The sequence below is a fragment of the Cryptomeria japonica genome, chromosome 8, assembly GCF_030272615.1.
Source record: "Cryptomeria japonica chromosome 8, Sugi_1.0, whole genome shotgun sequence".
Taxonomy (NCBI): Eukaryota; Viridiplantae; Streptophyta; class Pinopsida; order Cupressales; family Cupressaceae; genus Cryptomeria; species Cryptomeria japonica.
In genome coordinates, this window is record NC_081412.1 from 380,138,176 (window position 1) to 380,210,264 (window position 72,089).

Consider the following 72,089-nt stretch of genomic DNA (forward strand, 5'->3'; position numbering starts at 1 on the left):
AGCCTTAAGAATGCCCATGATTATCAAATTAGTTTGTTCCATCATCAAAATTTTGGCAAAAGCATCAAATGTAGGCATTGTGTATCTTGAACCCATTGTCATCCTATGCGTTTGGAAACTAGAAACAAATGCTGCATATTCTTGTGGAAGCTTGCCCATAGAATGGAAGATCAATTGAGTATCCTTCTTATCAATGCCATAATCTTTTAGTTGTGCCCTGAACCCTTTTGCCTTAGTGACATAGTCTTGTATTGTTTCAAAGTTCTTGGGATCTAACATGGTGAGATCACTATCAATTTGATATCCCCTAATATCAACAACTTGACCATACAAGTCTTGAAACTTTTGCCAAGCATCCTTAATTAAGGTACATTTCTCATTATGAAAGATGAGATCCTTTGATACATACTTTCTTAAGGTATAAATTGCCATGATGTTCTTAGTGAGCCAATCCAAGTGACCATTGGGATCAGCCTTAGGATAAGCGGGAGCAACAATAGTTCCATCAATGTAATGAGTTAGTCCTTTTTCCATAAGTTTACTCCTTGCATCAATTTTTCAAGTAGCATAATTATGAGGAGTTAAGAGAGTAAAATTAGGAGAACCCATAGAAGCAAAAGGAAAGAACACAAGAACAAAAGCACAAGAGACACGCCCCCCCCCCCAAAAAAAAAATGATGATTTTGGCACTTTATATGTAGTGTGTGTACAATAGGCCACTTGAAAACAATGACAAAGTGGACTTCTAATTTTATTTTACCAATTCCCTAATAGGCTAAGAAATACAATGCAAAAGACTAGAAAGATATATCTATGCAATACAAGTGCCAAATTGGCCAAAAAGGACCATATATTGAAAGTACAATTTCCACTTAAAATATCTACAAACTGATAGAAGATTATTAAATTAGAAGAAAAATCATGCACTTTCAAAAAAAATGGCACCCAAAAGGAGTTCATATGAGCCCAAACAGAGTCTTTGAAGTTGCAAAATTGAGGATTACTTAGCTATAGTGATGAAGATTTGCATTTTTTGAAAAATATGTGCATCAAAATGGAAAACCACCTATACCACTATGAAGAGTGTGAAATTACACCCCAAATAAATAAAAAATGCACTGAAAAAGGAGGTACTGAGCCCAATATATCACCATTTGAAAATCGCCTATCAGACTGAAAATACAAATGGAGAAGGGGGAAAAATTCTCTTGGATATGCTGATGTCAGAAAAGAATATTATCTAATTTGAATATATAGCTGATGCTAATAAAATATTCCTTCTTTTTCTATAAAAATTTAAAAGGTTTTCAAAAAAATATTTAAAAGAATTAAGTGGGGGAAAGGCCCACGTGGGGCCTCCTCACTCCATACTCCATATCCCAATCATGTTGGTACATACTTAGCATCATAAAATAAGGAGATTTCAGCTAATGTAAGAAAAGTATGTATCCTTATAAGTTTTTTGTAGAAATGAAATGATTTGCAATATAATTCTATAAACTCACCAACGTGGGTAGACCAACCCAGCGAATGAAATAAGGTGTGAAGCTTAAAAAAACTTCAACCTTTCCACCTTGCAATGCACCAAATAATGAAGAAACAAGAGATAAAATCATAATGTGGTGGAGAAATGCACTAGTAGAATGCACCAATTGGAGGAATTGCCAACATGAAAAGCAGCCCAATAGGATAGTGCCAATGGAATGGTGCTAAAAGCGTTCATCGGTGATGAAATAGACAACCACAATGCTCACTGTCAGAGGTAGATCGCTGCCACTAGATCTGAATTATAAGTGGTCCAATGGAATTAATTATAACACTCCATAGGAACCAAAACATGGGCAAACAACGATCAACATAAAATGATGGTCAATCAAAATGAAGTCCGATCAAAATAAGTCGATCCAGATAACTATTGATCTCAGCAATCAAAAACACTTACGAAGGAGTCAACCCAATAACTAATGTTGCAAGAGATGAAACAAAAATTGGGTAGACAAATTTGATCTCTACACCAAGCTGACACCAGTGTATATAATGCAGACTTTATATTGACCACCGATGAATGAGAACATAGGTAGACAAGAATGCACCAACCCAATGTGATTGGATCACATTGAACCAATATATGCAAAGTACATGCTACTAAAAAGTCATATCCACCAAAATATTTTCCCAACAAAATAATATTTTGTCCAGATCTGAGAAAAAGTGTAGAAATAAAATAAAGACAGAAAATATATTCTCTAAGATGTTGTTGGGGAGGGGGCCTAATGGCCCTCCAACTAAAAACAAAATTGCTACAAAAGCAATTTTAACCAAATATAGGAAAAATTGAAGTCAAAATTCATGGAAATGGCCACCCGAATTCAATGGTGAGGTCAGATCTAGTCTAGGACACCTCCAAAAGATGTTGCTCCTTAGATCTGCCTCTTGACCTCCTTCAAAATCTCTACAAAGGCTATACAAAGGTGCTCCAATTGCTCTGATACCATGTGAGAATTTGCCAATATCTAAATGCAATGGAAAGAACAAATAAGAGAGAACAAAATGTGACAAGAATAAACTGTATTCCTATCATTGATGAAAAAGATGATCAATTGGATCATTAAGATTATTTATTTACAATGTAGATGAGCTTGCCTATAAAGGCAAGTCTAAGAGAAAAGAGAACACACATTGATGACATGTGGCTCAATGAGATGAAAGGGTAGGTAGGGGTAGGTAGGAGAAATAGTAAAATATTCCACATGAGGTGGGTCACCCACCGAAGGTGGAATTATCACTCCACAATAAGTAAATATGATAGAGTAGTAACAAGATCACACCATTAAAGGTGGAAATTCTCCTACATACACACTCCCAATGTAGCACATCTCCCTAAGTGTCTCATATGCAAACTACAATGTGGTGCATGTACCTAAGTAACCTTAAGTAAAGTGTAATTATATCCAAGATGAATAAATAATTACACCAACACAACTAATAGGGCAAGCAAAATTTTGGAAGGAATTATTAAGAATTTTTTGTGGGATAGATTAAATGAAACAAAAAAGATACCCCTCAAAAGCTGTTTATAAAGAGAACATGGAAGTAAAATTTATTTTGATCATATTGATAAAAAAATACCTTTGATCATATTTTATGAACTTAGAAAAAGTTTAAAATAAAATATTACAGGCTAACCTCACTCCTATTTTATAAAAGAATAAAATCATATTGTTTTAGTAACTGTTATTTGATTCAAAATAAAAATCTAAAAGCCCGAGTCTCTTCCAAAAAAAACCTAAGTTTGGACAGTTATATTTAAGTTGTTTCCAGTAGTAGTCATGAAAAATAAATCAAAATTTTAGAAAAGCAAGCAAAGAGTAATGTTTTTTACTTACCCATCATCTATATTCGTGGACCAACCTAAGCAAGAATAGATATGTTGAAGGGCATGCTTCCACCTATCAACCTCTTCACTTTGGTATTTCACTTAAGGGGCATAAAATTTAGGCATGGACAAATCTATTGAAGGGCATGCTTCAACCACTCCTTTTCTTCTCTTGGGTACCAATCCGAATGACCATAATGTTTGAGAAATATGTTCTTATAGTGGTGCAGTCACGGTGATGAGGATCCTCAATGAGGACAATCTAGACTGTGCAACAATTATGAAACAAAACTAAGAAACATAAGAGAGAGAAAGAATGCCAAACTAGGTGTGGATCATATTATTAAATCAATTACAACTATTGGTAATATGCAGGCTTACATGTAGGCGAAATACCTTATTATAGAATTACATCCATATGCATCAATCCAGGACCACTCATCAGATCTCAATGGCAATATAAAGAGAAAAATATCAACTATCACCATCCTAAGTTTAGATAAAACAATATATAGCATCCAAAAACATCAGGGTTGGCCAAGAAAGATCTCATTCCCCAAGGCAAAAAAATGAAACGTGCAAATAGGTCGGCCCCAAAATATTAAATGAAATCCTCTAGAAAAGAATCACCATGAAGTGCGGACCAATAGGAAGGTAAGAAAAGCATCGAAGATCATCAAACAAGGGATCAATTAGCTCCACACATCAAGGAATTGATCCGCAAGACTCGAGAATGCCAACTACTCGTTAAGCTCAAACAGGTCCAGAAAAAGAAAATTGCCAGCCAATCCAGTAGCGATAACTTGCCGGAAAGATCCAAATGAGACGCGGTTCAAGAACAAGGTATAAATGGAATGCAAGACAAATCTATCTCTATACAAGAAATGATCAATGCCAAGGAATTCGGCAAAATCTCAGAAACTGACCTACTAAAATGAACAAAGAACAAAACTGAAAAATGAAATATTTTAGGGTTGATGCAATATTGCCAAGAACCAAGGATGCTCCTGCATCAGACATCTAGGGTTAAAGAAAAGTGAGTCGCTCACTTTGATGGGGCTAAAGGAAAACCAATATGGTCCACCTCAACTTGATAAATCCAAGAAGAATATTCAACTGGTCGGTCTCTCCACTTCACAAGATATTCTCTGTACTACCTGCTACACGTGCTCTTAGTGACTCTGCTATCCAAAATTTATTCAATCTTATCTAGTTTCTTCTCAAGGAACTACTTCTCCAAATCTAGTTCATTGTCATCATAGGGTTCAATTCCATGATACTGATAAAGATTTGCAATGTTGAATATTGGTGATATATCCAAGGTCTTCGATAGCTCCATCTCATATGCATTACCTAAATCAAATTTCCTCAAGATATTTCAAGGTCCAAACTTCTTCATCTTCAACTTATTATAAGTTCCATCTAGAAATATCCCTTTTCTCAAATACACCATCACTTCATCTCCTACTTCAAATACCTTATGTCTCCTTTTCTCACCTACCTTCTCCTTATACTTTTGGTACATATCATCGAAATGTTGTTTCACTTGACTATGCAATGACTTCATATGATCAGCAAAAGCTTCTGCTTCAGCACTCTTTTTTTCTTCACGACTGATATCTCTCAATTCTGATACTCCTTTAGGATTCACTTCGGTAACGATCTCAAATGGTGTCTTTTCTGTACTCTGGTTCACTGAATTATTGTATGCAAATTTTGCTTGTGCAAGGATCAAATCCCAACTTTTGATTTTATCATCAGTCAAACATCTCAGCAAATTTCCCAAACTCCTATTCACTACCTCTATATGTCCATCTATATGTGGTTGAAATGTAGAACTGAACTTCAAATCCATCTTCATCTTCTTCCAAAGTCTCCTCCAAAAGTAACCAACAAACTTAGTATCTATGTTTGAAACAATACTCCTAGGTATCCCATGTAATTGCACAACTTCCTTGAAAAATAGGTTTGCTACATGTACGGTATCAGTTGTCTTCTTACAAGGTATGAAATGTGTCATGTTTGAAAATTTATCCACTACCACAAATATAGAATCATTTCCTCTCTAAGTTTTAGGTAACCCCAATATGAAATCCATGCTCAAGTCTTCCAAAGGTTTCTCTAGTACTGCCAAAGGTTTATACAATCCCACATTCTGACTACTCCCTTTTTTAACTTGACAAATTCTACAACTCTGAACAAATTTGCTTATATCCTTATGAATCTGAGGCCAAAAGTAATTTTCACTCACCAAAGGCGTTGTCTTATCAATACCAAAATGTCCTACGAATCCTCTATTATGCTTTTCTTTAATCAAAATTTCTCTCATAGAACTTCGGGGTATACACAAATCACTTCCTCTAAACAACATCTCATCCTGAAGGAAATAATCCAACCATCTTCTCTGGTCTGTCACAATAGGTTCTTTACAAGCTCTCCAAGGTTCTGCAAAATTTGGGTCTACCTCATGTAGGGTCTTTAATTCATCAAATCCCAATATTTTGATTCTCATCTCTGCCATCAAATTCCTTCTTCTACTCAAGGAATTAGAAACCTTATTTGACTTCCCACTTTAGTGTTTCAAAACAAAAGTGTAACTCTACATAAAATCAACCCATCTCTTATGTCTCTGATTCAACTTACTTTGACTGCTCAAATAATACAATGCTTGATGGTCCGTATACAACACAAACTCCTTAGGCAACAAGTAATGTCTCTACTTCTTCAAGACTTGAATTATGACACATAATTCATGATTTTACATTGAATATCTTCTCCTTGCATCATTCAATTTTTCATTGAAATAAGCAATAGGTCTTCCTTCTTGGGTTAATATTGCTCCAATCGCACTTCCACTTGCATCACAATCTACTTGAAATACCTTGCTTAAATATAGTAAGGCTAACACAGGTTCTTCTTTCACTTTCTACTTCAATAATTCAAAACTTTTATTTGCTCCAGAGGTCCACCTAAAATCCTTCTCATCTCCTCTCATTGTCTTAATCATAGGGTTGCAAATTGCACTGAAATTTCTAATGAATTTATGGTAGAAACTAGCCAATCCATGAAATGATCTTACCTCTCCAATACTTTCTGATGTAGGCCATTCAACAATTGCTCTCACTTTCTTAGGGTCCATCTTCAATCCATCTACAGATATCACAAAACCCAAATACACAAGTTCCTCCTCCATGAAACTACACTTCTTCATATTTATCAACAACTTCTCTTCTCTCAACCTCTGCAAAACTTGTCTCACATGCAACAAATGCTCCTTTTTTGTCTTACTGAAAATCAAGATGTCATCCAAATACACAATCACAAACTAACCCAAGAATTTATTCAATACCTCATGAAAGTACTCGGTGCATTAGTTAGTCCAAAAGACATTACCAACCACTCATATAGTCCTTCATTTTTCTTAAATGTTGTCTTCCATTCATCCCCTTTTGTGGTTCTAATTTGATGATATCCACTCTTCAAATCTATCTTTGTATAATATCTGGCTCCACTCAAATAGTCCATTATATCATCCATCCTAGGCAAAGGAAATCGGCACTTCACTGTAATCCAGTTTATGGCTTTAGAATTGGTACACATCCTCCATTCTCCATCCTTCTTAGGTTCCAACACAACAGGCATCACACAAGGGCTCAAATTTTCTCTAATCAAGCCTTTCCTTAGTACTCCTACACTTGTCTATTCAGCTCTTCATTTTTTGTCAGTGTCATCCGATGTGCTGCCTTGTTAGGTAAACTAGCTCCAGGAATCAAATCCATGCAATGACTGATGCTTCTCACAAGGGGTAATCCATCAACTACATTATTTGAAATGGTGTCTTTATACACTATCAGCAACTCCTTTATCTAATATGGTTGTCCTTCCTTTGATTTCAAATTAGACTCCTTAGAAATAATTGCATAACACAAATTCTCACTTCTCAAACCATTCATAAATTTCCTTCTATCAACCAAACAGGTTCTAACATTTGTGCAAATCTCACTCTTTATTGGTTCCTCCAAAGGCAACAAAGTTTTCTTTCTCCCATCATGCACAACTTGTCTATCATACTATCAAGCTCTTCCTAATAGAATATGGCATACATCCATAGGCATAATATCATATAGAACTTCATCATGATATGCTCCCATTTTTAATTTAACCAAACATTATTCACTTACCAATACCTTGTGATCATCCCAAATCCATTCTATCTAGTAGAGTTTAGGGTGCTTCAACCTCTGCACCTACAACTTATTCACCATCTCCTCTGAGGATAAATTATCTTAACTTCCACTATCTATTATGAATTTATAACAATTACCTTCCACCTTTCACCTTGTTCGAAACAAATTCTTCCTCAGCAACAGTTCCTGATTTATCTCATTCTGACATAGGGTTCTCCTTATCATCAAAGCTTCTCCATCTTTCGATCTGTTCAGGGATCCAAAAGGTTCTTCCTTAGCAAAAGCAATTCTTCCACCATTCACAGTCCTCTTATTTGAATTTTCTTGTCTACATTCAAAAGCTCAATGTCCTTTTATACCATATTTAAAACAAGTTCCAGTAAACTTCATCTTCTCATCTCTCTTGAAACCCTCATCCCGGTAACCACCTTGTCCACCATTTCAGTAGTAATTCCTATCATCTCTCTGGTATGAATTGTCATCACCTTTTTCTTTTGTCTAACCTTTGTTCTACTCTACAAAAGATCTTCCACCTCCAGTAAAGGTTTTTCCTCTCTGAATCTTCCACCTCTTCCTCTCTATTTTTTCTCATGTCTCTTATTCAACCTCTATTAAGCTTTTAGGGCATATTGATAAGCCTCTTCCACACTCTGAAACTTTACCAAACTGATCTCATGTTGTATAGACATCTACAACCCATTAACATACCTTGAAATCTATTCAACTTCATCCTCTGAATGTCTAGATCTGATGTTCAACTTGTATAACTCTTCGGTATACTCTTTCATGCTAGATTTTTTTTGTTTCAGATTCTGCAACTTCAAGAACAAACTAACTTGGTAATCTATTGGTAAAAACTTTGCCTTCAGCTTACTCACCATTCTATCCTAAGATTTGATTTTCTCTTTTCCTTTCCTCTGTCTATCAGTTTGCAAATGTTCCCACCATAATAGTGCATGTCCTTTCAACTTAGTGCAAGAAAATTTCACCTTCTTCTCTTCATCGGTACCCTCAAAATCAAAGTATTTCTCCATTTTAGTAATCGAGTCTATCAACTCATCCAAATCCAAATTTACCACTATACTATAGTGGGTTAAAATGTGGTTTAGTGTTCACACTAGTCAAAGCTCTTATCAACCTCTCATCATCTTGTGCCAATTCCAATTGACTTCCATTTTCCAGTTCAACATTTTGCTCTTCTTCATCATCACTCACATCTTCAATATGTCAACCTCTTCTCTAGGCGATTTCAACAGCTTCCAAGCGAGCCACAATTTATCTCAACATATCCATCACCATTGGATCTACATCTCTCTAATCTCCACCTCTCATATTTTCTTTTTTTGCCATCAAAGAAAGTCCTCTGTAGTTGTAGGCCCGATCTACAATCTACCACCCTATCAATAGGATTTAACCTTCGCTCTGATATCACTTGGTGTAGTCACAATGAGGAGGATCCTCAACGAGGACAATACAAACCATGCAGCAATTATGAAACAAAACTAAGCAACACATGAGAGAGAAAGAATGTCAAATTAGGAATGGATCATATTATTAAATCAATTACAACTGTTGGCAATATGCGGGCTTATATGTAGGTGAAATGCCTTATTACAAAATTACATCCATATGATCAATCCGAGACCATGTAGTGGATCTCAATGGAAATATAATGAGAAAACTATCAACTACCACCATCCTAAGATTAGATACAAAAATATATAGCATTTGGAAACACCTGGGTTAGCCAAGAAAGATCTCATTCCCCAAGGTGGAAAATGAAACGTACAAATAGGTTGGCCCCAAAATATGAAATGAAATCCTCTAGAAAAGAATCACCATGAAGCACAGACCAATAGGAAGGTCAAAAAATAATCAAATATCATCAAACAAGGGATCAGTTAGCTTTGCATGTCAAGGAATTTCTCTGCAAGACTCGGGAACACCAACTAGCTGTTAAGCTCAAACAAGTCCAAAAATAGAAAACTGCCAGCCAATCTGGTAGCGATAACCTGCCAAAAAGATATCCAAATGAGATGTGGTTCAAGAACAAGGTAGAAGAAATAGAATGCAAGCCAAATATAGCTCAGCACAAGAAATGATCAATGCTAAGGAATCTAGTAAAATCTCAAAATTTGAACTACTAAAATGAACAAAGAAAAAAAATGAAAAATAAAATATTTTTGGGTTGATGCAAGATTGCCAAGAACCAAGGATGCTCCTTCATCATATAGGGACTCAAATAATTTTCATCTAATATGACTTGGTTCCACATGATAAAACAAAGGAATCATAAAGCCAAGTCATCTCAACATTGCGGCGACTTCCTTGAGACACCATGTTGAATTTGCATAACCTCTTGAAAATATAGGAATGCATATAGAACTTCTCTCAATTGTTGCTTCCAAGCTCAACCCAATCATTTACCCCTTTCTAATTTCTCATTGTCTAAGAAGACATTGAGTCCTATTGTGCAAAAGGCATGAAAGAGATGATCGACGAGAGTCTTTCTGACATCTTCTCCCCTAAAGTTGAGAAACAAATGATACCTCTTATTGCTTTTTGGGTAAGTTTAACTATGGGAGACATGTATTGTTCCATCCTAGAGAAGGATCTGAAAAGATGGAGGGTTTAGAAAAGATAGAAATAAAATAGAGGATTCAACCCAAAATCTCAGATTTGTTACTCAAACAACACAAATGTTTTAACTCCAATCACACATTGTCGTGCCATTATCAAATGAATGAATCAAGAAATTTGAATGACATCCACAAGACCCAATGGTCTAAGGGGCCAAGATGTACGATGTTAGCCTAGTTTCAAGTTATTTTCCATGTTGGTTCTTTTGTTATGAATCTTGAGTAAGAAACTCATTGTTTTGTGAAGCCTTGACTCTTCAAAAAGCTCATTTAGATTGACCACCTTTAATTCATTATCAAATTGGCTACAGATATCTTCATATGCTACACATTCCTTAATAAAATGACATTTTGTTTCTAATGTCCTCTTTCTGCAAAAAAGATGTGTCCTTTCTTCCCAATCTTCTTTGGGCACTTTCCATCTACCTATTTCACATCTCAAATGGTGATGTCCTTAACTGTGCATTAAATGTTTTCCATTGATCATAAATCTCAAGTAAAAAATTTCAACATGCTCCCAAGTAGGGTTGTATTCTTTAAAATAGTACAATTTTTTCCTACCTAGCTATCTTGTCCACATGGCATTCCTAAATTTTTCTAACACCCACTTTTTAATCTCCTCTTTTTTGCTAGGAAAGTCATGTAAAATTATGTCCCACTTGCTCATCCACTTGTTATCGACTCGACAAAATAATGACTGAATTGGAATGATGACTTTTAAAACTGGTTTATAGGGAGATTATGTTTTACAATTATGATTGTCAGTCAGTATTGAAAAGATAGCATGTCATGCAATTTCCCTCACCAATCTCATCCCCCATTGGGGTTAAATTTTTTGTCAAACATATTGGACAAGACAGTCTATTTGACTTCCAAGCTCTTTGGAATGAATTTGCACCTTGAACGAACAAAATTTGTTGTGGCCTTGCGTGTATGCTAAGGTCACTTTGGATGATGAGGTGGACTTCTCATTGGGTGGCAAAGGATTTTTGTGTGGAATAGGGGAAGAGCACTTGTTATGGTCTATGTTTCAATTGGAACTAGTACAAGAATTTTTTGAAAAATCTTCGCAACCCCAATTTTTTCTTTTACTTTTTAATTCAAATCCCTTGATTTTTTTATATTATTCTTAAATCTTTATAATATTAACTTTTTTTAAGCTTCAGTTATTTTATTTTATTTTTAAATCTTTTATGATATTGTTTGATATTAAGTTTTTTTAGTGTTCTTTTAATTTATTTTATATATCATAAACAATTGTGAAGATATACGTAATTTTTCATATATATGTATCATAGATATACATGTAATATAGATATTAATATTAAATTATATTATAGTATAATGTAAAGAATATTTAATATTTTTGTCGCATTCTTTTTGTAAAGTGGAAAATTGGGAGCTTAGCAAATCCACCATGGAGAAAGGAGGATCCACTAAGCTCAATTTTCACTTGAGGGAGACTTTACATTCAAAAGAGGGGGTATTAATCTAGATCCAATCCTAAATGATGCAAGGACTAAATACTAAGTAGATTCATTGTAATTGGAATGTAATTGACCCTTTTTTGTAAGTTGATTAATTAAATTAAGACTAAGTGTTGAAAATGAAGACAATGTATGAGAAAACAACAAGCTACAAATTCAGGATTCAATCATGCACTTGGATCTAAGAAGCTCAAGATGATTTGGAGCTCCTTAGCAAAATATACCAAAAGTGTAGGGACCATGTGTCCAGATCAAGTTGCCCTCCTATTGGTCCTTTGAACTTTCCACACATCAAAAAGGGTTTTTTCCTCTATGCAAATAAAGCTTAAATCCAAAAGTACAGCAGGGCACCTACTTCCTGCACATAGAAGGAAAGAGAAATGTGTTCGGAATAGGGGTTTGCCTTTAGGTCAAGCCCTAGTTTTGGAATTAACCAGGTGGTTGAAATAATGTAATTGAAATGATTGAAAGTAGAAATCCTCCTCTTTGAGGGGATGTTGAATTGCATGAAAATGAAACTCTTATACCTCCTTGTGAAGTTTTGCTTGCCTCCACATGAAATTATGATTTCATGAAGTAGAATGATGATCTCCTCTTCAATTCTTGAAATATTGACTCTATTGCTACTCCAAAGCTTGAAGGAAGACTAAAAATGCCCAATTTCTCTTGAATTCTTGAATGCTTGATCTCACGAATTCTTGGATGCTTGATAAATTTTCCTTGGATGCCAAATGAGGGGAAATCCCTCTTGTATACTTTCCCATAGGATTAATTGACTGATTTTTTGACTTGACCCAACATAGAGGGGATTCCCCACTACAAATTTGAGATAGTTCAGGGAGAGGGGTCCAAGATAGGTCCCCATTAAGGGGGTCCAGGGAACCATGCCCTAGTCCTATCCTAATTTGGGATAGGATCAAGGTATAGGCAGGGTGCATCAATGAATTACATGAGATTTTTCATATGTGTGAGCATAATCAGGTCTTCAATCAAGCTAAGGGGCACAAACACTAAGGTGAAGACCCAAATGCAGTCAAAAATTACAAGGGGTGCAATTTTAAGATGTTGCATTTAGCCCCCACTTTAGCGAGAGTATAAGCTTACGCAAATATTGCCGATAAAGTACAAGGAATCAGATTGAAAGACTTTCACCACGTCAAAGACGCAAGATTCACCAAGCTCCCAATAGACTTTAGGATATTATGACTTCAATGATAAGGTAAAAGGGAAGATCATGAGAGAGAAAGAGAGAACCATGACTACAACTAGTAAGGTTCTCTTACTATCAGTCATGAAAAGAAAAAGAAAGCACCAAAAATTACAAAGCAAAGACAAAGTTCGCTAAGTAACTTTGAGTACCAAAAGAGAGAATCATGAGCGGAGTGTATGCCCCCATGTTAAAGTGATTGCACATGCCTTGCTGAGACAAATTGCTTTAAGGTAGGATACACCCAAGAAACATAAGCACATTATCACAATAATCTATCCCCTGAGAGAGGACAAATTAAAGGATAATGAACACAAAACACAAAACATGAGGTGGTTTCACCTAAATTTGGAGTCAGTATGCTTTTTATGATAACTCTTGTATATCATCTATATATATGTGTGCATAGAATCGTCCTCATCCACCAAAGAAAGGAAACCACCATGGAAGAAGGGAAAACATGTGTCTTTTGAGTCAATATGGGAGAGACCAAAAGAGATCTCAACACTTTGCATCATCCTCATGTAGACAACACTACGAACAACAAATAGAAGAATAGGGGAAACAAATAAAAGAATGTTGCAAATAAGAAAAAGAGGAGAGAGAGAGAATCTATGATGCTAATGAAGCTAATCAAGCATGTCATCCTCCCCCTGATCTTGTTGATCATTATTTTATGAAGGTGGATAACATGCAAGAGGAGCCACATCAAGCATAGTGGATGGAGCTATCACAAGTTCCAAACAAGGACCATGCTCTACTGACAAGTCACTTTGTGTGTTACTAGTCCATTTAAGATTAATGCTTTTGAAAATTTTGTAGATAAATCATTGTCAACATCAACATATTCATATTCATCATCAAAAATATTAGGATCAACATTTTCATCATTAACAACATTCTCACCTAATAGAAGCTCTAATAGGAATAGAACTTAAACCATTATTTGTTTTAAGAATTTTTGCATCTTGGAGAATTATCTTGAACATTTTTTTTGGGAGAAAATGGAATCATGTCAACAGTTGGTGTTTTAGGAGAAGAAATGTTTCGAGAAGAAACTTCACGAGCTCTAGCACAATGTCTCCATCGACGTTCTCTGGCACAATGGTTTCATCTAGTTTTGGTTGAAGGTTGAGGAGGTTTAGGTTCATTAGGTATAGGCTTTGTTTCTTCTTTTAGGGAAGGATGAATGGGTTGAGGTATTTTAGGTTGGACAATAGGAGAGGTTGGTTGCTTCTCTCTATAAGATGAAGGAGGAGGAACCACACCATATAAAGGAGGAATGAGAGGTGTAGGAAGGAGATCGGGTCCATCATGAGGAGCGGGGATAGATCTAGCCTTAGGAGGAATAGATTGATGTTTATAAAGAAGAGTTTTTATACCTTTGGGAGGAAGAGTAGACACATCAATAGGAGAAGGAATATATTTTTCCTTAGGAAGAAGAATATCTCTTTTCTTAGGAGAAAGGATACTCTTCTCTTTAGGAGAAGGAATAGATGCCTCTTTGGGAAGAAGATTATTTCTTTCATTAGGAGGAAGAATAATCTTATCCTCAACAAGGAGTATGTGATCATCAAGAGGAATGCTAAGTGTCAGACTTCTAGGTTTACTCAAGGATAAAATGATTTTATTTTTCTAGTTTTGATATGACCTAAAGAGAGCATCACTTCTAGGTTGAAGAGGATAGAATCATTCAGACCAAAAGTAATCAAGACAAACATCTCCATGCCTCATTCTAGGTTCAAATATGATAATTAACAGTTATGATTTTATCATTACGAGAAAATTTCAAAGACTTTTGAATAGTAGAAGCAATCTCTTTCATGGAAGAGAGCCAAGGAAGTCAAAACTTCACACAAAATTGATTGGATGCAGGAATGATAGAAAATTTAACATTTAAGCATTTAGAGCCAACATCAATAGGAAGTGTTATAGAACCAATAGTAGGACAAGAGAAGCCATCAAAAACTTTAACCATCACATTAGTATCATCATATATCACTTGATGCAATTGCAAAGTATATATAAATTCTTCAGTTATCACATTAACCAGACAAGCAAGATCAATAAGCACTCCTCTAGCAGGTATGCCTTTGATTTTTGCACCTATGTATAATGGGCCATTAGGTGCTTTAATGGTCTCACTAGGATCAAATGTTATACACAAGTCCTTAGGAGGTTCTTGTTGATCTACAAGGTTCACCACATTGTTAGATTCAAGGCCACCATCATTAGGAGAGAAAACAAGATGATCAGTCTCAATCACATTAGTGTAATGGGATGGTAAAGGATCAGTGAAAATGTGAAGGTTTTGATAAGGAGGAACTATGGATTTTTTTCCTTTATCATTCACACCTGCAACAGATATGGTATTGTTACGAATCAATTCCTTAAGCTTACTTCTCAATGAAAAATATTTTTCATTATCATGACCAGGCTGATGATGGTATTAACAAAAGGATTTAGCATCAAAGTAAGGTGAAGTTGTCTTAGATGGATCAATTGGCTTGATTTGGGGAATTTTTGACACATTTATTTGTATTAACTGAGACATAATGCTATGCAAAGATTCATTCAAAGGAATAAATTCTTTTTCTCTTTTAAATTATTTAGACAAAGGAGGCACACTTGTAGCACCTACTAGTTGATTGTTGTTGTTGTTGCCATTGAAATTGATGAATCCTTTGTTTGGTTTGAACTTTGTAAATAGTTGTTGAGCACTATCACCCTTATCACTCAAAGCCATGGAAGAAGATGATTATTCCAATTGACTCACAGTCAGTTGATAATGGTGAAGTATTGCACACAACTGCAAAAATGAAGTAAACTCAGTTAAGAGAAGTTTGTCTCTAATATCTTTTTGTAAATTAGCAATAAAAATATTTTTAATATCTTGATCAAGCACAGGAAAAGAAATTTGAGAATACAAATGGTTATATCTACTAATAAAATCAGTTACTTTTTCTTTAACACCTTGTTTACAATGCATCAAATCAATCAAAGTAACTTTAGGATCAATGTTATTGTTAAATTGTTGAATAAAAGCATTAGTCAATTGTTGAAAAGAAGTAATAGAATAAGGAGGAAAAGAACAATACTGTTGCAAATCTCTATCCCTTAATTTTCTAGTAAACAATTTTGCTAAAAACCTTTGATCATGAGCAAAGTCACTACATAAAGTTTGGAATGTTTTAACATGAGTTAAGAGATCACCTTTTCCATTATAAATTTCTAATTGAGGGACTTCTATATTTTAGGAGGGACGGATCTAACAATGACACTGGATAATGGGCTCACTACATCAAATGTGGGCACATTATACTTGGATTGATTCATAGAAGCTATTTGTTGTTGTAAAGAAGACGTTGTTTGGACAAGACTATTGATTGTAGCTTCGGTAGAAGGATTGAAATTAGACATGTTGGATTGAGAGAGAGGAGTAATATTGCTGAATGAAGGAAGGGATTGAAAATAAGGAGCTGGGACACTATGATAAGTAGGTAATGGAGAAGTTTGGTTAGCACATGGAAGATTCATAAGAGGAATGAAGGAATTGTGATTGAAGGAGTTTTCCCCTTGACTAACATTTATAGGTGGTGAGTGTGATTAGGTAACAAGGGGAACACTCGTGGTAGGAGGAATGAAAGAAGAGGTATTTCCCCATGAATAACATTTGTAGGTATGAAATTTTGTGTAGAGGTAGCCATGATGTTTGGTGTGAAGGTAGGAACACTAGTCATAGGAGTTGTTAAAGGAATGGACTGATTAACATGACTAGGAGGCTGTGTATAACATGGATTTTCAGCAACACTCTTCATAGGCATGATATTAGGGTAAAAGTACAAACCTGTGTCACACTTTTACAAAGGAAAAGGTTAACACAACAATAACTATTCAATTTCATCGCCATAAAAGTGTCATTTGTATTTTGAATTTGAAGATGATGTAAATTGATTAAATGTGTAAAATTTGTTGAAGTTTAAGTCTACTATTTTTCAAAAAAAATTTGTCAATAATTTATATGTTTTTTTTAGCTTTAAAGTCCATTTTTTTTATTGCTGAAAAACACTAAAAATCAGGGGGTTTAGTTCCCACCACAAAAGAAAATGTAAATCAACTTTTTTTTTTCCGATTTTGATATCCATTATAGATCACATATTTATACAATGCATGAAAAAAAATAAAAATTTGATGCATATTTTCTTTGTTATAGCATTTGGAAGTCGAATACACTAGAATTTGACAGTTTTTGTCTCCCACCACAACTTGTCCATTCAATTTATGATAATCAAAAAACTAAAAAATACCCTTTTGGATAAGACTCTCTTCTAGTGAACCATATTTTTTCAATTTTGTTTGAAGTGATTCGATATTTTTTTTGTTTTTCAAAGCAACCTGTTATTGAACAAAAGTATACCTAGTTGTAGTATTTTTAATTTTTTATATATTAAATGTAATCAAAATATTATAAAAATTATATGAGTAAAATCTTGACTTCGATCTCTACAAAAGGGTATTTTTACCTTTTCTAATAAGTTTAATTTACCTATTGAATTTTGTTGCAGAAGTGACAAGTTTCAAAAAATCATTGTAGACGTATAAAAATGACCACATTCCTAAATGAATATTTTATGTTCATTTCTCTATTTGATTAAATCTAATTTAATTAAATTATCCACATTCTTCTATTTTATTAAGTAAATTACTCAATTTATTTAAATAAAATTCACTATACCATTTAATGAATAAATCATTTTATTCAATTAAATCCGTCCTATCCACTTTTAATTAAATTCAAATTTAATTAAATAGTTATCCTAAATTGAATGAATTAAATTATTTCAATTAAATCCTATTATCCCCCCATCCACTTGCAAAATCCCAAACCCCTTCCTAATCCCTTCTAGAATCTTCTAATCGCTTCTAATTAACCTAACCCTCCTCTAAACTTTGTCACATCCCTAAGCAAAGGGTAGTCACTTCTCAAAAACCTTAAAGTCTTTGATAACCATTAAAGGTTTTCAACCTTCAACCACCAAAACCCTTAAAGTCTTTGAAAACCATTGAAGGCTTCCAACCTTCAACTACTTAATCCCCAAAGTCTCCAATAACCATTAATGGTTAATTCAAACCCTCCCACATGGTTAAAACATTTGTTTTGACTCAACCTCTACCCAACCCAAAGGTCTCATCAGGCCATTAATGCTTTGACCATGATTATCTCTTAATCATTTGCACAAAGGTTTATTCTTAGATTAACTCTTAATCCAGTGGGTAAACCTAATTTAGACTTGACCCTTAGCCTTTAGATAACCATGAGGTCTTCTCAGGCCTTTAATGCCTCCAACCTCTTCTCTCAACCCAATCCTATGTTGACACTTGTCACTATTTTATTGGTGCCAATTGTGCACATGGATCCCCAACTTTCAAACTTGGCCCTTGATTAAACCATTCAATCTTGACCATCCATTGCCCTATTTGTGCTATAAATAGAGCTCTCATTCCTCCATTCTTAACAATCATCCTTCAAATTTGGAGCATCACACTTATGCTCAAATATATTCAAGCTTTCATTTCATATATGCTCATCATTTAGCCTCTCTTTAAATCAGGAAGTAGACTAAATATGCATGTTTAGAGTAATTTATTTATCATTTTAGCTCAATCATAGACTAAATATAGTATGCTAGGATAGTATTCATACTAACCCCATCATCTTATCATCTAGTATATTGCATTTTTAGCATCATACATAGCTTAACATCCATCTCATACTAAATTTAGCAAAAGCATCTCTCATTCTCGCATTTGCCATCCCTAAACCATTTTGCTCAGTGATCTGAGAGCAAAAACATTGGTTTGAGGGACATTGTGAGATAGAGAACCATGGGACCCCCCTTGGGAAGCTGAGTAACACTACGTTACTCCATAGCTTGCATCAAGAAGTCCTGTGTGTGTGTGTGGCCTAGTATATAACAAGATTTTCACATATTAAGTTTTATTCGCCCACTTTTCCACCATACAATCATCATTTTTGTTGATGTGGCTGCCACTTGGCATTCCACATAGACTGTTTCAGTCAGAATCATTCTGGCCGAAACTGCTTTCAGTTGGAACTGAGAGGGCCTACACGACCGGTCGCTTGAACCACATATAAAAAAAATAAAATTTTCCCATTAAAAAATCCAAAACAATCAAGTGCGAAAAATAATAAGAGTTATTTTTGCAAAAAATCATTTTTTTTTCTCAAATAAAGTGGCATTTTGGAGCGAGTAGGAAGATTATGAAGGGGCGAAGATTTTAATTTTTTTTCGGAAGGCATCTACCCTTTCCAAGTATGTTATTTTAAATTATTTTTTCAATCATGCTTAATTTACAATATTAGATTTTTTTTTGAAAATTAAATATTTTTTAGATTAAATTTAAAACTTTATTTTATTATTCGTTAATTACACTTCAATCATTTATTTTCAATTGTGTTATCTTAAATTATTTTTTCAATTATAGTCATTAAATCATGTTATTAATGTTATGAAATCATTTAATAAGTGGGATATGTGAGAGGAATTCAATCTGGGCGAAAATTCGCACTTTTCGCATTTTAGGGTTTCTGAGGATAAGCGGCGTTGCGTGAGGAGGCTCTCTGTGAACCTTTGCCGCCATGTGATCCTTTCAGGAATCATTCTGGCCATGTCTCGCAGTGGGTATTTTGAAATGGCATTGGGTGGATTTGTTATCAAAGGCTCATTCAGAGTGGCGCTGGGGGCATCCGGGCAGTCTATGATCTTCATATTTTAAGGGTTTCTTTGGGCTGTGACAGAATTTTCTGAGGCATGCTAAGTCTCATGGGATTTAAGGGTCTGGAAAAAATCCTTAGCTAAACCATAGCCCTCGGAGAAACCCTACTCGCATGGCTTAGCCAAAATTTGTTGCCCCTGCTATGGGGACTAAACCCATAGATAGAAGTTCCTCACCAAAGAAGGTTTGGTCTCCAATGCCGTGTATTTTTGCGACTGACGCTCCTTTGGATAAGAAAGCAAGGGATCTACATTCCTTGGCAGTTATTCTTTAGGTTTGGGGAGATAATGTTTTGATTTCTGACCTCCATCATGAAATTCATTCTCTCTAGTTTGGCACGCTATACTTTCAGGTTCTCTCTGCAAACACTTTCCTTGTCATTTTTTATTTTGTGGAGGCTAAACAGAAGGCTTTGGAAAATTCATATTTGTGGGTAGGGCATAATTTAATTTTTGTAGAAGATTGGAAACCTTTTTTTTTTGTATCGCAAGATACTTTTAAAAATAAACCCACTTGGTTTTCATTACCTGGCCTCCCCTATGAATTTTTGGATTTAGATATTTTGCAAAACATTGGGGATTCATTTGGGAAATTCATACATTCACATTTAGTTTTTGAGGATGGGGTTTTTTTTGTGAAAATTTGTGTTTTGATTGCTTCATCTGATGTGATTCCTTCTAATTGTAATTTGAAGTCTATTGATGGTATTTGGTGTCAGAGTATTATCTGTGATTTTGAAGTGTTTTCTAAGGCTTCGGTAATAATGGATGTCGGTCTTTTTATTTCTCTTCGGGGTATATCTTTTGCAGATAAGGTCTCATGGCCTGGGATTAATGTTTCAAAATCTAAATCTATTCCTCTCACTTTTAAAGTTGATGAGGTTTGTCGACCTACTCCCCCTCCTCTGTACGATGATGGCAATAACCCTGCAGTTTTACAAGAGGATGGGGAAGGTGCGATAATTCTAGGTTTCCCTTTGTCTATAAAGGATGGCCCGCTCATAAATTCTTTGATAGATGTTGGTTCGATGGCTAATTGTATGGAATCTTTCCTTCCTAATGATGATTTAATTTCTAAAGTTCAAAAAGTGATATTTGATCACAACATTACATTAAATTCAGATGCTACAGAGAAAATAGTTGATGCAATTGATCAAGATTTGGTTAAATTAAACTCCTCTTTGGTTATCCCCCCAACTAGTAATCCTTTTGATATCTTGTCTGATAAAACTTAGGATGTTGAAGTGGCTTTGGGTTTATCTAGGGAGGGAGTTGGGAATGTAGGTTTGGATCCTATGATTAATAAACCCATACTCTAGTTTTCGTTATCCCCTACTTTACCTTCTCCTTCTCCTGCGAAGAGGGGTAGGAAACCGAAGACCTTTTACACACAATTAGAAATTGATGCTGGCATTCAATCTACACTCTTGAGTCCAAAGTCAGGGTCTAGTTAAAAAATAAATTAGTCCACCTTTTACTTGGTCTGTGGCTTCTAAGCATTGCCTAAAGTCTGAGCTGGAGAATGTTGATCTAGCAATTGAGAAGAGGGGAGAGATTGCCTCCCCTCAAGGGAAATGAAGTTTGTATCTTGGAATGTTAGGGGCTTAAATGCCCCTAACAAAAGACATCTCATTAAATCTCAGTTGGATTTAATGAGGTGTGATGTGTTACTTTTGCAAGAATCTAAGTTAAATTGCCAAGGTGTTGATCTGTTGTTTTCCAGATGGAAGCCTTGGAATTATTGTGTATCCCCCTTGATGGGGGCTTCTAGGGGTTTGGCCTTCCTTTGGAAGGATATGGCTATTGATCTAAATTTGGTTGCTTTTGCTCCCTGCTGGATGTTGGCTTTGGTTAGAAGTCATGTTTCAAATATTAAACTCTAGTTGTTTAATGTTTATGGTCCAATGTCAATGGGGGGTAAGAAAGCTCTTTGGGATTCCTTATCCCTCACACCATCCCCTCTTCATGGTCAACTTGTGGTTTTTGGAGGAGATTTTAATTCCATCTGCTTTGATGATGAGAAGTGTGGGGGAATTCTTCCTAATAAGCATATATTGGCAGATTTTTCTACTTTCATTTTAAATAATGACCTGGTGGACTGTAAAAATTTGAATGGACCATTTACCTGGACAAATAGGAGGAAATATTTCTCACATATTGTTGAGAGACTAGATCATTTTCTAGTGTCATACAATTGGATTTCCTCTAATGTGGATGTGGTTGCTTCAGTCTTGCCTTATGTTGGCTTAGATCATTTTCCGATTGTGTTATCCATCTTTGATGACAAAGCCCCTGGCCATTCTTCTTTTAAGCTTGAACCAATGTGGTTTCATGATCCTTCCTTTTTATTGCTTTTACAATCTTGGTGGTCTGCGGCTCCGTATGTTCATGGTTCTAGGATGTTTCGGTTTGCTAAAAATCTTTCTTATCTTAAAGTAGAAATCAAGAAATGGAATGTTTTGCAGTTCAAAAACATTTTTTCTGAGAAGGCTAAGATTCAAGAAGAGCTTGAATCTCTTAATGATAGGGTTATGAATGGTGGCATGGATTCTGCTACTTTTCAGAAGCATAAGTCTTTGAATTCTCAGTTAGAAGAAATCCTTTCTAGAGAAGAAATCTACTAGCGACAAAAATACAAAGATTTATGGTTGAGTGATGGGGATCGAAATACCAAATTCTTTCATGCCTCAACCAAGTTGAAACACCAATGTTTCAGGATCTCTTCTATTCAGAACTCTAATGGGTTTGTTGTAACTAAAGAGTCGGATATTGTTAATGAGGGTGTTCAGTTTTTTAAGTCTTTGCTTTAAGGAGAGTTATCTATTTTTAGTGATAATTTCGCCTCTTCCATTCCTAAAATTATAACGGATGAGGATAATGCAATGCTCATGGCTCCATTCTCCATTCAATAAGTCAAAGATGTTGTCCTCTCAATGTCACCAAAGAAGGCTCCTAGTCCTGATAGTTTTACTGCTCTCTTCTTTCAAAAATGCTGGTCTTTTCTTGGGGAGGATCTTCATTTGGTTTTAGAAGAAGATAGATGTAATAGGACTATGTTAAGGGAGCTTAACTCAACTTTAATTGCTCTTATTCTGAAATGTGAGAACCCTAAGTCTTTTGTGGACTTTCACCCAATTGCATTATGCAACACCTTATATAAAATTATTACTAAGGCTTTTTCATTAAGACGTGCAAAGCTCATTCCTAAAATCATCTCAGTTGAGTAGGGGGGCTTTGTCCCTGGTAGGGAGACGATAGAAGGGGCTATTGTGGCCCATGAGATTCTTCATTACATCTCTTAGTTATTTATTCCACCTATGATTCTCAAATTGGATATGATGAAGGCCTATGATAGGGTAAATTGGCAAGCACTATTGTCTATGCTCATGAAATTTGGGTTTGGAATTAAATGGGTCAAATGGGTTTAGGCTTGTATTAGCATAGCTAGGTTCTCAATAATTTTGAACGGTTCTCCATCTGGTTTTTTTGCCTCGTCTAGAGGCCTTAGGAAAGGGGATCCATTATCACCCTTTTTGTTTATCATTCTGGCTGAAGCCTTTAGTAGAGCCATTTCATGTGCCAAGGAGAGTGGCCTGTGGAAGGGGATTTCCATCCCTCATATGACTGCGTGCCATACTCATTGCTTATTTACGGATGATACTTTACTATTTGGCATAGCTACTATGGGGGAAGCTCAGGTCATTAACAAGATCATTTTGGATTATTCTTTGTTCTCTGGGCAAAAGGTTAATTAGACCAAATCAAAAGTTTTCTTCCTTAATGTCTCCCCTCTGGTGCAGACCAGATTGTCTCAGTTTTGGGGCTTTTCTGTGGGTCAATTTCCTTTCAAGTATTTAGGGTTGCTATTTTATACTGGCTCAGAGAAGCATAATTTTGGGGAATGGGTTTCAAGGGCTATCTCATCCAGGATTCTTTCTTGGTCTCACAAGTGGTTAACTTTTTCTGGTAAAATTGTGCTTATTTGAGTTGTTTTAAATGCAATTCCTATCTATCTGTTATCCATTTTAAAGGCTCCAAAAAAATCTATGGTTTCTCTTCAATCAATTGTAATATCTTTTTATGGAATAATAATGTTAATAAGAAAAATAGGATCTCCCTGTTGGCTTGGGATAGGGTTTGTGCTCCTAGGGAAAAAGGAGGTGCTGAGATTAAGGACCTAGGTAAGCAGAACTTGGCTCTTGGTGCTAAGTTGGTTTGGAAATTTTATAAGCAGCCTACCTCTAAATGGGCATCCATTTTATCTGCAAAGTACCTGAATAATTGTTCTAGGGAGGCTATCTTCACTGCTTCTTCTCTTCCCAAGAGGTTTGTGATCTGGAATTTTATGATTGAGTGTAGATCTGTCATTTTTCCAAGATTGTCCTGGCTTATTTATAACGGTTTTAAGGCTAGTTTTTGGGATGAAGTTTGGAATGGCTTCCCTATATTGTCTAGTCTTAGGGATTGGTCACCCCTTATGTCCATCCTTAAAGCCTCCTGGGGCTTTTTTGTGGCGGATTATTTTTTTGTAGACTCCTCGGGTTCCCTGCCTATGACAAAATGGAAATCAATTGATTCTCTTCCAGTGGATCAGGATATTAAAACTGCATTTGTGGATGAGCTTAAGAAATGCCCATTACTCTTCTCAGAGAAGGATGATGAGCTCATTTGGACTTATTCAAAATTAGGGGAATATTCGGTCAAGGAAGGATATATTTTTTTGTCTTTAGATGTTAAAAGGGATGATTTGCCATTTAAGCTATTTTGGCATACTGCCTGTTTGCCTAAAGCAGGGGCGTTTGCTTGGCTGGTTGTTCAGGATAGAATTCTTACTGGCATGAGATTAGATAGGTTGGGTATTACTGTGGTTTTTCCTTGTGTCATGTGTGGTGGGTCCCTTGAATCCGTGGATCATCTCTTCCTGCATTGTCCCTTTGCTAATCATTGTTGGAATTGGCTTTTTAACAAGTTAAACTGGAGGTCTACTCTTAGTAAGGACCTTAGATCTCACTTTATGAGTTGGCCCCTATTATATCCATTTGGATTTTATGCTTGCCTTTGGATAATTGCTCCTTCTGTTCTAATTTGGAAAATTTGGCTTGAGAGGAACAATAGGATTTTTAAGAAACTTTCCTCCCCTCTGCATGATGTGCTCTTTGGCATAGAGAAGTTGATTTTTGAGACTATCTTGGCTTTCATCTATGTAAGGCCTTCCCCAAACCAAGGTTTGATTTATTTAGTTGACCATGTTTGACCTATTAATAAATGCTTTATAATTCAATAGAATGGACTGTGTTAGACAGATAGATTGGTGAGAAAGCTAATTGAACCAAGTTTTAGAGTTATTGCACCTTATGGTGTGCATTTTGATATTTTATGAATTTGAAATCCTAAAAGATTCAATGACTGGATAATCTTGATTTAACGTATGTCAACTATGTCTGAATGTAGAACGTATATGATTTTCGTGATTTGATAACATTGATGAATGTTGATGCTTCACTTATATGCTTTATGATAAAGAACTCTATATGATCCTAAAATAGGATAAATATGAGAGGAGGTATATCATTATTGGATTTGCAGGACTTACTATGATGATAGAAATAGGAATGCATGTTTTAATGTATGGATCAAAATTATGTGAATGATGATAATTGTTATGTGGAGTTATTTGGATGAAGGATGTATTGATTGATAAATGTATATTGTATGAGGGCTTGTAGTGCATTATTATTCATGTGTTTTATGTTATATGAGATTATTTGGAAGTACTAATGTGTAAATTGAGATGCGCAGGAAATTTACCATGTGACCATGGAAATTACGGAGAATCAAACCTAGACTTATGTATGTTCGTAAGCCAGGGGTTGTCTATTTGGAAAGACAACACCCCGTTTGTGTTGTATTTTATTCGTATCAGTATATGTTGCATGAGTGTTAAGTGTTAATTAAATTTAATGTGTGAAAACCACGAGAGACAATTTCATGTTTTATTTTTGTAAAAGTGTTTTATTGGTGTCACTTGACACATGTGTGGATTTAAATTTATATGTTTTATTTTGTCTCTTGGTGGGAAAGTGTTTAATTATAGTTAAACTTAAATAAAATATGTGTTGTCATAAATACTTTGGGAATATAATATTTGGGGTGGTCAACTTATGTTTGACCCGAAAATAAACTTCAGAGGGGTTTAAAATGGGTTAAATGAACACCTAGGGGTAGTTTAATAGGGTTTCCTAAAGCCCATAAGGTATACCTAGGGGTTAGGGGTAATTTTAGGCAAGTTTCTACTTTATAATGATCTTTTTAACGCTTTAAAAATTGGTTTTTTTGAGTTGAGCGAAAATTGAAAATTGAAGTTAAATCAAATCAAGATTTTTCCTTTTGGAAGGAGAGTCTTTTTGCATTTTGCTTTCTTTCTTCTTTTTGTTTTTTTTTAGAATCCTGTGAGAACTCAGAGAGTGAGCTTCTTAAGGAAGATTTTTGGGAATAGCAGGGTAATCACCCACTCTCCATTTTTGGAGACAGAAGAAAATTTGTAAGGAAAATAATGTTATGGAATAGAGAAATTGAATAAGGGTAGAAGGAAAAAGATTTGTGGATTGGGCAGCTCTTCTTCAGATATCATAATAACCTTTGGGCAGATTAAGGTTGGTTTCAATTTTTACTTTTAATATCTTTTTCTTGTTCATGTCTGGAAGTTGTTGGTGTAAGAAATCTGTATTCTTGAAAATTTATGTTTGAAAATCTTTTGGTATTTTGTTTTGTGAATTGATTTGTTTTGGGAGTTTTCTCAAGATCTCTTACTCTTGGGAGAGAAGAGGATCTTGAGGGTGGTAGCAGTGACAGCCCTCAAGTGAGAGACTCTCTTTTGAGAGCGATCACAAGGGATCTTTGTGTGACCCTTGCTGCATGGCCTGTTTGTGCAATGGGGGTCATAAGGAGGGTTATAAGGCTAGAATGCCTTTGGGGGGCATAAGGATTAAGGGGTTGAGATTCTTGATATTTTTACTGTGCCATGAGGTGGCTTCTTGTTTATTTCATACTTGCAGTTCTCCTCAGGGTATTTGGTCCACTACCACCCTTTGAAAATGTTCATCACCAAAGTGTGGTGCTGTGAAAGCCAGGTTGGGAATGTGTCTAGAATATCTGTATGCATTGCTTTCTATGTGTTTGCCTGTTTGTTACCCATCTAGGATTTGGTTCTCCGAGCTCAGGGGTGGCTACCAATTAGCCTAGGCTGGGAGGTGAGCACTCCGTGGTCATATTTGTGTTTTCCATTATGCAGGAAATTCAAAGGAAAGAGAATAGGAACCATGAAAGAGATACAGAAGATTGTTATTGAAGATACTTGAATTCAGTTGCAGCTGTTTGTTTAAAGTTGTTATAGAAATATGTCTCATTCATAGAAAAAAGAGAAGCAAGTTGTAAATTTTGAAAGTAGACCTGAAGTTTTATTGTTGTGACTATTCAGAGAAAACATTTAGTAAATTGGTAGAATATCTTAGAGATGTTTTAAAAAAAAAATAGCTTATTATTTCTACTTCTGGTATATTTGAAAAAGAAAAGTTAATTTGTGTTGCATGCAAAGCTTCTTGTATTATGGAAAGAAATAAAAGAATTGTTTTCATTTAGATTTTACCTGTATTTTTTTAATTGAGACAAATTAGAAGTTTATTTATACTGAAAGCTTTTAAGTATTTTAAATGGAAAAAGTTGTTTTATGTGAATATTTTATTAGAAAAAAATAATAAATGAATTTCTTTATTTCCAGAAAAAGTATGATGTATCTTTGAATAATACTCTAAATTGTATTTTAGTTAGCATTGATTTAAAAGCTTATTTTATAGATGTATTTAAATAAATAAATATATATATATATTTATATTTATATTTTTGATTAAACTTAATGTTTTTCCCTTTATTATATTAGTTTAAAATTTTGCATGTAAAATTCTCTTTTAAAAAAAATATATATATATATAAATTTTATATTGAATTAAATTTCATCTTTTTAGCTATGATTATAAAATTTATGTAAATATAAATATATACATATATATATATATAAATATATATATTTATATACATATATATATATATATATATTTATTTATATATTATATTTAAAAAAAAAAAAAATTTAAAAAAAATGATATGGGTCCCCGCAGACTCCACTGTGTGTACGCACAGTGGACGGCCGCGCGGTGCCCACTATGTGCACCCACAGTGGAGCCCCTTGCGGCTCCCACTGTGTGGGCACATAGTGGACGGCCACGGCCGCCACTGTGTGGCCACACAGTGGGGAGCCGCCAGCGGCGCCCACTGTGTGGGCACACAGTGGTGCCGCGGTGCCCACTATGCGCTCACACAGTGGCACGCGGCCCAAAATGCCTCCCAACTCCCGTGACCTGCAACAACAAGAACGTGGCCACCCGTAGGGTCTTCGGCCCAACAAGAAAATTTAACTGTTTAAAAAAAATTGGGTTAAACCCTAGCCCGAAAGGGGCTAGGGCAGTTTAGCTTTTAAAATAAAAAAATAAATAAGTTATTTGGTTTAGAAAATGTTTATATAAGAAATTAGAACCCTAATTAGGGTTGGGCAACATTATGAAACAATATTTAGGAAGATATAATGGTTTTTAAATTTGGAATTAAAATATTTGTCATTTATGCAAATTATATAATAAATATATATGTATCCATATATATATATGGGTATATGTATATGTATATATACGAATTTTTGAGCATTTTGAATAAGTAATTAAATTATAAATATATAAATATATGCTTATTCAAATATGAATATATGTATATATTTATATAATCCTGATTTTAATTTGGGATAAATTATAAAGAGAAATTTAAAAAAAGAATTTTGAAAGGACTATATAGTCATATTGGAAGATAAATTAAAATACCTCTCCTATTTCCTTTAGTTTGATTAATTTAATAAACCTATTGTCTAAGTATCTCTTGGAGATAGAATTTAACCAGTAGGTTTTCTGCAATTAAAATTTAACAATTTATCGATGCTTAGTTCGTTTCAGAATTAGCTCGAATTTAATAATGAAAATTTCATTAACGCTTGTCGCAAGAGTGAACTTGTTAATTAAATAAGTATCTTTTAAAAAAAAATTTGTTCCATTTTTGCCCTAAATTTTGGGCATGACAATCTATAAAGGCTCTAGTCTTCATAATACTTAGACACCTTGGGACAATTGGGTGACCAAAAATTGGGCAACCTTGCAAACACTCCCTTTGAGTGGTGCAATTTCTCAACCACGACCTTTAGTAAATAGAAAGGAAGTGGTTTGGTTGCCACCTTCGGCTTCAAAAGTTAAATTGAACTTTGATGGAGCCTCTCATGGTAACCCTAGTAAATCTACCATTGGGATTGTGGTCTCTGATGACAGGGCTGGTATCATAAAAGCTCAATGTCAATGTATTGCCTATGGGACTAACAATGTGGCTGAACTTCATGCTCTTTCCACGGATCATGATTTGCTTCTTTCATTACATTTTTTGGATGTTGTTATTGAGGGTGATTCTCATGTAGTTTTTTACATGGTTATGAATCACTCTTCCCACTCTTGGCATTTAAAGTATTGGTTGAATAGGATTCTTGATCAACTTGAGTTGTTTAATTCCTTCACTATTGTTCACTATTTTAGAGAAGCTAATAAGGTGGAAAACTTCTTGGCTAATAAAGCATTGGATGAGGATATCCAAGACTTGGTTGAGGTGGCCTCTAGTTCTTTACCTCCTCACCTGGTTTAACTGGTACTAGGTTATTTGCAGAAGCACGGCCTTGTGCCTTGTCTGGTGATTACATTCAAACATGCAGTTTAATGTGGTGGTGTTTGACTCTTGGACATTGCTTCATTATGTTTGCATTACTATGTGTAATCTCAGGGTGGGTTTGGGTTTTTTCTTTTCTAAGTGGTTGGAATTTGTGGTGTGTGGGAGTCTCTTATTATCATAGTATACTCTTTGTTTTCACTCTATGTTTGTTTATTCTTACTCATTTGCAAATAGATTGACCTTGTACCTCACTGGATGATTATATTTAGGCATGCAGCATTATGATTGCATTACTATGTAGTCTCAGTCTCCGTACAGGTTTGCCTTTATTGCAAGATTAGCTGGGGATTTGTGGTGTGCGGGGATAATTATATTACGCATGATTGAAATCTTCCCTATGATGACCATTATTGCTATATGTCATTTGCATATTCCTTAATGACTACACATATTTCATGTGTTTACCTCATGCTCATCATGCTCCTCCGGTTGGCATACTTTCAGTTTTATGGCATCCTTTACCTTCCTTTCCAAGTGGTGGTAGATTTTTGAGTTTTCTTGACTCATTTGGGAGATCTTGCTCATGTGGATATCTTGGTTTATTGCTTGGTATGTTTTTGATTTATGGCTATGTGCATCATGTGGATATTGTCATCATCTTTTATAAAGGTGGCGGCTTCTCGTTGCTATTTTGCATGTATCTTTTTTTGGACTTGCTTGAGGTAATAGTTATTGTGCCGACCTTTCATGGTTGTGTTGCTTTCTTATGATGACATTGAGCTCTTTATACTCCTGTGCTTTCTCTTGGCTTTGCATTATTTTTCTTGATGGAATCGGTGGGTTACCGCATTTTGATGTCTCACAAACACTATGATTTCCAAGACTCTTATGTTTTGGATGATGAAAAGCTTGGGTGTCTATTTCAAGTTTATTCGCTAGATTTTTCTTTGGCTTTTTGCAAGGTTTTGGGAAAGCAATGGCTAGCGGAAAGAATAGGTTGTTTCCTTGTTGATATTGCATCTCGGTTTCTCACTATCTGTATGGATGTGCTTCTGGATTCTGCTATGGTTAGGGCAATTTTTGATGCATATTTCAACTCCCATTTCTACACTACTGATGATTTGGACATTGCATTATCTAATTACCATTTTGAATTTGGTGATTTTGAATATGCTGGTTTTATTTCTCGTTCTCAATTACTATCTTCTGGTTGGCATGGGGAACTTCTTTCAATTTTAAGGAATGGTTTGATATCTAACTCATATGATGATACATTATTTGCTATGGTAGATCTATTAGATCATGTATCACCAGATTGTTTGGTTGCAGCTGTCAATATATTTGTAGGAATCCACTTTCTCTTAGAATCAATGCACACCATTCGGTCTTCGCCAATGTCGGTTTTACCTATTCAAATGGTGCCTCCTTCTTCTCCTCCATTGGAAGACTCTAGCACATGGTTCTTGAATTCCTTGGCATAAAGACTCTTGGTTTTGCATTATAATATAGGTATTACAGAGTAATAGAGAGCAAAAAGATTTTGGTCCATGGGTTTTTGAGCAGGGCTATGGTTTAATCTATCTACTTCCTTTATTAGCAAGCAGAGAAGTTTATTTTTTGAGAATTTTTCGATGGGTCTGTTAAAGTGCCATATGGCCTCTATGTAAAGTTGCTATTATAGGTGACCGCATTTTCTAAGCAGTAGATTGTATAAACTTTTAGGATTTTGTTATAGGTTTATTTTATGAGCTGTGACCAGAGGTTTTCTTTCCAGGGTTCTTTCCTCCGGTATGCTCTTTGAATCTTGTGTAAAAATTAAAAAAAATATATATTAATAAATTTTAGTGGAGTATTCCACTTTTATCTAAAAAAAAAAATGTTATGAAATCATGTTCATTGTACATTGCATAGTCAAATGTAGAATCCAAGTAAACTTAATTTCTTACTCTTTAGATCAATGCTCTTATTTCTTGAATGTTGTTTTTTCATTTTCTAAATTTTTAAAATTGGAGTTTAAGACAAATGATCTAAAGGGATGAAATTTACACATGTTTCATTTATTCAAATTAAAAAGTTTAAGAAAACAAAATTATTTATAAATTTCATTAATCACATTTTGTTTGTTAAGAACAAGGAAAAGTAACTGCAGACACTTAAAAATAATTATTTTAATTATTTTTAATTCCTCACATAATTAATTAATTAATTATGTTAATTCAAATTCCTCTCAATATTAATTAAATATAATTAATATTGTCACTATAGCATATGATTGATTTATTTAATAAATCAATCCCTTTCTTTATTCTTCTAAAAAAAATCAAATCCTCACAAATCTTCCTCTTTAGCTAATTAATTTCAATTAATTAGTTAACCTACATGATTCTTACAAATCATCTTCTTAATTCATTCTTCTAGAAACTCCCTAAACTCACTTAACATTATTCTTCTAATTTTTTATTCCCTCCACTCATTCTCTCTGCTAGTCAAATTCTCCTACAAATATTAATCCCACCTAACATTTCCTCTAATCCCCCTCCTAATGAGTCGTTAATGGTTAATCATCATGATTAGCCACAAAGTCAACTCTTTGTCCTTTTCATCCAGCCACTAGCTTTAAATGCTCTTTTCCTAGGTGAATGTAAGATTTTTGAAATCACACATTCCTCTGGGCATCCCTTCTCCCAAGGAATTTTTAATTCTTTTTTATTCCTCCAATCCCCATGATATCCTTTTTTGGAGAATTTTTAATTCCTTCAATGTATCTTTTGGAGTGTGGAGATACGAAATGCCTTTAAGGCATATTTCTTGGTCTCCACACCCTCTCTTGGACCTTGTGTGAGCTCACAAGTAAATCTTAGCCCTTCATCTCGAATTCATCCTAGCCATCCATTTTCCTCTCCTCTTCCTATAAAATAGGGCTCCATCCCTTCATTCAAAACATCTTGAAATCCAGTAAGCTTATGCTGCCCTTTTGAGCCCAGGAAATCATCTTGGCAACTTGATCATCTCATCCTTATCATTTTTCAAATCCATTCCATTTGTGCACAACATTGGAGAGCCATCTACATCCAGCAATCAAAGGAGCACATGAAGTGGAGCATTATCAAGGGGCACCTTCACTTCATCAAGCTCAATCTGAAGGAGAAGGTAAAATGGCAAGGTGAAATGGTCTTTTAATGATATTTTAGCATTCTGCATGTTTATTTCATTATGTTTTGATCATTTGACTTTCAAATCTATTTTCCCCTCTTCATTTTGGCATGCCCAGTGGGACCCACGTCCCTAAGAACTAATTTTTTTTTTTTAGGTTTTTGTGAGTTGTGAGATGCAAGTTCCAAAATAGCACGACTGCAGAAAAAAAATCGTTTTTGCAGGTTCCAGAATAGCAGCTCTATATTTCTGTGCAACAGCTTCTTTTCTATTTCTATTTCAGTTTCAACATGATAGCTCTGTGATTAGTGGGAGCATTGTTGTGGGAATTTGAATTCCTATTATCCGATCTATTATTTGCTTTGTTATTTGCTATGTTTAATTATAATCTGTGTGAAAGTAGGAGAGTATGCTCTTGTCTCTATAGACAATCATAAATCTAGACCTTTCACTTTTCTATTCTGTTTAGCGTGACTGTATGCTCTAACCATAGGAAAGTGTGAAAATAGGAGAGTATGCTCTTGTCTATCTAGACAATCAGAAATCCAGACCTTTGACACTTTTCTATCTGTTTAGTGCTACTGTCTACTCTGTTAATCTGTCTGAAATTTTTAGGCGCTAACTGTAGTCTGCATTGTTTATTTTATTTTTTCATTTCCTGTTATCTACTCTGTTTAAATATAATCTTTCTGACTGCGAGAAAGTGTGAAAGTAGGAGATTATGCTCTTGTCTATCTAGACAATCAGAAATCCAGACCTTTGACAATTTTTTTATTCTGTTAAATTTAGGGTTTCTACTCTATTAAATCTAGGGTTTTTGTCTGCTCTATTTTTTTTCCATATCTTCTTTATCTTGACTTCGTTTTCCTCCAAACTCCACCAGATTCTCTGCATTGCCATTTTCCACATTTTCTTCCTTAGGGGCCTTATCCCAAAAATCCACTTTTTCAAACCTAAATCCCATATTTCTCTATTTTTAGGGTTTGCCATAACTTCTTCCCTTTTTATCCAATCATCTCCAAATTTTTCCCATATTATCCATCTCCAACTTTTGCTTCTTTGCCCTTCTTTGACAAATTTTCCCATTCCTTCATCTCTCCTCCAAAATCCCCATTTTTTGCTTGCCTATCCCTTGGAAAGTGGCAAAAACCTAGTCAAACCCCATTTACCCATCAAAGATTCCTTCAAATCCACATTTGTCATTAGTAGAAAAGTTTTTATTCATGTTTTTCTATTCATTCCCAAAAAATCAAAAAAATTAATATTTTTGTCATTTTGTTGTTTTTTGCAGGACGCTTATTGAAGACTCTATTTTTCCAAACTAATCAAATTGTTTTGTAGGATGCTTGTTGAAGAATCCATTTTTTTCAAACTACTAATCAAGTTGTTTTGCAGGTTGCCTAGCTGATCCAACCAAATCTTGTGCATTTATTTAAACTAGGCACCTAGATATTAATTAAAATGGAATGAACCATTGTCTTATGTGTCTTTAAGAAAAGCATAAAGGTAGGAAAGTATGCTCTCATCTTACTAGATGATTAGAAATCCAGACCCTCCAACCTTTTCTTGTTTGATTGTGTGTTTACCTCTAGCGGGCCTGCCCTCCCAACTTGCTCTTTGAGAAGGTAAGAGGGGAATGACCCAAATGAGTACACCTAGACCTGGGGTTCCCAACTCACTATAATAAATAGGCCATTGACTACGAAAGGGTTAATGGTTGGGGCTATATGAGAGTTCACTTTCACATTGGGTGCTTAGTAGGATCCTAGAGATGTCAATCATGCTTGCGTGACTACTAGGTTCTTGGTGCTTCGTTGGGCTATAGGCCTCAATTGCGCTTGCGCAACTTTGAAGGGTAGCTCCTAACGGGAAGACTTACTAAACACCTTGTTCATAGTGGCCAAAAACCTTCTAGTCATTGATGCAGGAGGTCGGACCTCTGAAGTGGCCCATATTCTTACGGCCCTTAGTAGAGACACAAAGTTCGCCATGAGGAGTTTTCATGGGAATTGATGCTTGGCTGCCCTGAGAAGTGAGTGTCATGGAGGGGAGCCAGTGGGGTCAAGCATCTAAGTGTCTGCTCTAGGTAAGCGTAGATGGGAAACCAATTGGGATTCAATGACTATTGTCCTTGCCAACCTTAAGAATGTTGTATATGAGCATGAGTGTCTTTGATATACTATGCATTTGATCACTGTGTTTGCTTTGTTTGATACATACTTACCAAGAGTAGACTAAAAACACATCACTATCCCCAAACACTTTGCAAAAATATTTGTCAAGACACAAACAATTGTCCAAGTCATTACCCACACAAAGTCCAAAATTGCATCAAAGCTCTATCCATCTCATATTTCATAAGCCTAAGAGAGAAGCTAAGAGTCCATCATCTCCATCAACATTCAAGTTTGTCCTTTGAAACACCTACTATCCTCCAAATTAGGGTGGTCGTATCCCTTCATACAACTTGCCATTTGAATCGATCCTTCATGTTCATACCAAAGACAACCTAGTCATCAAATTTCTTCTAAACCATCACTACTATACCTCCTCCATCAATCATCCTCAAATTTCTTAAATCCTTTCATCATAAATTTCTTAAATCCTTTCATCTTCAATTTTCTCAAATCCTTTCATCACAAATTTCTTAAATCCTTTCATTCTCAATTTTCTTAAATCCTTTCATCACAAATTTCTTAAGTCCTTTCATCCTCAAATTTCTGAAATCCTTTCATCACAAATTTCTTAAATCCTTTCATCACAAATTTCTTAAGTCCTTTCATCACATTTTTCCTAAGTTTTTTCATCACAAATATCGTGTATGGTCGCAACTCGATCCCAAAAGAAAAAGATGGCTGAACAACAATATGGCATGCCAAACATTGATGTCCTATATGAAGATCCCACGCAAGATCATACACAAAGTGGGCAACCTAGCGATCAAGATCAAAGTCAAAATCTTGACATGGTTAACCAAGATGAACTTTTTCCAAAAGTGCAAACTTTCCTAGCGGATTCTTATAACCAAGAGACGATGGAAAAGTTTATTAAACACAATCCTACTGCACTTCTGAAAACTCTCCTTGAACATGGAGCTCAACTTCTGCCTGAATTTAATAGATCTGCTCTCACCCAACAACCACAAGGAGACCTCACTCCCACACAAACTGCTGCACCTACTATTCAAACTCAATCAATTGCAACCCCATCAATCATCCAGGCTCAATCAATGCCACCCATGGTACCTCCCACCGTGGTCTCCATCTCACCTTCTTCCTCCTTACCATCCATACCACTATCAAATCCGATCTCATCCATTCTCCAACAAACTTCTATACCACCTCCTTCTATTCAACCATAAATTTCTATTCCACAAACTTCCCTTCCTCCCAACAATGTCACAAATTTTATCTGGGCCATATTCAATCCCATCACAACAGTTGGCAAACCGCAACCAACTATCCCTCAAACCCCAATGACATTGGTCATCACATCCCATGTCCCCACCTCCTCATAATATCAATATATTGGTGGTGGTTCACCTTCTTTGGTTCATCCAATTCATCAATATCAAAGTCCACAACAAGACCTCATCAAGGAAATTCAAGACATGAAAAATATCATCAAGGACATGAAACAAAGGACTAATAAAAGAAAAACTTACTCATTTGAAGAGTTTTGCCCTTGTCCTTATGACCCATCTATATCAGTTGCACCATATCCCTCAGGATTTGAGATTTCTAAATTCACCAAGTATGAAGGCAAAGGAGACCCCCACGATCATGTTTGAGAATTCCACATCTTATGCCAAGAAGTCTTCTCCTATAGTGACCTTTATCTTCGCAGACTCTTTCCCAAGAGTCTCATGGGAGATGCCTTGGCATGGTTCTCATCTTTACCACGAGGTTCCATTGTCTCTTTTCCAGACTTGGCAGAAAAAATTGTGGCCCACTATGCATACAACATGGGTAATGATGTTTCTATGATGGACCTATGTAATACAAAACAAAGGCCTGGAGAAACCTTCACCAATTTCCTACAAAGATGGCGACATCTTATGAAGAAATTCCAGTGGGACATGCCAGAACAACATCAAATTGAATTATTCCAAAAGAACTTGGTGCTTGAACTTTCAAGACCTTTAATATCTCAATGTATCAAATCCTTCCAAAAATTGACAGATAAGGGCCTCGCCCTCGAACGTGTCTTGTTGGAGGAAGGAACCTTGAAACATTACTAGAAATCAACACAAAGTTCTTCCTCTTATTATAACGACAAGCCAAAATTCTAGTCCAAAAACAAAAATGTGGTCAATGATGGTATAACTGATGCAAAGCGGGTCCAAACCGTGGCCGCTCCCCCAAAATCCACCACCGATAATCATCAATTCAATAATCGAGACAATCCAAATCAATCCAAAAAACCTCACAACAATGTCTCAATCCAGGGATGACCACCCTAATCGAATAATAGGACTCCAAGAGATTTCACTCTTCTGGCTGAGCCTATTGAAGTGGTGTTTCAAAAACTTGTTCAAGTAGGTGTAGTGGTTTTTCCAATCACTTTCCCATTTGACCCCAATCAACCTAAACCGAGATGGTATAATGAAAATGAGTATTGTGAATACCATCGTATCAAGGGACATGATACACGAAAGTGTATGAAACTGAAGATCTACATACAAGATCTCATTAATAGAGGTGAGATTGAAGTAGAAAATGCAAAACTTGGTAATAACAATGACAAACTCAAAATGTACTAGGAACCCTTCCCGAATCATGATAAAGGAAAAGGCTCATCATCTAATGCAATGGGTTATGACTACGCTAATCACATAACCAGTTTTGATTTTTAAGTAGGTCGCATTGAACCCACAGACAATCATGTCAATGTCATAACCATCCAAGGAGTCAATTCTCCTTCTTCCCAAAGCAGACCAAATCCTGCTAGGATAGTCATTCAAGGCACCAGGCCTTCCACTTCCCATTTCCAGAATGACTGCAATGCAACTACACATTGAGGAAGGGTCACCATCCAAGGAGTCCCTCCCCCACCAAACCCCCCACCCATGTCTTCCACCCATCGATATGACCTCCTTGATCAACTTGGGAAGACACCCATGCAGATCTCCATTTTGGAACTTCTCAAGACCTCCCCGGTCCATAAAGAAATTTTGGAACAAGCCCTTCTCCAATCACATGTTCTAGATAGCATCAACACCACCCAATTTCAAGCCCTCATTGGAAACCTTGTTTCCCAGCAACACATTGTATTTAACTCCAAAGATGCTCCCGCAGGTGAAGACCATAACAAACCTTTGCACATCGAAGCTCTCATCCACAAGCACAAGGTCAAATGTATCCTGATAGATGGTGGATCTGGGCTTAATCTGTGTACATACAAATTAATAAAACAATTGGGACTTTCTGAGGATCTGATAGACACATCAGGAAGGATCACAATAAAGGCATATGATGATGCAAAAAGAATTTCAAAGGGCATGATCACCTTACCTCTTCAAGTGGGCCCCATTACAATTGAAACCCCTTGCCAAGTACTAGATCTTGATCTCCCCTACAACATTCTCCTCGGGAGGCCATGGATTCATTACTTGTAGGATGTACCTTCCACCTATCACCAATGCATCAAATTCCCCTATAATGGAAGAGTGATCACTATCAAAGGTGATCCCCAACCTTTTCAATATTGCAAACTATTAGAGGGGAAGCATCCGTATCATTGCCCACTAAAATAGACCCTCACTAACGCCTCCATCTGACACATCAAATGTTGCCTCCACATCATCCCAACCAGATAATCGATTCAAGATCTTGGACAATGGCTGTGGAGAATACAAATTGGAGGACGTCTTATTAATTGGCAACCTCCCTCTCTCTCCTAAGTCATTTGGCAAACCAAAAGAGATAAAAAAGGACCCAAAACTAGTCATGCAATGCCAAAACACTACCTTCTAGCAATGGGGCCCACTTGATAACGAGAGCTTCAAAGAAGATATCTCTTCATGGCTATACTGGGAAGAAGATGAAGATCCAACAAGAATATCCAAAGAAATGTACCCAAAAGCATCTGCCATAGTTGAAAAAATGGGTTACAAAGGACATAGCTTGGGACTAGAGGAGAAAGGAAGAAAAACACCCATAAATCCTATCTCCTACAGATACAATAGAGGCTTGGGGTACACCCTGGTGCCTAAGATTACTATTGCTGGTGCCCCTTCTAGTTCTTCTTCGGATGTCAAAAGTGCTGACGATGAGGAATTCCATGAAACGCCTTATGAATATGAGAAAGATATCTTCTTGGACGCTTACATCAATAACATCACCCCCGTAACCCCTCCCACTTCACATGAGCTACATCTTGTCCATCTTGAACTCATTGATTGGGGCTAATGAGACAAACCCACTTTAGATATCTGCGTCGACGATAATGCTCTCATTACTCTCCTAACAATGCAAAATATGGAAGATTGTAGTAGAATCAAGGGTATTCAACTACATGAAAAGGGATACTTTGGTAATCAAGTCAATGCCCTTAGCCACAAAAAGGATAATAAAAGAAAAAGATATGACTCCCTAGGTGAAAACCTCCCTGAGGTGCCTTTGGATGAACAAGAAATAAAAACAAAGGGCGTATCTGAAAGTGAAAACCTGGAAAAGGCACTTGATGATGAGGGATTTGACCTCCCTACCATTGGTTACCTTCCACAGGACAAATCAAATTTGTTGATAGAAGAAACAAACAACATCAACATGGGCATCGAGGTCATTCCGAAAAATGTGCTCATTGCCAAATCCCTCACAAAAATCAAGAAACAAGACTTCATCAACTTCCTGACAAAGGTAAAAATCAATTTTGCATGGTCCTATTCCGATATGCCAGGGTTGGACCCTACCTTGGTGGTTCACAATCTTGCCGTCCGCCCAGATGTAAAACCTATAAAACAAAAATTACGTAAAATGCACCCACATATTGCACTCCTGGTCAAGGCAAAAGTCCAAAAGTTGTTACACGCAGAATTTATCAAACTAATAGATTATGCTGAATGGGTCTCCAACATTGTACCTATCAGCAAACCTGCTAGGGGCATCCGCATCTACACAGATTTCTGAGATCTAAATATAGCTTGTCCTAAAGATGATTTCCCGCTCCCCAATATAGACATGATTGTGGACCTTACAGCAGGAAATGAAATGTTATCGCTAATGGATGGGTTTTCTGGATACAACCAAATTAGGATGGTAGATGAGGATCAGCATAAAACTGCATTCACAACACCATGGGGTACCTTCTATTACCAAGTCATGCCTTTTGGCCTTAAAAATGCTGGAGCTACGTATCAACGAGCAATGACAACAATTTTTCATGACCTCTTGCACAAAATTATGGAGGACTACGTGGATGCTTTGCTAGGAAAATCCAAGACAAGATAAGAACACACCCCCATTCTAAAAACATATCTTTGAAAGATTGGAAAAATACAAGTTGTGCCTAAATCCCAAAAAGTGTGTGTTTGGCACACATCGGGAAAACTATTGGGATTCATTGTTTCCCACAGAGGCATCAAGGTTGATCTTGCAAAGGTAAAAGCTATTATGGAAATGTCTCTGCCAAAAACTCTCAAACAACTGCGCAGTCTCTAGGGAAAACTCCAGTTTGTCAGGCATTTCATTTTACAGCTAGCAAACAAGTGCCATCCATTTGCACACCTGTTGCGTAAAGACACAAAATTTAAATGGGATTGCCTATGTCAAAAGGCCTTTGAGAAATTAAAAGAATATCTAGCATCACCTCCCGTATTGATGCCTCCTGCTCCTGGAAAACCCCTTATTTTGTATATATGTGCTACTATAGTGGCATTGGGGGCATTATTGGCACAAACAAATGATCAAGGTAAGGAACACGCCATTTACTACATCAGTCAGACGTTGGTAGGATATGAACTCAATTACACCCCCATTGAAATAGCATGTTTGGCATTAGTGTTCATCACACAGAAACTATGACACTATATGCTAAATAATAAGACAAAATTAATTGCTAAAATTGATCCACTTAAATATCTCTTGTCCAAAGTTTCTCTCACTGACAAAACCACCAAATGGGTCATGCTCTTAAGCAAGTTTGACATTGAATATGTGGACAGAAAGGCAATCAAGGGACAAGTCATTGTAGATCAGTTGGCTGAAGCTCCACTTGCAAGTGACCATCCTCTTCTCACAAAATTACCAGATGAGTTCATTATGACTATTACCACATCCTCCACATGGAAATTGTATTTTGATGGCTCCTACACTCAAAATAGATCGGGGGCAGGAATATTATTGGTCACAACTCAAGGAGATGGTATCCCCAAATCATACAAGATAGCCTTTGCATGTACCAATAACATAGCAGAATATGAAGCCCTCATCATAGGTTTACGCTTGGCTATCCACTAGAAAATAAAGGAATTACAAGTCTATGGTGATTCCCAACTCATCATAAAATAAGTCAATGATGAATACCAGACAAAAGATGATAAAATCCTTCCCTACCATACCATTGTTGAAGATCTTAAGCAATATTTCATGGAAATCAAGTTTGACCAAATCCCACAAACAAACAACAGGGTTGTAGATGCAATGGCCACCATTGGATTCCTCCTTCAAATGCCAGCACACAGTCAAAAGTGCGAGTTCTTGGTCGAGCAATTGTTTATACTAGCATACAACCTACCAAAGTTTGAAATGGTGTGTGTTCTCATTGGTCTCAAGTCCCCTTGGTACCAAGAAACCTTTGCTTTCCTCAAAGACAACACCATTCCCCCACACCTCACCAAAACCCAATAGCAAACCTTCATCCGCCGATGTGCCCGTTACACCATCCTTGCAGACACCTTGTTTAGAAGGCATTTTGATGGTTCCCTCCTAAGGTGTTTAGATAAACAAGAAGCAGAATGGGCATTACGCGAAGTACACGAGGGTATCTATGGGGCACACTCAAGTGGACTCACATTGGTTAAAAAAATTTTGAGAACAGGATACTATTGGCCTAAAATGGAAGAAGATGCATACAATTATGGTGACAAGATTCATGCACCGTCACAAGAATTGCAGCCATTCATTACACCATGGCCCTTCTCGCAGTGGGGGCTTGATCTCATTGGGAAAATCCACCCTTCATCTTTCAACGGACATAAATTCATTATCACCACCACCAAATACTTCACCAAGTGTGTAGAGGCTATCCCTCTTACTTTCACCACTAGCAAGCAAATATCCAAATTCATCTTGAACTACCTAATCTGTTGATATGGCATCCCAAAAGTTATCATCACAGATAATGGCAAACAATTTAAGAACTAGGATGTCAAAGAACTCTACCAAAAATTCAACATCCAACACCACTTCTCTACTCCATATTACCCCCAAGGCAATGGCCAAGCCGAGGCTTCTAATAAAACCCTAATAAAAATCCTCAAAAAGATAGTCAATGAAGTGGGTCATGATTGGCACCTCCAAATCCATCCTGCATTGTGGGCCTACTGCACCTCCATCCACACCCCCATAGGTGCCACTCCTTATTCCCTAGTATTTGGTTCTGAAGCCATCCTTCCCCTTGAGATTGAGATCCCGTGTCTAAGGGCATCACTGCAAAACATCCTACCAGAGGAAGAATACAGAATTGCCTGCTTACAAGAGCTAGAATTGTTAGATGAAAGGTGCCTCAAGGCCTTGAATCATCTCTAGGTATATCAAAATCATTTGCGCATGAGTTATCATAAAAAAGTCAAAACTCGAGAATTCCAAGTTGGTGATCTTGTCCTCATGGAGAATCAGAAAAATCTACAAGAAAGAGAAAAGAAAGGCAAGTTCGAGCCTAATTGGCTTGGACCATATGTAATCATAGCAAAATATGGATCAGGAGCTTATCAGTTGGCTACTCCTGAAGGTGATCCTTTGGATGATCCAATGAATATCATGCACCTCAAAAGATTTTATGCTTAGTCCTCAGAAAGTCTTAAATGGTCTTAAAAAAAAAATCAAATTTAAAAAAAAAAAAATTAGAAAAAGAAAGAAAAACAATTCGTCCATTAGTGAAAACCACTTGGTGGCGCTATGGACAAGTACCTTGGTGAAAACCTCTGTGCAGATGCCAAGGTAAATAACCGAATCCACTGTCTATCATGTCGATACTAAAAATCCTCTACCATCCAACCCACCCATGCGCAACATTCCTTCTTTTCCGCCTCCCAATAAAACATGTGTATGATGATGAGTCTTCACCCGAGTCATGAACAAGGAATGTCCCATTGAAACTGAGATTTTATGCTCTTTGAAACCTGTGTAAAAATTTAAAAAATTATATATTAATTAATTTTAATGGAGTATTCCACTTTTATCTTAAAAAAAAAATGTTATGAAATCATGTTCATTGTACATTGCATAGTCAAATGTAGAATCCAAGTAAACTTAATTTCTTACTCTTTAGATCAATGCTCTTATTTCTTGAATGTTGTTTTTTCATTTTCTAAATTTTAAAAATTGGAGTTTAAGACAAATGATCTAAAGGGATGAAATTTACACATGTTTCATTTATTCAATTTAAAAAGTTTAAGAAAACAAAATTATTTATACATTTCATTAATCACATTTTGTTTGTTAAGAACAAGGAAAAGTAACTGTAGACAATTAAAATAATCATTTTAATTATTTTTAATTCCTCGCATAATTAGTTAATTAATTATGTTAATTCAAATTCCTCTCAATATTAATTAAATATAATTAATATTGTCACTATAGCATATGATTGATTTATTTAATAAATCAATCCCTTTCTTTATTCTTCTAAAAAAAATCAAATCCTCACAAATCTTCCTCTTAGCTAATTAATTTCAATTAATTAGTTAACCTACATGATTCCTACAAATCATCTTTTTAATTCATTCTTCTAGAAACTCCCTAAACTCACTTAACATTATTCTTCTAATTTTTTATTCCCTCCACTCATTCTCTCTCCTAGTCAAATTCTCCTACAAATATTAATCCCACCTAACGTTTCCTCTAATCCCCCTCCTAATGAGTCATTAATGGTTAATCATCATGATTAGCCACAAAGTCAACTCTTTGTCCTTTTCATCCAGCCACTAGCTTTAAATGCTCTTTTCCTAGGTGAATGTAAGATTTTCGAAATCACACATTCCTCTAGGCATCCCCTCTCCCAAGGAATTTTTAATTCTTTTTTATTCCTCCAATCCCCATGATATCCTTTTTTGGAGAATTTTTAATTCGTCTAATGCATCTTGTGGAGTGTGGAGATATGAAATGCCTTTAAGACATATTTCTTAGTCTCCACACCCTCTCTTGGACCTTATGTGAGCTCACAATTAAATCTTAGCCCTTCATCTCAAATTCATCCTAGCCATCCATTTTCCTCTCCTCTTCCTATAAAATAGGGCTCCATCCCTTCATTCAAAACATCTTGAAATCCAGTAAGCTTATGCTGCCCTTTTGAGCTCAGGAAATCATCTTGGCAACTTGATCATCTCATCCTTATCATTTTTCAAATCCATTCCATTTGTGCACAACATTGGAGAGCCATCCACATCTAGCAATCAAAGGAGCACATGAAGTGGAGCATTATCAAGGGGCGCCTTCACTTCATCAAGCTCAATTCGAAGGAGAAAGTAAAATGGCAAGGTGAAATGGTCTTTTAATGATATTTTAGCATTCTGCATGTTTATTTCATTATGTTTTGATCATTTGACCTTCAAATCTATTTTCCCCTCTTCAGTAACTATATATAACTTATTTACTATATGAGTAGATTAATTCTTATAAATTTACATACTTAAAATCTAACTAAATATTGAATTTGTAAAATATATTTAAACACTTTAATGAAATTGAGTATATATTCAACACTATTTAGTACTGAATTATATTATATTTTATTTCCTAATACTTGACTCAAATTCTCTATATATTAGCTAAGTGATTTCAAGCAATTAATGTTATTAAATCTCATTCATATGTACATCACATATAGACAAATGTTTCTAATTGAAGTAAACTTAATTTCCTATTCTTTATCAATGCTCTTAAATTTCTTGAGCCTTATTTTTTAATTTTTTAAATTATAAAAATTGGACATCAAGTCAAATGATCTAAGTGGATGAAATTTACACATGTTAAGTTTAAGAATGCAAAATTGTTTATACATTTCACTAATTACATTTTTTTGTTAAGAACTGAGGAAAAGTAACTATATATAACCTTTTTAGTTCAAAGCACTAAATTTTGAAGATCTACATATTTGCATGTTTTTGTTTTTAGGTTCAAAGCATGAAATTTTGAAGATCTGAATATTTTTTGCAATGGGAAATAAGAGGACTAGATCAAGGTTGTATGATCATAAAAGGGATGATAAGATGAAAGGTCATACAAAACATAGTCAATAACAATTTGTTGATGTTCAAAATCAATATCATGATGTTCAAGAAACATCTACTCAGGTAGGAGATAAAATTTTTTTTCTAGTATGGAAAATTTGATGGAAATGGATGAAGATAATCTTTTCAATAAAATTTCATTTGAAGATATGATACCTAAAAGCACATTAAAATTGCATTGTAAGAAATTGTGGGATGATTATTTTAAAAATAAGTCTATTATTGGAAGAGCACAATTATTTGTTAAGTTATTTAGGAAAAGGGAAATGAAACCTATTTTGGAGTTGTTGGGTGTTGGTAATAAGAAAAGTTCTCTTGATACATTATTAAAAGAAACTATAATTGAATATTTACAAGAAGTATTTAATTGTATTGACAACACAAGTCGAGGTGTTGATTTAAGTGTTGTACATAGAGCATTGATGACTATGATTACTAGTAAGAAATTGATGTTGGAATTATATACTCAGATGAGAATAATTGATGTTGTCATTGATGGCAACCAACTGGTAGACATGGTTCATAGGTTACATTGGCAATAGACTTCACCTACCAGAACCGACAATCACTATAAAGTTTATTCACACCGGCAGCAGATCATACCGGCATCTAGAGCTGACATGAAATTAATATTGTTTATGTGAAATGTTTTGTAATGTAATATTATATTTGTATAGCCGACATGATGCGTAGTAAATAATCATATATGTATGAGATCTTGTAGGTCATTTTGAAATGAAATTATGTATGTAAGCGATATATGTTAGCGAACAATTGTATATGCACTTTGATGTATTTATTTTGAGAGTGAATAAGTAGCAGAGTAGAGTGAAGCAAGGTTTATGGTAGAGGTATCAAACGAAGCTTAAACTGGTACTAAATCCAACATTGCATATGTTATTTTGATGCAGTACATTGTTATTGGATTTAACCATCCAATTGTGTAGTCAGTGGGACTCCATTTTGTGTTGAGCTGTGAGCTCTAGGCTGTTGGTCTTCCTGCATGTGTAGGCCCCTATTGTACAAGTAATATTTATTCATATTGGTCAGTGAGTAAATATTGTGGGTCACAAATCCCATCGAGGTTTTTCCCCTATTGGGTTTCCTCGCCAAAAATATCTATGTTATGGTGTGCATTGATGTTTATTCTTTTGTTTCTCTTTACTACATTATTATTTGCTCTAATTAATTAAAAAAGTAGGTTTTCAGGACCTGAAACCTTTAACATAGGAGATTAAGATAAGGCACCAAAAAGTTCAGTGCTTAAGAACCACATAAAAAAAGACTAGCCAAAAGGCTAGTGAACCGAAAGGACAACATAACAAAAAAACAACAAAGAAACTAAGAAGGCGCTACATAGTTATTTTCTTCAACAAGTCCTCCACCTTTACCACCAACTAGTCATAGGTTGCCTCGATAGCTTTAAGGTCTTCCAGATCCTTGTTGGGTTTCTTATCCTTCTTTTTGCCTCTAGTATAGGTTCTAGGGCCTTGATCTTCCCCTATTCCTTCAGTTTCTGGATCAATGTCCAGGATTTCCTTTTCTTCATCCAGTTTGCTGATGAGAGTGTGGGTGTTGTTAGCTGAAATCTTTAGGATGCTTAGGCTCTATTCAGCAATGTTCTTTAGACACTCCTCAATTTTACCAATTTTGCTAACAGTATTCGAGAGAGTTTGGTTGTTAGTGTCAGCAAGATTTTTCCTTTCTAGCAAATCCTTCTCAATTTTTTCAAACCTGGGGTTGAAAGCATCTCTTATGTTTTCGGCTTTGGAAATGGTGCTTTTTAGGTCCTCAATGTAGTTGGCCATGGTCTTCCCTTCCCTAGTATTGATGGTTTCTAGAATCAAGACTCTATTGCAGAGTTTTTTGTTTTCGTCCATAGCTTTCTTGTAACCATTAATAAGCCACTCCATAGTTTCCATGAAACCTTGCAAACCCTCGGGGGGAGGGCTAGAGGGGGGGCAGCTTTTCCAAGGGTTACCTGTTCCTCTTTAGGGGTGTGCCAGGTGGTAGTAGTATCTATATCCCTAAGAGTCTCTTCCATGGTCTCCTTTTCTAGATTCTGATCAGCTTCCAGGGCCCTTACCTGCTTGTGGACTTCCGGTTCCTTGACAATCTCCTCTTTCTTCTTGTGCTTTTTCCTGGTCTGGGTATGAGCTTTTGTTTTCTTCTTCAGCAACCCTTGAGGTTTCTCCTCCTCAGAATCATCTGATTCCTCCTCTTCTGAAGAAATGCTAATCATGGGTTTGCCTTTAGGCTTTTTGCCCTTAGAGGATGAAGGTCTAGTTTTGATGTATTTCCTCTTCTTCCCACTTTCATACTCTGAGACATCCATGCTATCCTTGGTGTCAGTTGAAGGGTCACTATCAGACTCCTCTTCCTTTGAGAAGGTAGAATCAGACCCCTCATCCTCAGAATCCATAGAGGGCTGCATCCGAGCAATTTGATTGGCCTTGAGATGGTCATATATTAGGGCCATTAGGCCTTGATGCATTGCTGTATCACCCAGTGGGTTCTCTTTGTAGACCTTAAGGGATGCATTCATCGAATAGAGAAAAAAATAAGGGAAGTTAACCTTATCATTGTGCCTAAAGTGATTCAGCAAAACAAAGTGATAACCATAAACATTTGTGAACCTACCATCTAGAGTGATATAATGCATTAAAACAAAGAGGACCTCTCGCCAGGGTTTGGCAAAATCCCTAGGCGGGTAGTAGGTTTTGCTCAACTTTACCAAGCATTTTTTCTCTTTCTTAGTATCCAAGTATCTTTCAATAGCTTCTCTACTAACCTTCCTATCTTTGTAGAAGTTGCACCCTTTTCTTGTGAGGCCCATGGCTTGAGCAATTAAATCTTCATCAATTTCAACCATTTGGTCTCCCATTTTCAGCATGCCCTTCTTCCAGGTTTTGCAGAAAAACTGGTGACCATGCCATCTCGACCATGGAGTCTCTCCATGAATTTCAAGAAACCACCCTTCTACAAAATACTACAAACCTCCTCCTTCTGTTTCCATTCTTTATAGCTACTTGGTTCATATCGCCTCCTGTTACCACCCATGTTGTCTCTATTCAAAGCCAAATTTTGAAACTTGCAGAGCAAATTAACTAGAGAGCTTTTCAAAACTATCAAAGTTACCTAGAAAGCATGGGAACTGATGGCATTGGTATTGTAATGGATGAGTCTCTCATTATTATAATAACTTGAAGTACTCAAGTTAGTCTTTTTCATAATTATCCTGCCCATCAAGAATCTTTGGAGTACTTCTATATCGCTCATTACATATGATTTGCCTAACATCTTCGGGGAGTCCTTGTTCTCCCATCCACGTGGTCATTTCCTCTTTATTAACTGCCTCATTGGCATCCTAGTCAGTAGAGCCATTGGCCTCCTGGTAAATGTGGGAAATGTAGCTTTTTTTAGAGGTGCTAATAAGGTCTATTGCAGAGATGATTATGTTGTAGATCAACCATGAAGGTTTTGAAATCCCCTTAAGACAATTTATAATATTATTTGAGTCCCCTTCAATCCATAGGTAGGGGCAATTCCATTTTTTAGCTAGGAGGATGCCTTGAAGAGCTGTCGTTGCTTCAACTTTATGGTTAGTTTGGGTTCCAATAGGGACAACAACCATTTCCTTGCAAATTCTTCTGTCATCTCTTAGAACAACTCCATAGCCTGAAAGACCTGGGTTACCTTTAGTAGCACTGTCAAAATTAACTTTGAACCAACCATGAGGGGGGATTTTCCATTTAGTTTCAAGCCTTTTATTGTGGTTGAGGTTAGGACTATCGGTGATCTTCATATTCCACACCCTTAAGATATTTGATTCCAAATAGTTGTTCAAAAAACAAGGACCCTCAATGATCCCTATATTTTCCTAAATCACCCATTGAATTTTCTAGAACACAATATCTTGATTGAGGGATACATCCCTGAAGATTCAATTACTTCTTTCTTTCCATAGTCCCCACAAGATGTGAGGAAGAGAAAATTGCCACAAAGATCTCAAAAAAGAGTTAGTCCATTTAATATTCTAGGAGGAGAATAGATCACTGATGGTATTATGAAACACCTAGGCAATACTAAAACTCTTAAGAGATCTTTCCCAAACTGAGGCAGAGAAGGAGCAGTGGATGGCAAGGTGGTCCATAGACTCTTCTTCCTGAAGGCACAGAGCACATCTATTAGGGAAAGCAAAGCCTTTTCTTTTAAGGTTGTCAAGGGTCAAGATTTTATTATGGAGGATGGTCCAAAAGAAGAAATTGATCTTGGGGGTAAGGCCTTTAATCTAGAATTTAGAACAATTGGGATTACCTAAAGGAATGGGGGACATAACACAATACATAGAGGAAATAGTTAGGAAACCTTTGGGATCATGTTTCCAAATCAGGGAGCCATCCTCTTTGTTCAACCATACCACAAACAAGTGGATCTTGAGCTTAGAAAGGCTTGGATGGATGCTTGCAATATTCTGCCATTTGTTACTAGCCTAGTACTCAGCAACTAAGGAGCCAAAAGTTCTTATACAAGAGGGAGCATGAGGGGCCCATTTATTAATTTCTATCAAAGGTTTATCAAAAAGCTAGGGATCCTCCCAGAATTTAACTTTCCTACCATTACCAACTTTCCATATCACTCCTTTGGCTATACTTTCTTTGCATTTAGAGGCATGATTTTATATGTGGGATCCATTAATGCTAAGATCCGAAATGATAAAAGAAGAAAGAGAGGAGGACTGAAGAGAGTACTTACTTTGCCAAATTTTTCACCATTCAGTATCTACATGAAATATTCTCCAAACTTGTTTGGATAGAAGAGCTTCATTTAGGGTTCGAATCCTCCTCAAGCCTAGACCTCCATGGCTCTTCAGTTTACAAACCTGGTCCCAAGCCACCAAGGACATTCTTTTCTTGTCCTCAACCCCAGACCAAAGGAATCTTCTTTGAATTTTCTTGATTGCATCAACATACTTTACTGGAATTTTGAAAAGGCTAAGAGCATAAATCGGAATACTTTGAAGAGAAGCTTTGAGAAGTTGGAGCTTTCCAGCCTGACTTAGAAGGGCTCCTTTCCAACCAGCTAACATTTTCTAGAATTTGTCCACTAGAGAACTCTAGAAGGAATCTGAAGGAGCAATGCCCATTGGGAGACCAAGGTAGGTAGCATTATTATTTGTTTACTGGTATATTAATTTGAGTTATAAAGTTGATAACAAGTTTAAATATTTCATCTACCGGTTAGACACTGATTCAACCCCCTCTCCCAGTATCTTTGGGACTGTCCTAGCATCTAATAATTGGTATCAGAGCTTCATCCTCTATTTGCAGAAGCCTAACAGCTTGAGGAAGATTCTGAAACTGGTACTGATAGAAAGTTTGAGACAATAATTGGAAGCAACTCTTGAAGATTTTGATGCAAAAAAATTGAAGAATATCAAATTTGAAGATGAACTTAGAACTTCTCAAGAATTAATCAAAGCACTTCAAGAAATCCTGGTGATAGCAAAGAATAAGAGAAAAGAATTACATGTACAATTGCAAAATCAAGATGATGAAGAAAAGGAAACTCTCAAAGATATTGCAAAAAAATTGAGACAAGAGAACAGTAACATGAAGAATAAGATGAAAGATTTAACCATGAGACTATGCAAGGATATTGAAGATAGAAAGAGGAATGAGGAAGATTTGGCTAGAAGACTTAATGAAAGATCAGATGAATCTCTAAGGCTTAGTTATGAAAATAATATGCTTAAAACAGATTTGATTCACATGCAACATGACAAAGAGGAACTTATGAGACAAGTTAGAAATTTGGAAAGTGAGTTGGTCACTGCAAATGAATACAAAGACAAATTCAAGAATAGTTTAGACAAGCTTGATGATATGCTGAAAAGTCAGAAACCTAATGGAGAAACAGTTGGACTTGGATTTGAACATGGAGAAAGTTCTGGGACTGCAAACAATTATGATCACAGCAAACCGGTAAGGCAACCTAATACTTATAAATTCAATGGAAAATGTTTTAATTGCAACAAATTTGGTCATAGAGAAAATCAATGCAGCTTTAGGAATAATCAGAATACAAACTCATCCACCAGTCAATGTTCCAAATGCAATAAAAATGGTCATAACTTAGATAATTGTAGAATGAATGTGAAATGCTATGTTTGTGGTAGATTTAGACATTTATCTAATCAATGCAGAACTCAAACCGGTCAAGGTTATGGAAAAGCTATTCAGAGAAACAATGTAACTTGTTATGCATGTAACAAGATTGGGCATGTTGCAAAATTTTGTAGAAGCAAGAGTGTACTGGTGAACAATAAAGGATCTAATGACAAAGGCAAAGAAAAGGTAAATGAAATCAAGCAAGAATTCACTAAATAATGGATTAGGAAGAGAGATCAGAAAAATGATGAATTTATCTCTACACCGGTAGAACAGAGCAATCTTACACCGACAAGAGATTCTTCATCTAACTAAGGAATAATCCTTAGGGGTAAGGCAACTAATTCAAGATCATGCATTTACCCTCAGTTGGTGGTAAGAAGTTATAATTCTTCTTTACTGGCACACATGTTGAGTATTCACTTCACCGGTGAAGCATTTATTATGGTTGTAAGTTAACTTTTTGGTTATAAAAACACTATAACTTCTCATTTCAACTCACCAAAGCATTCAAGCATTCAAAGTAGAGCTAAATTGAGCAAAGGCATCCCAAAAGTGAAGCAACAAAGGTTTTTCAAAGCATTCAAGGATTTCTCAACTAAAAGGTATTTATCTTACCCAATGGCATCTTCATCTTTTGTTCCCGAATTCGTTGCAAACCCTACTATTGTGGAGAACATAAAATGACCTAGACCCATTTTCAAGATAACCCCTAAGATAGCAAAACTGGATGACTCCATTGGTGCATTTTTGAAAATCCCAAAAGGAGTTGCATTTGCTGAAGACCCTAGGGCATACATACATTGCTACATTGAAAATTTAGGGTCTGAAGATTTGAAGAATATGTTCATAAATGTTATCACTGACAAACATGGGGTAGTTAAACTAGAACACAAGGTTATTGAGGATTTAGGGTTCATTAACATCCTCCATATGCCAGAATTCTCAGATGAAACTATCTGCTATGTTCTTAGCAGGGTTGACGGTGAATTTATGTGGCTAAACTCAGTATTTAAGATCACTAAGGAAGCTATAAGAGTTATTACTGCTTTACCCTCCACCGGCACTAGGCTTGATAAGAAAAAGAAAATTCCAAACAAGGAAGTTATGAGCTTAACCAAAGCTACATTTGACAATAGATCACTTAGGGTCAATGATATAATAGATAACAATGTTAAATTTGCAAGTATGGTCATTGGATATAGAGTTGCTCATACTAACAGACTGAATTTTGTATCTAGTTTATGCATTCATAGTGCTCATGAGATGATCTTGAATAATGCTAAAATTGACATTTGTGAATGGTTAAAGGATGAATTGCTAGAGAATTTGAGCAAGATAAAAGGAGATAAGAAGGGAACCTTTAAATTTGGAAATCTGATTGTGTGTTTAATGCTTTACTTCTCAAAGGAGATTCCCGGTATTGGACATAAGGATTTTGCCTATGATATCTCTGTTAGAAAATAGATAAAGGAGGCAATTACCGACATGGGATCTGATAGTGAAAAACTGGTAAAAGAGTATTTCAATGATTTTCAAGCAAAAATGAGACAAAGGGAAAGGATTCCTCAAAGCATTGTTGATAAGTATGAAAAACAAATATGCTTTGTAATTAAAAGAGATGAAGTATGGATGGAGGCAGTTACACCTAGAATTATCTAGATAATAGAGATGGGCTATGAAGTGGATTTAAACATCTTGGAAGCTTATGCCAATATAATTTTAGATGCCCCAAGGGAACCTACTGAAAAGATCTTTGGCACTATAGAAACTATAGAGAGTGATGTTCCTATGCTGAAGCAGAGGAAGAAAAGAGAAAAAGATATAAAAGATGCTTCAAAGTTTGTTAAAATTGTTATAGAAAGCTTACTAAAACTTGATTCGATGAAAGGTGTTGCTGAACAAGAAAGAAGAACAAAACAACAACCAGTAGCACATATCTCTCTTGTGGCTACCTCATCTGATTCTGATAGTGATAGGGTAGCTGAATTCAAGAGAGTGCACAGAAAAAAAAGAAAACCCTCACCAGCACCTGCTCCATCTCCTAAGAAATCAAGAACACTTAGAAAGAAACAACAAGTTGTAAGAGAGCCTAGTGGTCCTAAGAAGAAAGTTACCCCAAAGAAGAAATCTGAACAAAAAGAACTGGATACTCTTTCACCAAAAGAATTGGTAAATGAAATTACTCAAGAAGGAAATCTTAGTAATGTTAATAAGTTTTATCATTCTTTTAAGGATTCAAATAAGGATACTATAGAGGAAAGTATTATTTTGTATGTGGATATATATAAAAATGTCCTTATTGAGGTTGTAGATGTTCTTCCTAATGATTTATACTTAAGACTTGAAGCAAAGAGAATGTTTGTTATGGAGTTAGACAAGAAATTGAAGGTAGAAGCTCTATTAGTTGTGCATCTTGTTAATTCCAAGCAGGAAATTGATGACCTTATATCTGAAGCCAATAGAGCTATTTTTGTGAGTGGTCACTGACAAGTTAGTCTTATGGCTAGTAGAGTGAAAGAAATTGCATATGAAACAACAAATAAATGGGATATATTTTTTGTTGAGAGAGAGAAGAAAGAAGAGAAAGACAAAAAAAAGGTTGATAAATCATTCACTAAAGTGTATCAGAAGACAAAAAAGGGTAAAGGCAAGATTGACGGTGTACCTGATATCATAGTTAAGTACAACCTACCACTACCGGTACAGGATACCCCTCCAATAATTTCAGAGGCACGGGCACAAACAGATAGTTAGCTTGAAGAAGAGAAGGTAGAGGAAGTAACAAAAGATGACATTAATCTAGAGTCAGACATTCTTTTTACCATGAATGTGGACACTCGGGATTTTAATATTGTATTGGATAAGAAAATTGAAGAGGTGAAGAAAGTTGAAGCTACAAATGTTGAGGTCTCTGAGTCACTGGTCAACACTGTTGACTCTCAACTTAACATTGAAATATCGACAAAAGAAGAAACTGGAACAGAAATAGGGCATGAACATAATATATCTGAACAGACAGATAGTAAGACAAAAAGTAAGGTTGAAAATAAGAATGAGGATAAGAATGAAGATAAGAAGGAAGAAAAAGTGGATAAAGAAGAGGTTAAGGATGGAAGAAAGGAAGTAGGAGTGGTTAAGATAACTATGTAGACATTTGGAGAAGAAAAGAAACCAATTGTAGAACCAAGCACTCCGCCTAGCACCTCTACTGTGGATTATAGACCAATGAATGTTACAGATGTACTTTTAGATTCAATAAAGAGGATTACAGAATGCAATGCCTTAGCATTTAAGGCCATTGATGATACTTTACTGATTTTGCAAATGATTGCACCACAAGTAAAGTTGATCATATTGATGGATCTATAGGTAAATTGGACACATTGTCCAAATTCATTGCTTCTAACATTCAAACTGTGGATAAAATAAATGAAGAGACCGTTAAGGAAAGATTGTATAAAGAGAAAGATGAATTATTTGATAGGACAAAAGATTGTACAAGATAGATTGATTCTTTGTTACCGACACTAAATTCCACCATTATGGAATACAAAGAGTTGTATAGGGAAGCATGTAAGCCTCACCATCTAACCGAGGATATTGATAAGGAAATAAGGAAAACACAAAAGGAAATTGATGATATAGTTGATAATATGGTTGGTTCTTTAGAACATACTTCAATTTTGGATCAGGAAATGGCAACCTATGAAGAGAAGATTGAGAAATTGGAAAGGGAGAAAGCAAGGCTAAGAATGAAAACCTAGGAGTTGAAGAACAAGCTTGGTCCTAGATTGGACAACTTATTAACACACCAGAATGAGTTGTCTAAAGTGACTATTCAAGGAGAAAGATCACCAGAGAAATAAATGCATTATCTCACTGGTATGATAAGACAGTCAAAGACCATAATTTCTAACAGTACTAAGTTTTTGCAAGGTCTTAACTTAGTTTTGGTAGACATTTTCTAGATTGTACATAAGTGGCTACAAGTTTCTAGGTAAATTTTGAATATTTTTTATTCTTTTGACATCCTTTGCCATTGATGTCAAAGGGGGAGTAGTGGTGTATGATAAAAATGTATAGAAGGAGATCATTTTCTCAGGGGGAGCACACTCAATTTTTGGACTTTATTTTGGATATCAGTTTTTGGATTTTTCTCATGAGTGTTTCCATCAATACCAAAGGGGGAGATTGTTGGCATTATACACTCAGATGAGAATAGTTGATGTTGTCATTGATGGCAACCAACTAGTAGACATGGTTCACGGGTTATACTAGCAATAGACTTCACCTACCAGCACCGATAGTCACTACAAAGGTTATTCACACTGGCAGCAGATCATACTAACATCCAGAACCAACATCAAATTAATATTGTTTATGCAAAATGTTTTGTAATGTAATATTATATTTGTATACCTGTCATGATGCATTGTAAAGACTCATATATGTATGAGATCTTGTAGGTCATTTTGAAATGAAATTAGGTATGTATGTAAGCGGTATATATTAGTGAACAATTGTATATGCACTTTGATGTATTTATTTTGAGAGCGAATAAGAAGTAGAGTAGAGTAAAGCAAGATTTATGGTAGAGGTATCAGATAGAGCTTAAACCAGTACTAAATCCAGCATTGCAGATGCTATTTTGAAGCAGTACATTGTTATTGGATTTAACCATCTAATTGTGTAGTCAGTGGGACTCCATTTTGTGTTGAGCAATGAGCTCTAGGCTGTTGGCCTTCCTGCATGTGTAGGCCCCTATTGTACAAGTAATATTTATTCATATTGTCCAATGAGTAAATATTGTGGGTCACAAATCCCACTGAGGTTTTTCCCCTACTGGGTTTCCTCGCCAAAAAATATTTGTGTTATGGTGTGCATTGATGCTTATTCTTTTGTTTCTCTTTACTGCATTATTATTTGTTTACTAGTATATTAATCTGAGTTATAAAGTTGCAAACACGTTTAAATCTTTCATCTACCAGTTAGACACTAATTCACCCCCCGCCCCTCCCCCCCCCTCTCAGTGTCTTTGGGACTATCCTAGCATCTAACAATTGACTCGTAGAAAATAAGTTAATGCAATTTCTCAATTAATGCATGTATCTAGAAGAACTATTCAAAGATACATTAGGAAGAGAAATATGTTGGATGAAAACATTGAAAAGAATTGGTTAAATATCTATAGGGTTCCTAGAAAAGACAAAATTTCTGAAGATGTAAAAAGACAGGTCATTGATTATTGGACCAACCAATCTCATGTTTCTTCCAATAGAAGGGACACTATACAGATGATAGATGAAGATGGTAAAAAGATTACACATCCAAAACATTTCTTAGATACAACACAAAATGAATTGTTTGAAGCATTCAAACAAGAATTTCAGATGTAAAGATTTGCCAAAGGATGTTTAAGAGATTGTGTCCTTGCTTTGTACGCATAAATAAGGTACGCGAAACTTGTTGTTGTTGAAATCATGTTGAATTTCATCTACATTTGCAATCATATAAGAAGTTCATGGCAATAATTAATCCAAATCTAGTCATTCCTACAAGTATAAAATGGTTTGTGAAGTCTATTTTATGTGATAAATTAGAAGATTCAGATGAGTTCAAAATACAATGTATAAAAGGTGAATGCAATGATTGTGGATTTTTGAGTAAGTTTGTGTTGCAAACTAAGAATATTGATATTCATGCACTAGTTATATGGAAGAGATTTGAATATGAGACATACCAAAGTAAGTCAGGAACTAAATCCAAAAAAGTTATGTTGAAAGAGAGTGAATTGCCCTACATTCAGTTTATAGATAGATTTCATAATATGATATATCCACATATCCAACATTGTCATGATGCAAGATGGTAGGCTAAATAGTTTCATGATTCAAAGAATTGTTTTCCGCCAGGTTGTATTCTTTCAATTGTTGATTTCTCCTAGAACTATACATTTAGTCCTCACATAGAAATTCAAAGTCAATATTATCATTTCGATCAAGTTGCAATATTTGTACAAGTTTTCTATAGACATGCACAATTTCATGTGGATGGTATAGAGAGTACTGAAAATGAACGCATTATCATCAAGGAGGTTCATTTCTATATCAGTGATGATACGTGTCATGATAGGAGCTATGTAGCACATTGTTTTGGAATTTTTTTTGAAGATATTAAAGATCATGGGATAGAATGTACACAACATTGGATTTGGTCAGATGGATGTGCTGGTAAGTACATTATATTTGAAATTGATTATAAGTTGATTTTTTTCTTATATATGATTTGATTGTATATAATAGGTCAAGTTTAAATATATATATGTTATTCATGTCAGGGAAATTTAAGTCTACAAAAGCTTTTAACTAGCTATCCCTACAACATGCTTGACATAGCATAAAGTTTTTGTGGAACTTCTTTGAGAGTGGACATGGAAAAGAAGAGCATGATGGAGCAGGAGCATGTGTGAAGCATGCACTTCACCAACATGAACTTGCAGGTAAGTTCTCTTCATATTTGTGTATAGTTTTAATTCTCTTCATATATATATATGTACATGGTTTGTCCAATTTTCTAAAGCGAGAGCTTCTGTACAGGTAACACCATACATAATTCTAATGATATAATTTAATGGTGCAAAAATCATTTTGCTTGTCGTGATACAACTTACATCAAGCATTATTTTTGGGAAGTTAAAGGTATATATAAATTTTCTTGAATTATTTTTAAAATTTGTGTGTGTATATATATATATGTACATGCATATGTGTGAAATGAACTAAAATTGACTAAATAATTTGTATTATCAAATATTGATTGATCAAATCCTTATAATTGTCAATCAATTAATGGTATTAGAAGTTTTCATCAAGTCATGACTATGGGATTTAGCAAGCCTCGTGTTATTCTTCCAAGAGGAAAATCATGCTTTTGTGTTGATTGCATTGTGAACAACATAGATACTCATTGTCAAAATATTGCTAATGGGTATGTTTTGCAATGGGAAATGAAATAATTTTACACAATACCTCCTTACGAAGATAGTGACATTATTGATATTCATGATCCTCTATATTTAGTTGATTATGAACGTGTTTTTGATTTAGTTGTTATAGGTGTGTGCATGCATATTTTGTAAATTATATATGTACATGTACAAATTTTTAAATTCTTATTTAATTTAATATTGTTCAAAATTAATTTAAAAATGTATAATGAACTAATATTGTTTGAAATATATATACATGTGGTCTATTTTCATAGGTGATATTTTTTAGTGATTGTTGATCCTGATAACACTGAAAGTGTAGATTATTATCTACCGAGATGCACACAACCAAAATGCAAGTTATTGGAATCAGTCAATGATGATTATGGGCAAAAATATCCCACTGGTTCAGTTGTTGTTGAAGGCACCTATTATCAAAAAATAAAGATAGATACAAATGGTGTAACATTCATTGATTATATGCCTGGCCAAAAATTTCTACACTACAGTCACTTAGTAATAGTGACAAGATTGTAGTTGGAGACATTGCCAAAAAGAGGATGTGGCAACCAAAAGTGGAGGTTACCTATTGAAGATCATGATTTTTTTTTAGAAATTATAAAAGATAGGGAGGATCCAAATTATATGTACCGGGAGCTTTAAGTTCACTTGTCATGTTTGAACAAGTAAATTATATTAGATAGGTCTTATTTTGATACTCATATATATTTAGATATTTCTAGACACGTGTTTACATTTGGGTAACTTGTGAAAATTTAGTTTTGTTGATGCATCTATTTTACATTTTATATGTTGATTTTACATGTTTTATTCTTAAATTAAATATTTTGTGTCTATCCATTGAACATGTATGTATTGATTTTAATTTTTAATTTTATTTATGTGTATGGATTCATTTCATTACATATTGTCTTAAGGGGTCATTTAAACACATGTATGGATTCATTTATATTTGTACACATGCATGGATTCTTTTTATTCATCTATGTATTCATTTAATTTATATTTACACATGTATAGTTTTATTTAATTATGTTGTATATATAGTTACGCATGTATATATAGTTACATAGGTAGCTTGAATTTTCAATGTGTGAATCACCTACTAAATCATCTTTAAATGTATGTATACATGTATTGATTCATTTATAGATATGCATGATCCAAGAGATCATCTATATATATGTTGTCTTAAGGGGTCTTAAGGGGATATTTGTGTCATGGATTCATTTATATTTTTACACATGCATGGATTCATTTTATTCATCTATGTATTCATTTAATTTATATTTACACATGTAAGGTTTCTTTTAATTATATTGCATGGATTCATTTAATTACGTTGTCCTAAGGTGTTTTAAGTGGTCTTAAGGGGATTTAAGGAGATATTTGCATCATGGATATAAGTTCATTAAATTTAAATATATAGATATAAGCTCGTTAAATTTTTTAAGTTCGTTCATTAAACATACATAAATACTTAACTAAAATGAGCAACTAAATTAAATTTTAACGACTAAATTTGTATGCTTAAGAGGATTTAAGGGGATTTAACTAAAATGAACAACTAAATTAAATTTCAATATAAATATGTTGTCTTAATATGTTTTAAGTGGTCTTAAGGGATTTAAGGGGATATTTACATCATAGATTCTTTTATGTTCTTACACATGCATGGATTTGTTTTATTCATCTATGTACATTCATTTAATTATGTTGTTTGGGTTCATCTAATTATGTTGTCCTAAGGTGTTTTAAGTGGTCTTAAGGGGATTTAAGGGGATATTTGCATCATGGATATAAGTTCATTAAATTTAAATATATAGATATAAGTTCATTAATTTTTTGAAGTTCGTTCATTAAACATACATAAACACTTAACTAAAATGAACAACTAAATTAAATTTTAATGACTAAATTTGTATGCTTAAGGGGATTTAGCTAAAATGAACAACTAAATTAAATTTCAATCTAACTATGTTGTCTTAAGGTGTTTTAAGTGGTCTTAAGGGGATATTTGCGTCATGGATTCTTTTATATTTTTACACATGCATGGATTTGTTTTATTCATCTATGTGCATTCATTTAATTTATATTTACACATCTTATTTCATTTAATTATGTTGTCCTAAGGCGTTTTAAGTGGTCTTAAGGGGATTTAAGGGGATATTTGCATCATAGATATAAGTTCATTAAATTTAAATATATAGATATAAGTTCATTAAATTTTTGAAGTAAGTTCATTAAACATACATAAACACTTAACTAAAATGAACAACTAAATTTTTTTAAAAATGAACAACTAAAATATACATAAATACTTAACTTTCAAAAATCTACAAAGTCTAGTATGAAATGTAGATTCCTAATACATATATGTATATGTCTATCTATCACATACACATTTGAAATTTAAATGACTATCTATCATTTAAACACTTAACTTTCAAAAACATAATCTATCTATCTAACACATACACATATATGTCTATCTATCACATGTACATGTATTAAATGTCTAGTACACATACACACATGAAATATGGAAAATAAATATCTAGTACACATACGCATATGAAATGTGTAGTACACATGTATGAAATGTCTATTACACATGTACACATATGAAATGTCTAGAAAATGTGTGCACATGCACACACACACACACACACACACACACACACACACACACATATATATGTATATATGTATATATGTATACATATATATATATATATATACATATATACATATATACATATATACATATATATATATATATATGTGCATATATATATATATATACATATATATATATATATGTATATATGTATATATGTATACATATATATATATATATATGTATATATGTATATATGTATACATATATACATATATACATATATACATATATACATATATACATATATACATATATATATATATGTGCATATATATATATACATATATATATATATGTATATATATATATATATGTATATATATATATATATGTATATATATATATATATATATATATATATACATATATATATATATATACAATGGGTCACTCAGGGCTATGTCTTGAACCATGTGCCTGCAATAGAGTATGCACGCATAAACTCATACATTAAACATTTAATTCATGTACTAGAGTAATTTTTTTTAAGTAACATAGATTAAGAGCATTTGCACATAGAAAAACATACCTCTGAAGAGTCTCTAACATTACCACCATGTGCATGCAGGATTCTAGGACGTCTATGTGATGAGGAGCTCAACCTGCGTGATAGTGGTGCATCTTGCAATGTTGAAATTTTTGTTAGATATACATACACATACATTTATAACTTGGAACCTAACTCTTTAAATATATAACTTAAATATTTAAAAGAAACAATTAATTTAAATTTATAATGTATAGCTGTGTCTCCTGATGATCAGGGCCAGTGGCATTGTGTAGATCCTCAAACATCACCCCATGCACCTGCAATAGAGTATGCATGCATAAACACATACATTAAACATTTAATTCATACTAGAGTAATTTTTTTTAAGTAACATATATTAAGAGCATATGTGTAGACAAACATACCTCTGAAGGGTGTCTAACATCACCACCATGTGCATGCAGAGTTCTAGGGCGTCTATGTGACAAGGAGCCCAACATGCGTAATAGTGGTGCATCCTGCAATGTTAAAATTTTGTTAGATATGCATACACATATATTTATAACTTGGAACCTAACCCTTTAAATATAGAACTTAAATATTTAAGAAACAATTAATTTAAAGTTATAATGTATACCTGTGTCTCTTGATGAATAGGGCTGGTGGCAATGTGCAAATCCTCAAACATCACCCCAGGTTCTTGAAATATAAATTACACATGAACTCACATGTACATTATTTAAACATTCATTATTATGTTTTAAATATATATATATATATATAATTTTAAATATCAAATCGAATCTACTTGAACATGTACATATGTGTGGTTGTAGATAAACATACCTTAGGGTCTCTAACACCTCCATCACACACATGCTGGACTCTAGAATGTTTGCAAGATGAATGGCTCATCCTGTGCAATGCTTGCTCATCCTAGACAATGCACACATTTTGTTTGATATATAATTTAAATAACTTGAAATTATTTAATAAACACCCAGATCTCCATTTAAAATAGAGCTTAAAAACAAAAAAATAATAATTTAAACTTTATATATACCCGTGTCTCCTGATGAACAACTGGGTCAGTAGCAGCATCTAAATATCCATACATAGACCCTAACATGATACCCTCTATAGTTTAAAAAATATAATCCAATATATATAATTAATTTAATCTATGCAGTTCATGTGTACAATCAAGTAGCTATATAAAATTTCTAAATTAAAATTAGTAAATTATATATTATAATTCATACATCTCCTATAGCATGTAAAGCTCGTCTAATATTGTTGATATCAGAATCATGCAAGGAGCCCACTCTAACATGACCCCCCTCACTGTCTAACTCCATAAGAATCGTAGTGAACATCCCTGAAAATACAGTACTAGGTAATGTGGCTCAATCAACTGATTTATAAATAGGAGGAGGAGGTGTATCCTGACCAACTGTTGTATGCTGGGGTGGGGCAGTAGGATGTGCAGCAGCAATAGGCTGAGAATTTGTATGCTCACAACCATGGCTAGAAGCACTTGGTCTAGCAAGTACACACCTAACAAATGATGGGGCCTCCTCTAGTGGGATCCCATGCTCCATAGCAATGACCTGATATGAATCCAAGAGATCACTAGATAAGCATGCACTCATTTGTCGTAAACAATCTATGTCATGCATATGTGCAGCATCTATCGGTGATGGTATGTCTACTCAAACATATGGATCATCACTCACTGATGCATCATGAATGCTAGTATGAGAGCGCAACAAATATCTACCCACCCGATCTGATGTCATCTCATCCACCTGTGTGGCTATAGTAGCAATACTAGAAAACATGGATTGTCAAGTGTCATCTAGTACACTATCTACAGCATGTGCTAGGTTTGCACTCTTGAGAAGAACCACAAGGTTTGGACCAATCAATGCCCATTTATTAATAGATGGGGGTGCACTTGGTCATCTAAACTTATCTAAAAATCTACCCTTCCCTTGCCCAACATGTTTCAGAAAATTGGCGTCGTCAACATCATCCAACAAATGAAACTTTGCAAATAATTGTTTGTAGAAACAAAGGGGCAACTCATCCTTTTGGGGCCACCTATGATGAGTGGCTAACCATCTAGGATAGATAAAAGTTTCTACCAGTGCATCTGTGCACCTAGTAGCCATATAACCCTTCACCCTACCAAAGGCTTGATAATGAGGAAACATGATTTTCACATCAGTTGTGGATACCCTATCACTCATTGTCTCCCATTTCACCGTACCACGTACAATGTGTGAAAGGGATCTATAGAACTCCTCTATGTTGACCTCATCATATGGATTATAATTGTCAACGAGGTCAATCATAAGAAGTAGCTCCTGTTTAATTATATCACCCCTTTTCTTATTTGTTCGATCATGCATGTTTCCCAATGTGATATTTAAATGATGTAGGGCACATTGGAGTGCCTCTGCTGTCTGATTGTAGAGTTGTTGTCTCTCTTGTGGAGTTGTGGCAGACCTATGTGGCATCTACTCACTCCCAGGAGGATGAACACCAGGCTCAGAACTACTAGTGTTATGTGATCCAAGCTCATCAAACATGATGTGAGTGGGTAATGTGTATATATATGCACATGTGCATGTATGTAGTACACATGATAATAATTATAAAAGTATACATACATTTAAATCATTTTAAACATATTTAAACATGTAAATTAAAAAAAAATAGATATAAAAAAAAGAAATTTAAACGTCATAAATGCATACAAGTTAAAATTATCTATATAAAGACAAATTTAAGATACAATTCTAGATCTATGCACAAAAGAAATTTAAACAACAACTATAAATTTAATTTTAAATTTCAAAATATATCTAATTTATAATTACATATATTTGCATATACAATAATTAATTTAAAAATTAGTCCAATTAAGTCAAATTAATTTACAATTACAATTAGTCAAATTAAGTCAAATTAAGACAAATAAAGTCAAATTAATTTATAATTAAGTCAAATTAATTTACAATTAGTCAAATTAAGTCAAATTAATTTACAATTGAATATACAATTTAATTAATTTCAACGTATGTCTTATATGGTCGTAATAGGTCCTATGGAGTGCAGATGTGTTGTAAGGGGCCTTGTGTGGTCCTAAGGGGTCACCCATGTGTTAGAACACATGCGTGACCCCTTAGGACCACATAAGACCCCTTTCGACACCATTTAGTCTTATGTGGTCCTAATAGGTCCTAAGGGGTGCGCATGTGTTGTAAGGGGCCTTGTGTGGTCCTAAGGGGTCACCCATGTGTTAGAACACATGCGTGACCCCTTAGGACCACATAAGACCCCTTGCGACACCATTTGGTCTTATGTGGTCCTAATAGGTCCTAAGGGATACATATGTGTTGTAAGGGGCCTTGTGTGGTCCTAAGGGGTCACCCATGTGTTAGAACACATGCATGACCCCTTAGGACCATATAAGGCCCCTTGTGACACCATTTGGTCTTATGTGGTCATAATAGGTCCCAAGGGGTGCATATGTGTCTTAAGGGGCCTTGTGTGGTCCTAAGGGGTCACCCATGTGTTAGAACACATGCATGACCCCTTAGGACCACATAAGAACCCTTTCGACACCATTTGGTCTTATGTGGTTGTAATAGGTCCTAAGGGATACAAATGTGTTGAAAGGGGCCTTGTGTGGTCCTAAGGGGTCACCCATGTGTTAGAACACATACGTGACCCCTTAGGACCACATATGACCCCTTTTGACACCATTTGGTCTTATGTGGTTGTAATAGGTCCTAAGGGGTGCACATGTGTTGTAAGGGGCCTTGTGTGGTCCTAAGGGGTCACCCATGTGTTAGAACACATGCATGGCCCCTTAGGACCACATAAGACCCCTTGTGACACCATTTGGTCTTATGTGGTCCTTGTGCTATGCTCACATTCATCATTTCTAAATAGGAAATAAGGAAAATCATGAATCCCTTAACTATCTAATCAATTCAAACACAAAACTAATGAAATAGATGCAAAACAGAATTAAATTAAACAATATAAAACTCCCTATTGTGCATCATGACTTCCATTTCTCTTCTCCTCTTTGTGGTATGGTGGCTCTCAGATATTGCACTGGAAACCTGCAACTGACACAAAGATTCAAAGTTCGTGATTGTTGAAAATGGAGATTGAATGCTCAAATTATAGATTTTTGGAGAAGATTGATTGAAAGGTGGAACAGATTGATCAAGAGGTGGAACTCAGGTGAGCTCACATGAAGATTGATAGTTGAACTACTGATTTAGAGGTGAAACAGAATAGATTGAATAGATTAATTAAGTCAACTGATTGAGAAAAGTCTAACTAAAGGAAGAAAAAGAATGATTGGAGGAAATTAAGAAGATGACAAAGCTAACTAGAAGATGGAAATAGAGATTGGAGAGATAAATGATTAATAAATTAATTGATTGAATTAATTAATTTATCATGTGCTTGCACTTTGATTTGCTTTTTCAATTTAATCTTTGCATGAGATTTAATTAAAATAATTGAATTTATTTTAAATTCAATTTAGTATTTGAATATATTTAGAACTTGACTTTGAATTTGAATTTGATTTTTGAAATCATCCACATGTAATTGAATTTAGAAGAAAATAGAAGAATTTGAAATTAAATGAAATTAGAATCTCGGGATGGAATTAGAAGAATTAATTAGTTAATTAAATAATTTAAAGAAACTATTTAACTATTTTTGAAATGGATTTTAATTAAATAATAAAGATTATTTAAATAAAAGGATTAAAATCATAATTAATTAAATTATTAATATTTAATTAATATTTAGAAAAGGGTTAAATGATTAATTGATTTAGAGATAGAAATTGAAAATAGAAGTAATTTATTTAAATAATAAAGATTATTTAAATTGGGGAATTAATCAGAACTAATTAAATAATAAATATTTAATTAACATTAGGACATGGTTAAAATGATTAAATAATGATAGAATAAGAAAGAGAATAATTAGTAAGATTATGAGGAAATATGAAATTAGAAGAATAAGATTATAATTAAAGAATTATTTAATCAATTAGACGAATAATTAGCACATGATCAATGAGAAATTTTTATGTGTCTACAGTCCTAATAGGTCCTAAGGGGTTCACATGTGTCGTAAGGGGCCTTGTGTGGTCCTAAGTGGTCATATAAAATAATTATATACACCTTAGGATGTATACATGCACATACATACATACACGTCAAGACATGCTATCAGGGGTTGTGTGTGGTCTTGAGGGGTGTGACCCCTCCGGACCACACACAACCCCTGATAGCATGTCCTGAGGTGTATGTATGGCCTAAGGTATATATAATCATTTTATGTGTATTTATGTATGTATGTGTATGTATTTATGCATGTTTATGTACATGTAGGTATGTACATGTATGTGTGTGTATGTATGTAGACCTATGTATGTATGTTTATGTATGTATGTGTATGTCTATATCCTAAGGTGTACATATAACTATTTTATATGTATGTATATGTATGTATGTATGTAGGTAGGTAGGTATGTATGTTTGTGTATGTATGTGTATGTTTGTGTATGTATGTATGTAGGTTTGTATGTATGTGTATGTATGTATGTATGTATGTATGTATGTATTTGTATGTATGTGTGTATTTATGTACATGTATGTATTTATTTTCTAATATTCTAAACTAATATGATACAATAAACACAAAAAACAATATATTTTTTAAAAACTGTTTTAAAAAACTTAAAAAATAATAATTTGCTATCAAAAAATTAATTTTCTATTAAAAACTATTTAAAATAAAACAACATAAATTAACATGAACAATAAATACATAAAAAAAAAAATTAAAAAAAGGGACTTACCACTGAAACCCTTCCGACCGGATCTCTAGAAATATTTTTGCCCTCCTGCTCAACTTTAAGCTGTTTAATGCAAAATGAGGGGCTTGGGCGGATTTCAAGTTTTATATAGGGCAAGGGCTTTCCAGCCAGATCCCCTTGCCACGCGAGTGCTATGTAGCTGCCAAATCGGTCTGGCTAGAAGTGTTCCGGCTGGAACCCTTCTGGCCAGAACAGGCATTATCAGCCTAAAGTGCGACACAGATCCCTACGATCACCCATTAGAATCAACAATATGAACAATACCGCGCAAGATATCAACACCATGTTTATCACTTTGAATCATTCTTTTTTATCCTTAAATCAATGAGAGAGCTTCACTTTTTGGGTATTCTTGACTTATCCATTCCTAAAGATTGTCAAATTGATTGTCCATCTTCATCAATTGGTCAAGGATACCCTATAAGTTGGTGATTCCTCCTCATTATGAGAATTATCAAGAGGATAAATGAGAATATCTGTAGGATTGCAAGAATCACCAATATCCTCATTGAAAAATCTTGCCAAATTAGGCTCCATCTCCTTGGTAATTAAATCTTTGGTAGCCTTAATTCTACAACTTCTTCTAACGGGGATACTATAGGTAGGACTAATAGTAGTAAAACTCATGCACTAAGGGAGAGTAATTTGAATTTTAGAATGCCAAATGATTGAAACAATAATGCAATCTTGTAGGAATTTGAAATTTAAAATTAGGGCTTCACCAAAATAACCTCTTAATTTAAACTTGAAATTATCCCTTAGAAGATAGAAATTTAAAATTAGGGCTGAAAATGACTCTTAATTTTAAAAAAATTGAAAAGGGGTAAGATTAAATTTAAAATTAGGGTTATCTAAATATAACCTCTTAATTTTAAAATTTTAAAATTTTGGACTGTTGAAGAAATCAATTTAATTTTAAAAATTAGGGTATATGTCATTAACCACTTAATTTTGAAATTTAAATTGAAAGTTGAAATGTTGAAATTAAGTTTTATTTTTGACCTTAGGGTGACCTAAGATCAATTAAATTTCACAAATCTTTGGAATTGAGCAGTAAAATACAGTCCAAAACAAACTCCCAAAATTTGGGGAGAAAAAGTCAGGACCAAGTAGGTAGCGACTTGGTCTGGCCAACTTTTTTCCAAATTTTTGGGGATGCAAAATATTGTGATTTTAATACAAATTCCATAAGGATATGGCAATTGGAGATGTCGAGATATGAGAAAATAAGCCTTGAAGGTCGAAATAGGACACACTTAGGATGTTTGATAGAATAATTAATTGAAAGAACAACGAAAAGGGCATACTTAAGGGCTGACATTTATAATGTTTAGAAGTAAGAGAAGAGGCTTTAGATTTAATTGGGTCAATTAAATGCTTAAAGTAAAATATGAATTCGTACAAGATTAATTCAATTTTAAAAATTAGGGTTCGTTGCATAAACCACTTAATTTTTAAATTTTAACTTTGAAAATTTGAATGTTGTAAGGAGGGAAAGTGTATTTGAAATTGAAGAAAAGACTCAAATTTGAAAATTAATTCAAGATCTATAAAATCCACAAGTTCAATTTTAAAATTAAAAAATAGGGTTTTTTTTAATTTAACCACTTAATTTTTAAAAAATTAAAAATTGAACATGTAAATGAAAACTTGAATTGTAAAATTGAAGAGTTCTCAGATCTAAAACACTCAATCCAATTTAAACAAATCACAAGCTCAATTTGGAATCTAAAAATTAGGAATTTTTGTGAATTCAACCTCTAAATATTTTAAAATTGCAAAGGAAATTAAACTTGTAATTGAAAATTTGAATTTTAAATTGCATGCACTCAAATCTGAAAAAAGAAAAAATTAGAATTAAGGGTGTTCATGTCGGGTTCACCAAAATGTAAAGTGGAAAATTGGGAGCTTAGTGAATCCACCATGGGGAAAGGAGGATCCACTAAGATCAATTTTCACTTGAGGGAGACTTTACATTCAAAAGAGGGGATGAATCTACTAGATCCAATCCTAAATCATATAAGGACTGAATACTAAGTAGATTGGTTGTAATCAGAATGTAATTGACCCTCTTTTGTAAGTTGTTTAATTGAATTAAGACTAAGTGTTGAAAATGAAGACAAAGTATGAGAAAACAATAAGCTACATATTCAAGATTCAATCATGCACCTGGATCTGAGAAGCTTGACATGATTTGGAGCTTCTTTGTGAAATTTGCCAAAAGTTGCAGGGACTGTGTGTTGAGACCAAGTCACCCTCCTATCGATCCTCTGAACTTTCCACGCATTGAAAAGGGTTTTTTCGTCTCTACAAATAAAGCTTAAATTGAGAAGTATAGCTACACACCTACTTCCCACACACAAGAGGAAAGGGAAATGTGTTGAGAATAGGGGTTTTCCTTTAGGTCAAACCCTAGTTTTGGAATTAACCAAGTGGTTGAAATAATGTAATTGAAATGATTGAAAGTAGAAATCCTCCTTTTTGAGGGGATGTTGAATTGCATGAAAATGAAATTCTTATACCTCCTTGTGAAATTTTTCTTTCCTCCACATGGAATTATGATTTCATTAAGTAGAATTATGATCTCCTCTTCAATGCTTGAAATATTGACTCTATTGTTGCTCCAAAGCTTGAAGGAAGACTGAAAAATGCTCAATTTCTCTTGAATGCTTGAATGCTTGATCTCTTGAATGCTTGGATGCTTGATAAATTTTCCTTGGATGTCAAATGAGAGGGGAAATCCCTCTTATATACTTTCCCATAGGATTAATTGAATGATTTTCTGACTTGAGCTAACATAGAGGGGGTTTTCTGACTGCAAATTTGAGATAGGTCAGGGAGAGGGGTCCAAGATAGGTCCCCATTAAGGGCCCTAATTTAGGATAGGATCAAGGTGCAGGTAGAGTGCATCAATGAATTACATGAGGTTTTTGATATGTGTGAGCATAATCAGGTCTCCAACCAGGTCGGGGGGTGCAAACACTAAGGCAAAGACCCAAATGCAGCCAAAAATTGCAAGGGGTGCAATTTTAGGATGTTACACTTTTGTCCAATTATATTTTTTTTTAAACAAAAATAGGGTTTTGAGACTAGATAATTAAAATAATTCTCAACATAACTCCGAATGAAAAAACAAAAGAAAATAATGTGAATAAAATTAAAAACTAAAAAAAATCTAAATTAAAATAAAATAACTATTATATAATAAATCAAGAGATGCAGTGTGTCAAGTTTCTGCCAAAGGAGTGATGTTTTGTTAAGGTTCGGTGTTCAAGTAGATTGGTTAGTAGTAACATAGTGCATTGATGAGTGCACTAAGCCCAATTTAAAATAATGTGTTTGAGGAATGATTTTTATTTTTCTGATTCCAATATTGTCTTCAAATGCTAGTAAAAAGATGCATTTGCTTCAACATTAGTGGATCAATACCAAGAGTTGGGAAACTTAATTTACAAAGTGGCAAGATGAGGTCATCTTTTGGTCCAGATTGGATCAAGGGGGACTTTTTCAATTTATAAACCAATGAATCAATTTGTGGTTATGCATTAATGTTGTATTTAATTATTTGTGGCTAATAATTTGAATATTTTTTAATTATGAATTAGATATTGGATAGACATCTAGATACAACTTTATAAAACCATATTTTAGGCCAACCTATTTTCTTATCATGGATAGTATTGTTTGACATTCATATAATTAGTATAGTTTTTTTTTTGGTTGGTAATAGTGATTTTTTATTGAAAACCCAGGATTTTGAACTAGCTTGAACCAAGCGAGGCTACAATTAGGGAGCCACCTCCCCAGATCCATCTCCCCCTTCAAGAGAGGGGTCATAAAAAATATTCCCCTCCTTACCCCACTTACCCTTCTTTCACTTCACTTCAATCCATCCATAAGTTTTGGCATCCTCCAACAATTTCAGATTTTGAATATCCATTTCAACCAACCCCTTACAATCCCAACATAGATTCTCAAACTAAATCCCCTCAACCATACCAACATTAGAACCACCCTGAGAGCTAGGACCATCCTCCATCATCTATGCACCCACATTAGAAGCATGAATGGAGCTGCAACCCTCTTGAAAACCTCCCTCACTCACGCCAACCAAACCACTAGCCAAACCTTGCACAACATTTGAAAGTTCTAGAGCCTTCACAATGGAATCGTTGATCGAACCCTTGACATCCTGGGGGGATTTTAGGTTCCCTTCCACCTTCTCCACCATGTAAAATTAGGGGCTAACATCCTTCCACCATGAAGCTAGTCTCTTCACCCTACACTTTGCACAAGAATTAGCATTATGTCCAATCTTAAAGCATCACCTACACCTAAAATAAATCTCTTTATAATCCATAGATTGAAGCCAACTACCCTTTGAAGTAGAAATAGATATCTCTGAAGGGAGATCCATGGATGTATCCATCTCCACCAAGACATGAGCAAAGGTTGTAGGTAGTAAATTGAGAGAGACATCATCAGTTAATAAAAACTTGCCTAGGGAGTTCCCAATAGCTTCAAAACATGAGTCAAACCAGTATTACAATGGAAGGTTTGGAAGTCTAATCCACATAGGAGAGCGATCAAAGGATTCTGACTCAGGGTTGAATGTTGGATTCCATGGTTTAAGCATCAATGGATTACTGTCCTCCCAACACCATTGGCAACCACCAAGGATTTTGTTTCTATCCTCCACAATTT